The following is a 71,768-nucleotide window of genomic DNA, read 5'->3' on the forward strand; positions in this document are numbered from 1 at the left end:
CCTCTGTCCTACGCACTCCCCTGACAGGGGCTGCTGCCAAAATCATCTGTGGCGCTGCCCAGCTCCACGGCTGGCACGTAGTAGCCAGGAGGTGGGTGGAGCGCCCTTTGGCACAGATGGCGCGGTCCATGCTCGGAAAGCGCGGGAGAGGAGTGTTTGCTGGTGATTGTCGCTGACAGTCAGGGCCTCTTGGGAATTTTGGGGCCAGGCAGCCCATGGTGTGAAACTATTTAGCACCAGGCCGCTGCCCGTTCTCCGGGAATGAAAGCGGCGAGCGAGGCCAACGGAGTTTATAGCCTGCTTCAGAGCCGGTTGCTGCAGACCTGCTTCTGCTTCTCGCTGTCTTCTCTCAGCAGCGAGGCCACATCCAGCCTGCAGGGGGCAGCATGAGAGCACAACCAACTAGTGCTCCGATTCCAAAGCGTCTCCGGCTCCCCCAGGCCCATGCAGACGTGCAGAGCTGCACTGGGCTGCGCAAAGGCCCAGGGGGGCCCAAGCACACAGAGGTGCACATGCGCCCAGATAGGAAATACACACACACATTCACAGACAGCCACAAGGACACCACTCTCATATGCAATGGCTCGCTCCCTGACAAGGATCCGGCTCGCCAGAAGTGAAAGCATCGATCACTACAGCTCGAGCTACAGAGCCAGGCAGTCCAGCTAAGAGACTCACCTCCTCTGTGGACCAGGCAGGGCTGGCCTTAGGGAAAATGGCACCCCTGGCCCCCGTGGGTGCCGCCCGCCTCATTGCCCCTGGCTCCCGTAATTGCCCCTTATTGCCCCCATGGGCTCGCCACTCCCGCTTCACCCCTAACCCCTGCACCCCCCCTCCAGTGCCCACATGGGGAAACTAAGCTGGTAGGGCAGCCAACTCTCCTGGTTTCACCGGGAGTCTCCCGGAGGCTACTGAAGCCAAACCGGGAGATTTTAGGCCGCTAAAAGTCCGGCAGCGCAGCGGGGCTAAGGCAGGCTCCCTGCTTGCCCTGGCCCCACTCTGCTCCCGGAAGCAGCCGGCACGATCAGACAGTTAGCAACCCTATGACCTGGATGCACGGAGCAGCTGGCATTGTTGCTCACTCCCACCCTCGAACTCCGCTCCTCCATGCACCCCTAAGGGGAGGCTGTGGGGGGGAGCGAGGCGCGACATCAGGGCTTCCTGCATCCAGGTCATGTTTCCCACCTGGGCAGTGCTGTGAGGCGAGCATCAGGAACTGCTGCTCTCTTGCCCTCCCCTTACACAGCCCAGGTGGGGAAAGTGACCTGGATGCAGGGAGCCCTGATGTCGCTCCTCGCCCTCCTCTCCCCCCCCACACACACATACGCAGCCCCATTGGGTTGTGTGGAAGAAGATTGTGGGAGCGAACAGAATCTATGCGTCACCACTCACCTTCCCCCACCCCTCCCCCTTCCTCTGCCAAGGGGGTGCAGAGAGAAATCTGGGCAACCCCCATGTGGCACTCCCCAGGGAGCAATTTTTTTTTTTTGCCTCTGTCTTCACGCACAAGGTCAGCTCCCAGATTACTGCACTGGGCAGTACAGCATGGGGAGAAGGTGACCAACCCTCTGTGGAGAAAGAAGTGGTTCGGGACTATTTAGAAAAACTGGACGTGCACAAGTCCATGGGGCCGGATGCGCTGCATCCGAGGGTGCTAAAGGAGTTGGCGGGTGAGATTGCAGAGCCATTAGCCATTATTTTTGAAAACTCATGGCGATCGGGGGAGGTCCCAGATGACTGGAAAAAGGCTAATGTAGTGCCCATCTTTAAAAAAGGGAAGAAGGAGGATCCGGGGAACTACAGGCCAGTCAGCCTCACCTCAGTCCCTGGAAAAATCATGGAGCAGGTCCTCAAGGAATCAATTATGAAACATTTAGAGGACAGGAAAGTGATCAGGAACAGTCAGCATGGATTCACGAAGGGGAAGTCGTGCCTGACTAACCTAATTGCCTTCTATGATGAGATAACTGGCTCTGTGGATGAGGGGAAAGCAGTGGATGTCTTATTTCTTGACTTTAGCAAAGCTTTTGATACTGTTTCCCACAGTATTCTTGCCACCAAGTTAAAGAAGTATGGGCTGGATGAATGGACTGTAAGGTGGATAGAAAGCTGGCTAGATCGTCGGGCTCAACGGGTAGTGATCAATGGCTCCATGTCTAGTTGGCAGCTGGTTTCAAGTGGAGTGCCCCAAGGGTCGGTCCTGGGGCCGGTTTTGTTTAATATCTTTATTAATGATCTGGAGGATGGTGTGGACTGCACTCTCAGCAAGTTTGCAGATGACACTAAACTAGGAGGCGTGGTAGATACACTAGAGGGTAGGGATCGGATACAGAGGGACCTAGACAAATTAGAGGATTGGGCAGAAAAAAACCTGATGAGGTTCAACAAGGACAAGTGCAGAGTCCTGCACTTAGGACGGAAGAATCCCATGCACTGCTACAGACTAGGGACCGAATGGCTAGGTAGCAGTTCTGCTGAAAAGGACCTAGGGGTCACAGTGGACGAGAAGCTGGATATGAGTCAACAGTGTGCTCTTGTTGCCAAGAAGGCTAACGGCATTTTGGGCTGTATAAGTAGGGGCATTGCCAGCAGATCGAGGAACGTGATCGTTCCCCTTTATTCGACATTGGTGAGGCCTCATCTGGAATACTGTGTCCAGTTTTGGTCCCCACACTACAAGAAGGATGTGGAAAAATTGGAAAGAGTCCAGCGGAGGGCAACAAAAATGATTAGGGGTCTGGAGCACATGACTTATGAGGAGAGGCTGAGAGAACTGGGATTGTTTAGTCTCCAGAAGAGAAGAGTGAGGGGGGATTTGATAGCAGCCTTCAACTACCTGAAGGGGGGTTCCAAAGAGGATGGAGCTCGGCTGTTCTCAGTGGTGGCAGATGACAGAACAAGGAGCAATGGTCTCAAGTTGCAGTGGGGGAGGTCCAGGTTGGATATCAGGAAAAACTATTTCACTAGGAGGGTGGTGAAACACTGGAATGCGTTACCTAGGGAGGTGGTGGAGTCTCCTTCCTTGGAGGTTTTTAAGGCCCGGCTTGACAAAGCCCTGGCTGGGATGATTTAGCTGGGAATTGGTCCTGCTTTGAGCAGGGGGTTGGACTAGATGACCTCTTGAGGTCCCTTCCAACTCTGATATTCTATGATTCTATGATTCTATGATTCTAACGCTACACTGGCAGCACGCACCTCTGCACTGCAGCACAGCACCCCCTTAACCACCGGACGCCCTGGGCAGCCACCCAGGTGACCCACCCCAAGGCCAGCCCCGGCACCAGGCAGAGAGGGGGGTCACATACCACCCATCAACCAAAGGGCCACATAAGCCACTGCTCATCACACACACACACACTGAGACAGCCCCAACATTCAAAAGCTTCCTACAGCACCGCACTCTTCCCACTGCACCCCGCTTGGAGTCCGGGGCGGGTGCAAGTTTCTCAGCCTCCTTCCAGTCTCCAGCAGCAGTTTGGACTCTGATGGAGGAGGGGGTCCCCTCTGACTTCCCGATCCATCAGAACACTTAGGCATGTTGCCTTGAAGACCATGGGAGTTGTGCGATCAATTTCAGTGGGAGCAGACTAGACCCCATGGGAATACTCATGTGCTTAAAGTTAAGCATGTGCTTAAGTGCTTTCCTGGATCAGGGCCCTAGACTTTTGGGCAGGCAGGGGGGTAATTTGTCCCAGCCACGTTGAGCACAGTGCCCCCTGCCTCAAGCAAGAAGGAAGGCGGGTAGCTGGAAAAAATTAAACCTAATCTAGAACAGAAGACTTCAAATTAAAGATTTATAACAATCATAATGCTCCCCGCCATCCCCGCCCCCAACAGCTGGGAGTTTGGCTGATTATAAACATCAATCGGCCCTCACTTTGATCTAAGACTAGTAGGAAGGATTAGTGATTTCAGCACCATCTCCCTGAAGCCAAAACGACTGCAGCGGGGTGGCAAAACAAGGTTAAGCAGGTGGCAGGTGCACATGAAGAGGGCGTGCAGAGGGTGTCCTCCACATCTTCTGTTCATGGGAGGCAGGAAGTGATGGAGGGAGAGCAGGGGAACTACCTCTGGGCAAAGTGGTTGCCCCTAGAGGTTAAAGTCACAGCCAAATCCCCATTGACTGCTATGGGAATAGTGCTCTTAGAGCAGGTGTTTCTCCACGGATCCTGGCTCTTCGGGGCTTTAAAGATCTTTTTCCTTTCCGTTTTATTGTGGCACCGACTGGACCATCACTGGAGTTTCTCTCTCCTCTGGGTGTCAGAGGTGCCCACACACAGGGCAAGTGCTCGGGAAGGACCCGGTGTCGCTGCAGTTGAGCTGGGAGCTATCCTGGGTCTCACGTGTGCTCAGCTGAAGGTGGGTAAACACAGCATGCATGCCTGACCACAAACACAGGGGACCGCAAAGGAGCCTGAACCAATCTCCTGTGCTGTGCATGGACCGTGAACGCTGAACTAATAAACGGCTTCCATGAGGAAACCAGCCAAAGCCCGTCTGCCTTCGTAACGTTAAGACGGGGCAGACTTCAACTCACGCCAGATATGGGTCCCACCATCATATAGCAATGAAAGATCCCAGCTGGCATGGCTGTGTCAATCCATTGGGAACACCCCATGTGCAATTTATTAACAAGCTTTGAACGTTTCAAGAGCTATAGAATACTAAGTAAGCTGAAAAAGCAGGACCAAGTCACCTCAAATTGGGCACGCAAAATGAGTCGATTCTTTTGACTTTAATCTCTCTCTGCCTCTCTTCCCCATATGTAAAAGAGGCGTAATACCCCCTCACCTCTCAGGTATGTTGTGAAGATAAGTTAGTGTTTGTGAAGCACTCGGATACTCCAGAGATAAGCACCAGAAAAAAAGCCCATTCAAAGTACTGCCCATCCGGTGTGTGAATGAGGTAGGGCTACTGCAGAAAAAACTAGGATATGATCATGTAATTAAACACAGCGGGGCTGAATTATGGTTGCACAAGCAACCTTAATTCTTGCTGTTCCTAACTTTTCAATGCTTGACTCTGCAATCTCAATACTGTCCTTTTACTGTAGTCATGTGTGTACCATTTCCTAGAATTTTAAAAAGCAAACTAAAAAAAACCCCAATTCCATCCTGTGGCATCGTATTGACAAGGTTGGAACATTTAGCTTCACCGCACAGACCTCTCTGCACTTAAGTGACTGGAGTAACTGACAGCAGTGGTAGATTATCGTTCTCTATGTGGACCAGCACTGGAGGAGATGAGACACTTTGCCAGAGGGGTTCACAGATATCTGCTGAGAGCAGAGGAATGGTGAGACTCAGGGATCTTTAGTTCTGTCCCAGGCTCTGGAGCAGAGTGTGCTGTTGGAAGCACAGGTTCTTCTGCCCATTTTCCCCCAGTGCGATCCTGCCTACCCTGTCCCTTCAACCTGGCACTGTCTCTTCCCCGCCCGTCTCCTCATTTCAATCCCAATCTCCTCCCCTAGCCGGTATCAGTCTCCACTCCTTAGGCTTCTCATCCCAATCTCCTTGTCCAGCCATTCTTAGTTTGCACACTCCAGCTCCTTGTACCCAACGTCCTTGCCCAGCCAGTCTCAGTCCCCCCTCCCCATTCCCCTGGCTCCACATCTGATCAGTCTCTCTCCCTCACAGTGGCCTCCAGTTGTGCCCCCCTCATTCACTTTCCCCATCTCCACTGGTTCCCAGCCCCAATCTCCCTCCCCAGGCTCCTCATCCAATCTCAGTGTTCTCCACCCCTGGGCTTCTCATCCCAGTCACTTTCCCCAACCAGTCCCTGCTCTCCTGCCATAGCCCAGCTCCTCATCATATCTGTCTCCCCTCCCTGCTCACCTACTTCCTCCTGCCCCGTCCTGACTCCCAGCCTCTTTGTTTAATCACTACATAATTCAGCTTTTCACCTGGGCAAGGGAGGACTTTCACAAGCAGCGAGAGCAAGAGTCTCTTGCATGGACCCCTACGTTCATATTTCATGATAGAAGCTCCAAAGATACTTCACATAGGGTGAGGTAGCACCACTGGGCCCTAGTCATTTACTTCCAAAGACCTGGGTTCAAACTGTAACTGGCTCATGAATGAAAACGGGGGCAGGGTGGAGGGAGGGGGGAACAATGCCTGCACGTACATGCGATGGAGGTCTGAGGATGAGCCACCTCCGCTGGGATCATGAGAGAAAGACAAAGCCAGGAGAAGACAACGTACAAGCAACACCCATCACTTACCGCTGGAAGGGAGGGAGTTGCAGTTTGTGGCAGAATCAGCTCATTTGGGCTGCAGCTGGCTGTCTCTCCCAGATTTAAAGGGCAAGATGCCAGTGGCATATGCCTGGAAAGGCTCCTGTGAAAGGATAAACAGAGGAGTGGTCAGAAAACAAGTCACTCTTAGGGAAAAGGTGTAAGGCACTGTTATGAGTGAGCCATGTTGCCAAGGATTAAGGATAGAGCCCATAAGGGAGTGATTAATATTACTACTCATAGTAATAACCCTCTCCTTTTGCACAAGAGATAGCAGTTAGTGTCTTGGGAGCTGAAGGAAGAGGTTTGAGTCCCAGCTCCCTTTTATATATGATGCATAAAGCCATTGTGTCCGCTGGGTTTATTACTAGGGGGCTGAATTCTCTCTTTTTTCCGGGAGTGACAGCCTGAGATCTCCAGAACCAGAGATTAGCATGCTATGTATATGAACTAGTCAGGGGTCTCTTTTGTTTCACCATAACATCAAGTGGAGACTTCCTGTTAGTGATATTGCAGTAGCTTCTAGAGGCCTCATATGAGATCAGGGCCCTGTTGTGCTGGGCGCTCTACAAACATAGTGAGAGACAGATACTGCCCCACAGAGCTTACAATTTCAATAGACAAGACAGACAAATAAAGGGTGGGAGGGGAAACTGAGGCAGAGAGCAGTGATCACCAAGCTAGGAGCAGAACCCAGGTCTCCCATGTCCTAGTCCAGGAAACCACATCGCCTCTCAATACCGTACAGTAAATAACCAGGGCCTAGTTGCTCCCTCCTCTTGATGTTTACCCTCTGTCACATGACTGGGGAGAGGAGCCTCCAACATTTCAGAGTCCACGTTCACAATCCCAGATGCTTCTTGAGCTACTCAAATCTCTTGAATCTGCAAAAGGTCCTGAAAGTCTCTCAGGATCTGCCTTTCCCATGGCGTTTCAGCCCTCTGGCTTCTGGCTGGGAGTGCAGAGGCAGGCACGAGAAAGAAAAACCTAGTGTCTTTGAACCTGGAAAGAGGTGCGTGGTTTGGGTGGAGCTCTGAGTCAGGGTTCATGGAGCGGTGCGAAGGGATACACTATAGAAGCCTGCCTACTCATCCTAAGTGAAGCAGGATTGCAGCAGACCAAGCCTGTAAGGACAAGCCTACCACTAGTGTCTAAACCTGCAGCCAACCCTCTTGAATTCCATCCTGGAGCTTTGAGACAGAGTTGTAAACCTGAGTCTCTCCCTCAGCAACAAAGGCAGCATTTTCCAAGGAGTAACTGGTGACAAGTGTAACCTTGTCAGGCCCGGGGGGTGGGAATTACTCAGCCCGTGAAGGGGGAGCTCCCTGTTTGCTGACACCTAACTGAGGTGAAGAGAAAAAGTTGCCAGCCATTCATGGTCAGTACAAGAAGCCTGGGGGAGAAGCAAAACAAGGATGTGCCAAGCAACCCAATACAGCAGTAATGAATGTGAGCCATCAGCACGGAGATTTCAGGGGATGGCCTGAATAATTTCCCTTGTCCCTTTTACGCCATTGTATAACTTTAGTCTAAAGGTTTAACAAAGTATATCAAAACACATTAATATTAGCATTGGAGCTGAATCCCAAACCCAGATCTGGATTCCCAGTTGGCAGCTTTGACCTGCCCCTACCACACGACAAACTCAAACATCGTGAATATTAGGAAGCTTTGGATTAAGCTCTGATTTCAAACCCCCTCAAGGCTGGGAGTGCTCAGATCTGGGAAAGGGCGGGGTTGGTTCTGTCCATTAAAGAAATATAGGGCCCACTTTTGGTCTCACTCACACTGTTGTTAATCAGGAGTAACTCCACTTTAGACAAAGGAGTTATACATTTCTAAACACGATGGGCCTGATTCTGCACTTACACTGGTATAAACTGAGAGCAACTACAGTGAAATTAACGGAGTTGCACTAATGAAAGTGAGAGGACAATCAGACTCTGTGTGATTAGATGGCAAGTCTCAGATGTACAACTGGATCTCTTGTGTGTGAATAGTTGGGCTGGAAACCTCATGAATTCAGGCTCTCTCCTTCAGTTTCAGTGCTTCCTTACTTCATTCAGGCCATAGGTACTGATACCATGAGAACAGGATCTCTCATGGTATTTTGGCATTTCCACTTTTGATACCAGTGCCAGTGATATCATAGAATCATAGAATATCAGGGTTGGAAGGGACCTCAGGAGGTCATCTAGTCCAACCCCCTGCTCGAAGCAGGACCCATCCCCAGACAGATTTTGCCTCAGATCCCTAAATGGCCCCTTCAAGGATTGAACTCACAACCCTGGGTTTAGCAAGCCAATGCATTATAGGCTTGACTCTGCTCTCACTTAAACAGGTATAAATTGGGAGTAATGCCACTGAATGTAGTGGAGTTACACCCCAGTGACAGTTACTGCTGCCCACCATTGTGATACAGCTGTGTCTGGGCTGAAAGGTGGCAGCTGTTTGGCAGCTCACAGCAACACTATAATAGTTTAGGTCAAGGCACATAAAACAAAAGGAAAGAACCAGAGAAGAGACTTTCACCTTTAAGACTTCCAGTAGTGAGTATATGAAATAATACCATGCTGATAGTAGTTAGACCAGAGGACTTGGGGCCAGGACTCGTGGGTTCTATCCCATGCTCTGACACTCACTTCCTGTGTGACCATGAGCAAATCCCTGAATCCCTCTCTAACTTGGTCTTCATCTGTAAATGGGGAAGTACCACCCACCTGAAGGTGGGGGGCTTGAGTCACTACTGTCTATAAATCACTTTGAGATACTCAAGTTAAAAATCCTCTTTTGGTTATTATTCCTGTCAATGCCCACCCCCATAAGTGAGGGCATTTGCCTTTGATCCCTGGGTTGCCCAAGGAAGCCGGGCCTTCCATAGCTACTGAGCTACACAAAGAAGAAAAAACCCAAATGGCCTCTTCTTTCCAAGTGTATGGCTCAGCGAGCCAGGGAATATTTCCCGACTAAGACGCCATCACCAGGAGAGTAAATAAACCACAAACTGCAAAGTTAGAAAGTGCCTCAAGTCTTGAAGTCACTCTGGAGGGCTGGACTGGTGCTTTTCTTCCTCCCCTGTCTGAACTGGGCAGCTAGATTTTGACTCACATTTCAGGGTCATTGAGACAAAGTACCACATCCACTTCGTTTAGCTGTCTGAACCAGGGACCTGACTATGTCTAATGCTCCACTGCCCTTCTCTTTTAATAGACAAAATAGTATGGAATAAAATAGCCATTTGAACGCTCAGCCCCCAAACTCCCCCCTTCTAGGAGGCAGCAATATTAGATGCTAAGTTCCACCTAACACAGTGGGGTTCTGAACATGATTAAACCCTCCAAGTGCTACTGTAATGTAAATATTAACGAAGAATTATATTATACCGAGTTGTAAGGATTCCCAAGTTTTGGTTCAGCCCCTTATAAATATAGGGTCATTTGCAAAATCCAAATCTGGCTGTTTAGATTGGGTCCATCTCCATCTTACACACAAAGGGCGAAATGCTGCTCTCAGACCAGCGTAAATCCAGAGTAATTCAATATATGTCAATGGCATCATTCCAGATTTATATGGGGGTGGCTGAGTGCAGGGTTTAGCCCAAATAAATCTGTGTAGTAAAGCTATTCTATTATCATAGAATCCTAGAATATCAGAGTTGGAAGGGACCTCAAGAGGTCATCTAGTCCAACCCCCTGCTCAAAGCAGGACCAATTCCCAGCTAAATCATCCCAGCCAGGGCTTTGTCAAGCCGGGCCTTAAAAACCTCCAAGGAAGGAGACTCCACCACCTCCCTAGGTAACGCATTCCAGTGTTTCACCACCCTCCTAGTGAAATAGTTTTTCCTGATATCCAACCTGGACCTCCCCCACTGCAACTTGAGACCATTGCTCCTTGTTTTGTCATCTGCCACCACTGAGAACAGCCGAGCTCCATCCTCTTTGGAACCCCCCTTCAGGTAGTTGAAGGCTGCTATCAAATCCCCCCTCATTCTTCTCTTCTGGAGACTAAACAATCCCAGTTCCCTCAGCCTCTCCTCCGAAGTCATGTGCTCCAGACCCCTAATCATTTTTGTTGCCCTCCGTTGGACTCTTTCCAATTTTTCCACATCCTTCTTGTAGTGTGGGGCCCAAAACTGGACACAGTATTCCAGATGAGGCCTCACCAATGTCGAATAAAGGGGAACAATCACGTTCCTCGATCTGCTGGCAATGCCCCTACTTATACAGCCCAAAATGCCGTTAGCCTTCTTGGCAACAAGAGCACACTGTTGACTCATATCCAGCTTCTCGTCCACTGTGACCCCTAGGTCCTTTTCTGCACTGTGACCCATTCGGACCCTAGTCTGTAGCAGTGCATGGGATTCTTCCGTCCTAAGTGCAGGACTCTGCACTTGTCCTTGTTGAACCTCATCAGGTTTTTTTTGGCCCAATCCTCTAATTTGTCTAGGTCCCTCTGTATCCGATCCCTACCCTCTAGTGTATCTACCACTCCTCCTAGTTTAGTGTCATCTGCAAACTTGCTGAGAGTGCAGTCCACACCATCCTCCAGATCATTAATAAAGATATTAAACAAAACTGGCCCCAGGACCGACCCTAGGGGCACTCCGCTTGAAACCGGCTGCCAACTAGACATGGAGCCATTGATCACTACCCGTTGAGCCCGACGATCTAGCCAGCTTTCTATCCACCTTACAGTCCATTCATCCAGCCCATACTTCTTTAACTTGGTGGCAAGAATACTGCGTCAGACTGTATCAAAAGCTTTGCTAAAGTCAAGGAATAACACATCCACTGCTTTCCCCTCATCCACAGAGCCAGTTATCTCATCATAGAAGGCAATTAGGTTAGTCAGGCACGACTTCCCCTTCGTGAATCCATGCTGACTGTTCCTGATCACTTTCCTCTCCCCTAAATGTTTCATAATTGATTCCTTGAGGACCTGCTCCATGATTTTTCCAGGGACTGAGGTGAGGCTGACTGGCCTGTAGTTCCTTGGATCCTCCTTCTTCCCTTTTTTAAAGATAGGCACTACATTAGCCTTTTTCCAGTCATCTGGGACCTCCCCCGATCGCCATGAGTTTTCAAAAATAATGGCTAATGGCTCTGCAATCTCACCCGCCAACTCCTTTAGCACCCTCGGATGCAGCGCATCCGGCCCCATGGACTTGTGCACATCCAGTTTTTCTAAATAGTCCCAAACCACTTCTTTCTCCACAGGGGGCTGGTCACCTTCTCCCCATGCTGTACTGCCCAGTGCAGCAATCTGGGAGCTGACCTTGGGCGTGAAGACAGAGGCAAAAAAATCATTGATTTTTCATTATAATCCATCTTCCTGGTCACTGGGCCCGATCTTCACCTGATGTAAATCAGCATTGCCTTACTAACATACGTGGAACGGTACTGATTTAAGCCAGCTGAGGATCCAGCCCTTATATTTATATCATGCTGAATATGGCTTTGATACAAGGTGTTCTTAACACTAAGTGGGTTCCATTCACTTTTTTTGGCACAGAGGCACGTTAACCCTGCCTTTGTACTGACTGGGCCCAAATGAGAATTCACTCCTGCAGTGCTCATACCATCAACTTCCATGGGATTTCCGCTAGAGGAGGGCAGCTTTGCTTTTCAGGTGGGCCTCCAACAGAACCTGGTCAACGTAGGCTCCCCTGGACATATAATCAATCAATACACCCCTCAGCCACCGTGGCCATATACCCTTCCCAGGCAATGCCACCTTATTTTGGGGATGACACTGATTGGCTCTAGGGCTCCCTGGCTGAGTGGGGTTGTTGGTGTCTTGCACTGCTATGACACTCCTCTCTTTCCTGGCTGATTTTTCTGCCAGCCTTCGTTCCACCAACTGATGTGAATCAAGTCCAAGAGCTCTATGGATCACCTTTTCCTACACGCACACCCCCTTTCCCTCAAATATCAATCTGGCTGTTCCATTCCTCAGGTATGTTGGAATTGATGGACTGGCTCAGACCTGTAGGCTCTCAGGCCCAAATTCTCACAGGTATTTAGGCACCGAACCAAATATCTTTGAGAATATGGGCCCCAGATACTACAGTGATGAGCATGGAATAAAAACCTATTCAGAACAGAATAGAATTGCCCATCTTGTCCAGTAACCTGTCTCTGACAGTGGCCAGCATCAGCTGCTTCAGAGGAAGGTGCAAGAACCCCACACAGACATGAAGGTTTCATCCTAATCCCTAACAGAGATTAATTTAAAGACTAAAGAGTGAGATTTTATATTCCTTGTCAGCATTAACCATTGTCACTTTGGATATTCTTGTTATCCATAGAAACATACAATCCAACTTTAAATCTTACTAAATTCTTGGCCTCAGTCACACCTTGTGGCAATGAGTTCCACAGTCGAATTACAAGTCGGGTGAAAAAGTGTTTCTTTCTGTCTGTTTTGTATTTGCCACCTTCCAATGTCACTGCATGTCCCCTTGTACTGGTGTTATGGTGGAGGGATTGGAGCATGGAAAGTCCCCAGCAGAAGCACAGGGACAGAAAAGGTGTCAGAGGCACATTTTAAAATGCCAGACTCCATTTTTTACTGGTGTAACTCCACAGTAGAGTCACACTAACATAAAAATGGAGTCACGGGATGATGGCTCTAACCTTTTGAATGTGGAAACCCCACTTTTAGGAAATTTTGGACATGGTAACCTCTCAGGTCAGAAGATTTTTTTTACATTCTTGTTACCTAATTAAAAGTTGTCTGTGGGCTCCTCTTAACTCACATAGGTTGAAATTCACCCCTCTGCACGGGGAAGGACTATGCGCAAGGCATATGCATGGCATAAATTCCTCTTAAATCCTTACATTAGGTCTTAAGTGGCACGTACATTCATACTAGCCCTCTGTAACCAAGACCAGAACAGAACATGTCCCTTAAAGAGAGGAAATTAAGAACATTTTAGTATCTGGAAATCCAGGAATTATATCCTGGGACAGGGATGCTTTGCATTCTCCTGCTGACTTTCTCAAAAGGGGTTCGGGGACTAGACTGGAAACCTGCACTGGATTCCTTTGCCTTGGTCTTTCAATGTATTCTTTTATGGGAAACTATTATGGTAATTAAAATGCAAATTGTAAGTGGGTCAATATAAAGAAAAAACCTGTTTACACAGGGATAATTGACCTGCTTTGGAAAGGGTTCAAACCCACTTTTTTCCCCTGCAAATTTTATTAGTTCAAAAGCAGAAACAGAGCCGAGTAGGCCTTGTGCACTTTAACTGCATTTGTGGCAAAAACTCAAATTTCAACCAAGCAATTTGGAACATTGCATGCTAGCAGGGGTAGGGACTTGAATCGTTTAACACAATGCAAAAAAGTGCTTGATCCTGAGCTGTTCAACAGTTCCACTGGTAACAACAGTTATATAACATTTTGCCTTTTCCAATGGCTGCACAATCAGTCCCTAATTAATACCCTGGGAGACAGAGACCTAATATTACACCATAGTACAAAAGGGGAAACTGAGGCACTGAGCTGTTTGGCAGCATGTGGGTGCGTGGGGAACCTGGAGAGGGAGGAGGGCGTACCTAGGAAACTGGTGCACAGGGAAAGAGGACGCTAGGTTTAGTCTTTGAAACAAAACCCAATGGGCAGGTAGGTTCCACTTGCAACCTTCCATTGCCAAAGGCCTTGACATCCATCCCTAAAAGCAACTATTTTTAAAGCCCTATTCAGACCCTGGAGTTTCCTGTAAATCTCTTGCTTTATAATGTACTGGCTGGTGCACGCATGCCCATCCCCTTCTGTGTGCATGTAGATGTGGGTGGAATCAGACCTCCCTGCCCCCCCACCCTTTTCTCTCTCTCTCTCTCTCTCTGTGTGTGTGCGTGTGTGTGTGTGTGTGTGTGTGAACTTGCCCTACTGCCCCCTGCTGGATGGAATTAGACCTAGCTAAGTGCTTGTGATTGTATTGTTTTTCAGTTGTTGCAGCTTACAAAGAGGATATATTTGGGTCACAACTCAGGATTGAATAAGGACTGGGAATGGCTGAGCCATTACAAACATTGAATCTATCTCCCCTTGTAAGTATTCTCACACTTCTTATCAAACTGTCTGTACTGGGCTAGCTTGATTATCACTTCAAAAGTTTTTTTCTCTTACTTAATTGGCCTCTCAGAGTTGGTAAGACAACTCCCACCTGTTCATGCTCTCTGTATGTGTGTATATATATCTCCTCAATATATGTTTCACTCTATATGCATCCAAAGAAGTGGGCTGTAGTTCACGAAAGCTTATGCTCTAATAAATTTGTTAGTCTCTAAGGTGCCACAAGTACTCCTGTTCTTTTTAAAGAGGATATAAACTCAACTTCGAGTGACACTAACGAGGATCCCTTTTATTTCAAGTGGTATGGGAATCTGGAGCAAAAGATTGCCTATTCTATTCCGTTCCCCATTCAGCAATATGTAGCTTAAAGCCATAAACATGACAACTCCATAGGCACATGGCTACAAACACAACATGACACAAAGACGTGATGCAACACAATCCAAAACTACTAATACAATGTCAGTGGGTCCCCTGCACAGGATGAGAGTCTGTTCTAGCCCCAGCTACAGAAGCTGGCTCTTCAGCTTACGCGCTAGAGCAGAGGTTCTCAAACTTTTTTTTCGCAGACCATTTGAAAATTGCTGAGGGTCTCGGCGGACTGCTTAATGATCTTTCCAAATGCTGTTTGTACCGTTAGCTAACTATTGTAAAGCGCTTTGGATAAAAGCGCTATATACAAAAAACTTAATAATTATTAATTTATTTTGTTCTACAAATAAAAGTACACAGCTCATATTTTAATAACAGTAGTCTTACCTTTCTATTGTGATGGATGTACCCTCTCTCCCCTGCCATGGCAGCCCCCGAGCTGGGGCTGGGAAGGGGGGGTTTCTCTCCCTCTCTCCAGCACTGCAGCAGCCCCTGAGCTGGGGCTGGGAAGGCAAGGGGGTCCCTCCCCCGCCACAGTAGCCACATAGCTGTGGCTGGAAAGGAGGGCCATCTCTCCCCGGCAGGCCACAGCCCTGGAGCTGGGGAAAGTCGCCCCTTTCTCTGGCCACCGCAGCTCTGCACATCCCAAATTCCCCCCCCCCCCCAGCTTCTCACCCCACTGCCCCCTCCCACCTACCCCCTAATCCTCCCAAGGCCACCATCTCACCTTACATGTGCATCTTCTCCAGGGTCCAGGCACCTAATTAGTGGAGCCACGCCTGCACGGCTCCACTAATTAGGTGGGTGGCCCCCTTCATTGTCTCGTACGGCCGCCCAGGCGCACATCTTAGAGGGAACTATCAGCAGACCACCTGAATGGAGCTCGCGGACCACTGGTGGTCCACAGACCACAGTTTGAGAACCTCTGCGCTAGAGAATGACAGACACTCTCAACTCCAGAGTTCCCAATTTAATCCCTGTTATTGTCCAAGATGGTGGTTATCTCACAAGTGGCAACTTTGTTGGTCATCACAGTAAGAGTAGACATGCCACTGTTCATCTTAAATTTTGTCTTTCATGCAACCATTCACAATCCACAAAATCAGGTACTTTAATAATTCAAGAGTACCTGAACAGCATTTCTGTTTATCTCTGATTGCTCTATATAGCCCATCGTCATCGTGTATAAGCACATAAAAATAGTAATCTTTTCCTACTGAGCACAATAATTCCATGCATGCGTAATTAGACAAATATTGTTAGAGGAAAAGCTATGTATGAACGTAGACTAAACATCATTCTTATGCCAGATCATAAAACTGTGTTCATTACATTGAAAGAGGAACTGCTCATGCCATATCCATCCAACATATTTCAGAACAAATATACTCAATTATCCAGATTTATAATGCTGAAGGGGCATAAAAGCCTGATCCAGCTTCCAATAAAGGCAAAAGAAAGACTACCATTGTCTTTACAATGCTGGATCAGGCCTTGAAACAGTAACAAACCCAGCGGCACAGTTAAGGTTGTTTGGATGCTGGTCTTTGAGAATGGTCTGCATGAGTGAACTGAACGTTCAGGTTGGTGTTAGAATTGTTTATATAATCTTAGCTTGTGGAGGTCATATTCCTTAATGTTTATAAGGTTCTTTATGGATATGCTCAATGATATCTTACTTGAATTTCATATGTTAATTTGTTAGATAATTATGTATAATTTGAGTGACGTCTGTGTGAGCTCAGTGCTCCGTAAATATACGGTCCCTGCCCCAAGAACTTTGCAGTCTTATTCAGACAGACCATGCAGGCTGCTATCAGTCATGCTCATGACCGAACACAGTACTTTACACTGAAGACTTGCAGACTTTGTACTGAAAAACAGTGTCCTAATCACATTTGATCCCAGGCAGAAATGGCAATCAATTCCATTTTTACATAAATTTAGTCTTGGTGAAAGGTACAGGATTAACACTCCTGGTGACTGAAGTTCCCCGTTTACCCACAAAACAGGATTTGGGGGTTAGTATTAAAACAGGTAGTTATCTCCCACTGAAGATAAGAAATAGAAATCCGTTCTGACAGATAGAAAGAGTATTCTTTATCGAGGCTGCTTGATACAGGCGTGCATACCCTGTAGTACTCTAGCTCTCACAATGATTAATACAGCCTTTGCTGCCTAGTGTCACCACACAGGGTCTCTCTATCCCTTGGACTGGATTAAGCAATAATGACATGGATGATTTAGTTGGGAATTGGTCCTGCTTTGAGCAGGGGGCTGGACTAGATACCTCCTGAGGTCCCTTCCAACCCTGAGATTCTATGATTCTATGACAGAGACTGCCCAATATGAAGCCTGGGTCCAGATCTAAACCTCCCCAGAGTCCAGGGTTGTCCAGATCAGAGAGTTCTACTTACAACCAATCTTTACGTTGATCATATTAAGAATGAAGCTTCAGACAACTTCCCTCTCCTTCCTGTTCCCTGTTTTTACTCCATAGTGTCTCCCAGCAGTTCTGCACAGGGATCATTTCTGTTGGTTACATCAAAACGCACTGCTGTGGCAACCACCCCCAACAGCTCAAAATGTGCTAATTTGTGAATGGATGGTGGCAGAGGATTCAAAATGAGCACTGGATATAGAACCGGAAAGGTGGGGGTAAATCAAACAGAGTATCTTAAGCTTACTCAGGAAAGTGACTAAAAACGGGGCCCCATTCAACATAGCAAAGAGAAATTTACAAATATTTTTCTAATGCTGTAATTGTGGAATAGTCTCTCCCCGGGGAAGTGGTGGAAGTTTTGTCGCTTGAGTCGTTTAAAATAGAACTGGACACAGCATCAGAGAGTTGCTGCAGGGAACTAGCCTGTGTTTGGCCAAGTAGAGGAGGGGTTGAAACAGACGAGATATGATTTCATAGGTCTCTTCCTCCTCTAATAGCTTCAACTCTATATCTGAGCTCAATCAGCCTTCCAGTCATTACAGTTATCCCCGCAGAGCTAATACGTCTGGTCTTGCGCATCTTTAACAGACTCATTAGCTAAGTTCTGATTGCAAAATTTTTATTACTGAAGCCATCCGTTGCATCTAGGTACTTCAGTCAAGGATACATTAGATATGCTTTAGCTCAAAAAAGATCAGATCACAGCTTAGGTAAACTCTTCAGGGCAGGGACCAGCCATCTCTTTGCTCTATATTGGTACACTGTGTAGTAGAAGGGGGCTGGGGCCTCTACATTCTACTACAACACAAATAATGAATTGCAATTTTCACATCTTCAGTGCAGTTTGCAGGGCTGGCAGTTAGAAAAATCATCCTTTGAGTTTGATAAATTTGGTAATCTTGCTGAGAAATCATTGAGAGGAAATAAGAATGGAGCCTCACTAGGACATTTTTTTTTAAATCATTATTCAGATATAACTACAATTTGAAAATACTAAAATACATATAAATTGCTTTTAAAACGAAAGAAAACAAACCCCTTCTACCATAATCCTTTTCATATCCATTCAAAAGTTTATTGATTTTAGGCTGTCATAGCAAACCTGCAAGGCAGAGCTTTTCAATAAGCATGAAAGATGCCATAAATGAGAATCTGACCTGTCAGGTCATCTATCATAGATGAACATTTTCAGTTCTGTCTAGAATCAATAGAAAATCTTTACATTTTGGGGAGGGGAGGGAAAGACCTCCAAAGAAATCAAAATTTTAAGCATAAACCCATTTGCCACTCAATTGTTATTCAACATTTTTTGTCATTTCTCAGAATTGGGGACTGGACATTTATAGTTACATTGGACATTTACATTTCTTAAAATTGGGATTGGATATTTATATGGCTATCAAGAATATTCAGTCATAATTAATTATAACAAAATTGTAGATGAGATAGCAGATCTCATGCTTCAGGGCTTAAGCCAATTTCTAAGTATTAGAGACCAGGATGAGATCTAATGTGAAGGGCAGATTATCCCACCTCTGCGTACTGCAAGGTTCTTGCACCTTCTCGGAAGCAACTGGCATTGGCCATTGTCAGAGACAGAATACAGGACTACCATGACCTCAGATGTGCTACAGTCTGGTTATTCCTATGTTTCTAAAAATTGCAAATCTGCACCCACTGAAGTCAATGGAAACAAGAATATAAAAATGGCCAGAACAATGGTCCATCTAGCCTAGCCCAGTATCCTGTCTTCCTACAGTGGCCAGTGCCAGATGCTTCAACAGGAATGACTAGAACAGGGCAATTATCAAGTGATCCATCTTGTTCCCCCCATCCCAGCATCTAGCAGTCAGAGGCTTAGTGACCCCAAAGGCTGGGGTTGCATCCCTTAGCATCTTGGCTGAATCTGATAGGCACCGGTGTATCAACTGTCACCTAGGTTCTCAGCAGGGACTCAATCCAGCACCTTGAGAGCTAACGCACAAGCGGCTACACATCTTGACTAACTCCTGTAGCTGCCAGCTGTAACAGACTCCTAAACCCTGTGGATCAGAAATGGAGAAGGAAGTGTAACAGATTGAACAGTGAGTTACACAAGATGAATAGGCCCTCAACACCTCCTAGGATCATGCAGGGGGATGTCTGAGCCCAAACAAAAACAACCCAAAACTCTTGTTCTAAGATTTATTTTAAAAATAATTCATGAAAATTTTATAGTTCAGTAAAACTTTAACTAAACGTTGGACCAAACTGCTCTGCCATTGTCCCTTTAAATTTGCCCAGTGCAACCGCCCCTTGTTAGAAATACTGTGACTACGACCAAAGCCTAAAGCCTACTCTTGACTTGTAAATTAAAGCCATACTTCAGGCAGAACAAGGGGAAGCAAACCCACTCCTGCAGCCCGTTTCATTTCACAAGCAAGGTCTCTCTAGGGGCCGTGTTCAGAAAATACCCCTTCTACATGCACGCACACACACAAAACCTTTAAAAAGAAACTTTCCAGGAGTTCAGCTAAAGTTAAAACAAAGTGAGTAACGTGAAACTCAGTCCTGGAGCAGAATGGAAAGTACACTTAGTATGAATGACCTGCCCTGCCATATGGAACCCCCCGTGAGACCAACCTATAAAGCTCTGTGCTTCTGTTGGAGCGAGGTTAGCCACATCATCTCTCTCTAGGGGTGGTGCAGCTTTTCAATAAAGTCATAAATAAAAAATAAATAAAATGAAGGGGGAAAAAGAAATCCCAGGGAGAAAAGGCCAAAAGGAAATGACCTTCCCCTCTATTAAGTAGGTGACAGATGGGTATTATAAACGCATCATGGGTTGGAAGGGAAAAAGTGCAAGGGGGTGACACACTGGCCCTTTCAACTTGGGTAGAGTCTGGGAGTTGGATCTAGCTATGAGTGAGCAAAAGCCTGGGATGGTTTTCTTGGTGACAGACATAATGGACGCATCGAGTTCATCACTGGCAGGATGCTTCCATAATAGGAGCCCTTTGCTTAGAAAGGAAGTGGGGACTCAAAGCACCAAATGGGAGGAAATGGAACCTTGGATTATCTGGCCGAACTTAAGGGGCACAGTCTTGGGACACATGGTCATATTTTCCAGTGAACCATAAAGGGCTCAATTAATTCCTCAGGAGTTCTCTTTCCCTTGAATGAGACTGTGGCAAAGGGTTTGCAGAGCAGCCCGTTCTCCAGAGCTCCCTTTACAGGCACAGGCCAGGTTGAAATCCTTTCTGGGGAAGCAAATTACTTTAATAATAGTGTGTGTGTCTCTCTCTCACACACACATTTTCTACTGCGTCCAACACCATAGTCTCTAGGTGTCAGTAATACTTACCAGTAGCCTTTCCATAGCACCTTCCACCTGGGCTTCGCTAGCGCTAAACTCAGCTCCCCACGACCTTGTGAGGCAGTCTACAGAAGGGCTAAGGCTAACAGCTTTTAAAGCTTGGGTTGGCTCCAATGCAACCATTCAGAGTCAAGTGGGAGCTGGTCATATAGGGGACATTTAGGGCTGCTATTTTATCATGCCCATATTGCCTGAGCATGCAGTGCCTTGAGATGGGGCTGGGATGAGGCAGGTGCACCCAAACAGAATTGTCAGGAGCACCCAGGGGTGCTCAAAGAGTTACTCTGGGCCTTCAAAGGCTTGTGATGTCAGAGATGTGACTGAGCAAGGTGCAGCAGCAGCCTGCTATCAGGGCACCCTTGGAACAGACAATATGCAGAGCCCGACATTGGCCCCACAGACGTAACTGAGGGCTTATAGGGCTAGAGTAGAAGAGGAACAGGAGAACCAGGATAAGGGCAAGGAAGCAGGAGGTGGAAATCAGCAGATGGAAGCACCACATATGCTGGGGTTTCGAGTGGAGGAGTCCCAGGAGGTTGGAAGATGCGCGGGACGGGGATTAAGGTAACAGGGAGTAGGGGTTGGGGTGTGGCTAAAAGCAGAGGGGCAGCAGCCCTGATCCCCGTGACTTGGGAAACCAGCACCCCCCCTCCACAAATGTCTGGGGCAGCAGCACCCCCTCCCCTCACAACTCTCCTCCAACCCCTCCCCTCACAGCTTCCCCCTCCGACTCCTGGGGGGCAGCAACCCCCCCCCCACAGCTTCCCCCTCTGACTCCTGGGGGGCAGCAACCCCCCTCCCCCCACAGCTTCCCCCTCCGACTCCTGGGGGGCAGCAACCCCCCTCCCCCACAGGGAGACCCGGTGGGAAGGGGCAGGAAAAGGGGGCAGAGAAAGACAGTGGGGGGGGGGAGGGCAGGAGGAGGGGGGCGGGGCAGACACCTGGTGGGGACTCCAGGTGGGAAGGGGCAGGAAAAGGGGGGCAGAGGCAAACAGCTGCGGGGGATTCTGAGGGGGAAGGGGCAGACAGCTGGACGGGACCCCAGGGGAAAAGGGCAGGAAGAGAGGGGCAGAGAAAGACAGCTGAGGGGGAAGGGCAGGAGGAGGGGGCAGACACCTGGTGGGGACTCTGTGCATTTTTGGTAGGGTCTGCAGGGCAGGAAGAGGGGGGCAGAGGCAGACAGCTGGGGGGCACTCTGAGGGGGAAGGGGCAGACAGCTGAGAGGGACCCCAGGGGAAAAGGGCAGGAAGAGGGGGGCAGAGGCATATGGCTGGGGGGAGACCCAGAGATTGGGCAGGAAGGGGATGACAGAGACAGACAGCTGGGAGGGGACACTGGGGGGGAGGTTCAGGAAGAGAGGGCAGCTGGGGGTGGGGGAGTCTGTCTCACATTGCAGGATGTGGGAGAGTCAAGTACCGGGGTACGTTCTAAAATTTCTGGTCATTGTGAAACAAATTGAGGCCAGTTTCAGTGGGGAGGGGAGCGCCCCTGTCATAAGTAAATAATATGCATTTCAGTACATAAAATGCCAGGTAATAAATGTAGGAACAAAGACTGTCGTCCATACTTACAGGATATTCTATCCTGGGAAGTAGTGACTGAAAAGAACTTGGGGATCATGGTGGATAATCTCCTGAATGTGAGGTCCCAGTATGCTGGAGTGGCCTAAAGGGCTAATGCGATCCTTGGATGTATAAATGGGAATCTTGAGTTGAAGTGAGGAGGTTATGTTTTTCTGTCAGTCACTGGTGTGACTGCTGCTGGAATACCGTGTCCAGTTCTGGGGTCCACAGTTCAAGAAGGATGTTGATAAATTGGAAAGGGTTCAGAGAAGAGCCACAAGAACGATTAAAGGACTAGAAAACCTGCTTTCTAGTAACAGACTCATGCTCAATCTATTTAGTTTAACAAAGAGAAAGTTAAGGGGTGACTTGATCACAGTTTATAAGTACCTATATGGGGTACAAAAATGTTATAATAGAGGACTCTTCAATCTAGCAGAGAAAGGTATAACATGATCCAATGGTTGGTAGATGAAGCAAAACAAATTAACTGAAAAAATGGTGCAAATTTTTAACAGTAATTAACCATTGGAAGAATTTATAAAAGGTTGTGGTGGATCCCCAGCACTGGCAATTTTTAAAATCAAGACTGGATGTTTTTCCAAAAAAATCTGCTCTAGTTCAAACAGGAATTAATTCAGGGAAGTTCTGTGCCCTGTGTTATGTAGGAAAGACTAGGTGATCAAAGCGGCCCCTTCCGGCTTTATAGTCTATGAAAATCCAGCAGAGATGCCAAAGAATGGGTCAGTGGAGACTGAATTGTCTTTTCCTCCCTAGCGGCAGTCCCTCTGGGTAACGGATTGAGACTTAGCCTATATCTACGCTTAAAACTCCAGCAGCATAGCTGCACCTGCACCACTGTAGCGTACACACCTACTACAGCGACAGGAGAATCGTAAATCCACCTCCCCGAGAAACGGTAGCTAGGTCAAGAGAAGAATTCTTCTGTCAACCTAGCACTGGCTACACAGGAATTTAGATTGGCTTAACTATGTCACTCAGTGTGGATTTTTCACACCCCTGAGTGACATAGATGGGTCAATCTAATTTTCTAATGTAGACCAGCCCTTATTAGGGGGAGGGTGTGTGTGGAAAAGTTTGCATTAGAGCTTTGTCCTTGTGTGGGAGCTCCAGTGAGGCTCAGTACTAGTACAAGGGGCTAATCACATGGATCTGTTGGTAACAGAGAATGCTTCACAGTGTGGTAACGTAGGAATTGAATTGCCAGACTAGATCAGGCCCATAGGCATCTAGTTCAATATCCAACAGTGGCCAGTACCAGATGTATTAAAGATACAAGAAACCCCATAGTAGGCAGTTTGGGGACAACCAAAATCCTAAATATTGGGAGTAGGATTAAGTCCCAAAATGACTACCAGTTATTTTCTATAACTTCCTAAAGAGGTATCTAGCAGAACTGCAATAAATAGAGAATGTCTGGAGATTCAACTCTTTTATTATGGAAGTCTATAAAATAGCCACATTGATTATTTTTTAAGATCACAAAATACACAACATCCATTTTAATATGTGACACATAATATTATATACACATTAAAAACCACATGACTGAAACATGTTCACACGGCACCAAATTCATAACCAAAAAATCCCCACAAGTGCTTTTTCTTAAGATTAAAAACAACTGCAATAAAAACATATTAATATTTTTTCCAGACAAAGTTTACAATAAAGAGAAAAAATTCATATCTTACTAAATAACAAATATTTAACAGCAAAACTTTTATACTAAATATCTATTTTGAATTATAACAAAAATAGTACTTATAATAGTTTATAAAGACAGACCAAAAAAATTTGTGTATAAAATAATATTATAGCGAATTGGACTGTGCTAGGAAAAAAAATTCTGAGAGTCAAAGTGCTTTATTCTGCAAACCCACTGCAGCAACTTTTTTTTAGTCAAGTTATATTAGTTAGGAATGGTAAATCAAAAGCATGATCTATTTATGTCTAGATAAAATACACACACACACACACATATAATAGATAGATGTATGCATCTTACATTATCTCTCTCCGGTCATTTATTCATTCAAAAGCGTGTTTGGTTTTTATTTTGTAATGAAATTTTAAAAAATGAAAACCCTTCACTGATCTCCTGAGACTCCAATGCCCTTCTAAAAGTATCTCAGAAAACACTTTGCTAATGATTATTTGATGGGGTTTGATCTGAAGCCAATTGAAGTAAATGGAAAAACTTCAACGGACTTCGTATGGGGCCTTTTATCCCTCCCCACCCTGCTTTTCTCATTACCTGTAGCCTCTCACTTCTCCTTCCCTTGTCCTCTGTGTCCCCACCAAATAATGTTTTCAAAAAGATTGTGGGGTTGCAAGTGGCTTTTACAGACAGCTTGAAAACAGAATTTATCAAGGCCTGAAAACTGGGTATGACATATAAAAAAAGAGTGGTTCTCTAGCTTTCTTACCCTATGGACCATCTCCATTCCCAGCACCCTCTTCTCCATGATTCTCAAAATGTTTAATTCGGTGGATCACCAGGAAATATGTGGAGACCCACAGACTGACACATTTCTATCCGGGACAGGAAATGGCAGAAATTTCACAAGAAAGCCTGATCTTGTGAAGTTTCTATCGAAAGTTAGACCCGGAGAGTGTGAAGACCCAAACTTGGATTGCAAAGTTTCTGAGTGTGGGACATGGGCCTGAGCCACACATAACTGCGGAGGATTTAGATCTGTGTTTTGGTTCAAACAGCCATAGAGATTATGGGCTAGCTGCCAAATCCGAATCTGGTCCTGAACTTCAGAGTTCAGAGGCTACAGCGTCTCGGTTCAGGCCAATCCCTGTTAAAATAAAAACCTGCTATGAAACGGCCACAGAGAGATCATGGAGCAGCAAGCCTCAGAAACGACCACATGAACGCTGAGTCTCCCAAGTCACATGCACTCATGGAAGCAGAGCTCATACACGTGTGTGTTTGTCGGGCTATGCGCTTCTATATGATTTTTGGCAGCATAGTTTAAAGTGATGATTAAATCTTTAGTGTCTCCCCTTCCAGGGAACTGCCAAAGTCTTTATTGATCCTGGACGGATGAACGGCTGGCTAGAGCAGCCTTCAGCATCTTTCACTCAGCACTGCCTTAGAGCCTTCCACTGACTCATCCCAGTTTTCAAAAGCCACGCCTGCAAACCCTGCACAGGCCTGGTGGGAAGCTCCCACCCCTCCTTCCTTCAGATTTCAGCTTCTCTGACTTATCCTGACAAGCCGCCCACCCACAACAGTTTCATTGGCACCCAGGTCGAGGGAGTTCTCAGCTCTGGCTCTTGTGTTTCTCCTTCTCTGCCCGATGAACTGTATGAGGTGCCCCTGTTACAGCAAATATATCCGAGAGAGAGGGTGAGCACACTGAAAGGTCTGGGTAAAGTCAGTGCTTGCAGCTCAGATGAACAGCACGCCTGTCTTGGACAATTGCAAGAGAGATTTCTCTTCCCTGAGACTGCCAGTCATTGACCAGGGCCGCTACAAAGTAGAAGCGGTACATGTGGTTTGCCTGGTGCCAGCTGCCAAACCTGTGCCCTGCCACTATTAAAGCAAAAAGAGATGTTGCTCCTGACTCAGGGCAGAAGTGCTGAGTGCCCACCATGCCAGCTGAAGCAGGAATTGGGCATGCTCAGCACCTCTGGAAAAAAAAAATCAGACTGGTAACTTTTTAAATTCGAGATGGCCCTGAACCAAAACGCCAGATCCAAACATGTCTGAATGCTGAGGATCCAAATACTACAATACAGGCCTCGCTTTCTTTCAGAGGAACACCCCCATTTCAGGTGTGACTGGGCAGTATCCGAAGTTCCCAGTGTCTCTAAAAAGGGGTTGCATTGATGGCAGCTCACATGCCCTGACAAACACTCCCAGGACAGCTTCTCACTTCAGTTGGATGCTGCGGAGGGAAGGGTTAGCTCAGAGGGAGCCTTCCACCCATCTCCAACACTCTTTAATGCAAGCACCTCTGTGGTCAGGGGACGGTGGCAGCTGTGGGTGTGACTACCAGGTAATTTTTGGAGGCTTGGTTCTGCAGCGGTTCCATGAACAAAACAACTGCATGCTCTGAGCCACGTTACTTAGCAGCACCCCAGTACAGTTTATGAAGTACATGTGGTTCAGAGTTCAGTGCACACACCGAGGGGCCTGAGAGATCCGGAGAGAAGTCAAAAACAATACAGCTCACTGCAAAACTCTGGGTTTGGGAGGGATCAGACAGGGTGGGGGTAGGGGGAATGGACAGTTACACACATGCCATGTAGCAGCAGCAGGCAACTTCAAAAATGTCCACGGCGGAGACCCCAGTTCTACTCTCTGAACTGAGATCAGCCCACGCTGAAGCAGATGAGAGACTCCCATCAGAGGGCAGAATTTGGCCATTACTTTGTCTCACAGTACAGATCAAATGGCTTTCTTGTTCACAAAGCATAGGCGGAATAGAACACCCTGTCCAGCTGACCCTGCCGCATTTAGTGGCCCAGTGGTCCTTGTAGCAACACCAGTGGCCATGCCAGAAGCCAAACTGGTGCCGGGTTCAGTTTGCGTGCCGTCACCCAGAATGCACTTCCCAGCATTTGTGGGCAGGGGCTGCTGTCATCTGAACACAGAGTTCTTTTCCCCAAATGCTGTGAGAGACCAATCAGAACTGGAAAGCGTTTAGAAGGGTTTAGGGATTGGGAGTGTGGGGATTTTTTCTTCGTTCTCTCCCAAGGAAGCAAAACAAAACAAACACTGTTATCACCAACTAATTTAACACTGTTCAACAAGATCAAAGGCCACCAGAGGTAGCAGCCTGCCATCAGATCTCGCCAACACCTCCTGGCCTGGTTCCAAGGAGGCGTGTGGGGCAGTCAGACCTCTGATCGCTAGCTAATTTCAAAAGCTTTTCCCGCAGCAGGCATCCTCTGCCCTCCTCCTTGCAGCAGAAAGGTTTTATATATATATATATATATATTTATATACTGTGTATGGTCAAGCAGTCCCAGCTCTACGAGTGTTTGAAATTCTTCTTAAAACATAATCAAAAAACCAAACCAGCCAATCTCCTTGTACTTTCCCCACAGAAATAACAATCATTTTGGCAGCTTTGCTGTGGGAGAAAGTCTCGACCAGGAGGTTCTGCAACGTTAGTGTTGTGGAGAAGCTTCTTTTCCTGTTTTCTCCTTTCGTTCTGCCCCTTTTCCCACCCACCCCCATTGGCCCTCCCCCGGTGAAGGAAAAGTTGGCTTACACTGTCGCCCCCAGCATGGCTTCTGTCTCCGTCAGGATCTCGTTCTGGTTGGAATCCAGCCCGAAGAATTTGACCTTGAGTCCATCGACGGGGTGGATCACGGGGACCAGCGTGATTCTAGGGAAAGTCCTGGTGGCTAGCTCGAATCGGCTCGTGCTGGCTAGCTCAATGGCTAGTGCCTTGAGGAAAAGCCTGGCCAGGTGTTTGCCGAGACAGGTCCGTACACCCCCGCCAAAGGGGAGGTAGTGGAACCTGCCGTCTTTGTCTTCGGTACGGTCCTGCCCGAAGCGGTCAGGGTCAAAGACGTCCACGTCCTTGAATACTGGGGCAGTGTCGTGTGTGTCTCGGATGCTGTACATGACGCTCCAGCCTTTGGGGATCTGAAAGCCCTACAGAGAGGGAGACAGGGGAAAGAAAAACAAGAATGCATCAACGGTAACGTAGCCATCCACTAACGAGACCACGCGAGCTGGGCGAAGCCACTGCGCGGGTGAGCTGAGACGCTGCCGATACTGGGGACTCTGTTTGAGATCCGCGATCATGAATAGAATATACTGAAGGATTAACGGGGAAACACCCTGCCTTGTGATTAGGGTAGGACTGTGGGGTTCTCTTTTTGACCTACTGGGGAATCAATTATTTATTTGTATTGTGGTAGCGTGTACAATCCCCAATTATGGGCCAAGACCCAATTGTGCTCAGCACTGTATAAATGCAGAACAACGATGCTTAAAAGGACTTCGGTCACTGTGAAAGTCCTTCTGTCTGAAATATTTTTACCTACTATCGTTACATGTGGTATCCAAGATATCCAGAATTTAATGACAGAACAACTTTATTTTTCCCAGTGTGTTTTCAGTCCGTGTGATCTAGTATGTAAGGGCTTGTCTATACTTACCGCGCTGGTTCGGCGGCAGGCAATCGAACTTCTGGGTTCGATTTATCGCGTCTAGTCTGGACGCGATAAATCGAACTCAGAAGTGCTCCCCGTCGACTCCGGTAATCCTGCTCGCCGCGAGGAGTACGCGGAGTCGACGGGGGAGCCTGCCTGCCGGGTCTGGACCGCGGTAAGTTCGAACTAAGGTACGTCGACTTCAGCTACGTTATTCACGTAGCTGAAGTTGCGTACCTTAGTTCGATTTGGGGGTTTAGTGTAGACCAAGCCTAAGATGCTGGACTGGAAGTCAAGAAACCTGGGTTCTCTTCCCAGCACTGCAGTTCTCCTGCTGGGTGACCCAGGCAAATCATTTATTTCTCTGTGCTTCTGTTTCCCCTCTCTTCCTTTATCAGACTTGTCTATTTAGATTGCAAGCTCTTCGGGGCAGGGACTCTCTCTTTTTCACTGGGTATCCGTATAGCACCTGATGTAATGGGGCACTGACCTCAGCTGGGACCTGGAGGCACTATCGGTAATACAAGCAAATACTAATTTGTACATTAGTGAATGTGAATAGTCAGTTTTGATGAGTCCTTGGTGGAGTCCAGCTAGGCTCCAACCCAGCAGACACTTCGCCGCCTGTGCAACCTTTTCTCGTGCGTGCAAGTGGTTGCAGGATTAGAATCTTTGCTTCCCTTGGTGTTTGTGTGGGTCTTTCCCAAGAACAGGAGAGTGAATTTGCAAACGAAAAAAAAAAAAGGGTGCCCGTAAAAGCACAAGGAACGGCAGAGGGCGGCTGAGGCAAGTGTAGAACATAAAACTACTTCTAACTCATTTTTGAAAACTAGCTAGATTGAAATCACTGCCATTCCTTTAATCATTGTCCCTCTTTTATTAAATCTGGAGTAACTCCATAAGCTTTAGATTTAACTGGTGAAACAGACATCACCGTCTAGCCCACCATACGGCAAAGGGGAAAACTTTTCTCCCATCTCCGCTGTTATCCCTCACATTATTCAGAGCTCCCCAAGCCAGCGTCCAAATAAGCTGTATAGTAGTCCACGGCATCACCTATTCACATACACACGTATTTTCACACACCTATAATGTGTGAGTGAGTGCATGGGTGTGCAGAGAATGCACTGATGAGGGGGAAAAAAGGGGTGATTTATCATCCCCTGTTTACTTGAAAAGGTTTTAACCTCAAATCATGCCATTAGCAGGGTTTACTGTGACTGACGGGTCTCAAGATTTTCTTTTGCTGGCACAAAATTCCATCCATTATGATGAGTAATATCCCGATCATCCAAAAATCGGTAACTGCCCTTTGCCCCTTTCCCCCGTCATACCCCAATCTCTGGCTTCAGAGATCGCCACATGTTTCTCTTTTAGAATATCAAACTTTTCTCCCCTTTGGTTGCCTGAAAGTTCTGGTGCCAAATGATGGGCTGGATTCCGATCTCAGTTCCACCAATGTAAATCTAGAGTAATTGCACTGATCTGCCAGCGGTATGACTTTAATTTGTCCTCTTTGAGGGCCAGATCCTGACTAAATTGCTAAGTGGCTTGCAAGTCACACCCAAGAGTTGTGCTATTGTGTGCAACCCCTGTAATAGCGTGGTGCACAAGTCAGCCCAGGAACGTGCGTGAACGTGTAGACAAACACAAATGTCCTGTGTGCGATTGGGAAAATGCTTTTGCATGACATGAGGTCACCTGATCTCCTCCTAAAAAGGAGATTTCATATATTGCAAAAACTTTCCTCATAGACTCATAGACTTTAAGGTCAGAAGGGACCATTATGATCATCTGGTCTGACCCCCTGCATGCTGCAGGCCACAAAACCGTCCCTACCCTTCCCTTGACTCTGCTGATGAAGTCCCCAAATCCTGTGTTTTAGTGACTTCAATTGGCAGAGAACCCTCCTGCTAGCGATCCCTGCCCCATGCTGTGGAGGAAGGCGAAAAACCTCCAGGGCCTCAGCCAATCTACCCTGGAGGAAAATTCCTTCCCAACCCCAAATATGGCGATCAGCAAGACCCCGAGCATGTAGGCAAGAGTCACCAGCCTGACCCTTGTTTCCTCTCTGAGAAAGCCTTTTACCACAGGTCAGATTCACAGTACAAACACCCCTTCTACTCCAAACCCCTATCCGCTCACCAAAAAACTACCCCAACCAAAGCTTTGACTCTGAAAAGGGAGAAGAGGCAGAGATTCCATAAAATCCACTGGGGACTTCACTATTGCTATTGATTTTATGTGGAAGACGCTCAGATGCTACGGTGATAGGTGGCAGTATAAAACCCCAAGACAGATATATTGTGTCTCTAGATCACCGGTGTTTCTATGACCTCCACTGCTGGGAATGCATTACTATACTACCACATTTGCTGGATAGTTCTGGTTATGGGAGAACTTTCTATATAACTCTTCCACCTGATTTTCACTTCCTTCCAACTTTCTGAAAAACTCTCCCTGGCGGGGGGGGGTGGGGGTGGAATTGTCCATGTTGGAGCTCAACCCACAACTGACTTTTTTAAGCTTCCCCAATGGGCAGGTATCAGAGGGGTAGCCATGTTAGTCTGAATCTGTAAAAAGCAACAGAGGGTCCTGTGGCACCTTTAAGACTAACAGAAGTATTGGGAGCATAAGCTTTCTCTACAAGGCACCTTTTCTTGACACGTCCGGTAGAGGCAGCCTTCTACATGCAAGATTCCCCAGTGACTCTGATGGGAGCTGTACCAAGGGCAGCTCACGTGCCTTGCAGAACATGCTGGGACACCCTCTCATTTAGATTGGGTGTGACAAAGGGAAGAACTAGCTTGGAAGGAGATTTATGGGATCAGACCTGTGGTCTATTTGGTCAAATAGAGTAGTTTCTAGGTCCCTTTGTTTGGAAGTTTGAGCAAAATCTATTCAACCATTTTTGAGTTATGCCCCAACATTCAGACATGTTCACTGATAAGCACGCAAATTGTCAGGTGGATAGTTCTACATCCCTACAGGCCTGGTTGCAAAATAAATACAACATATATATATATATATCAGTTTCCAGCTTTCAGAAGTTTTGCACCAGCCTGTATGTGGTAGAACCTTTCACTTACATTCAAGTTTGTTAGACAGATTATACTTCCTACATATATATAGCACATGGTACATCTTGTAATGTTCCATTGATCAAGGGACTGTTCGGATGTTCTTGCAGAGTAAGGGCATTCTACCTGGATGACTCAGCAGCCTCTGTGGGTTAATGTTGGGGATCCACGACCGCAACTTCACCAGTGCAAGAGTGAAATCTGGTCTGATTTCATGAGCTAAGCAGGTCTGAGCCAGAACAGTCATTGGATAAGACACCTCTGAGGGGGAAAAGTCAGGGTGATACAAGCATAGGTGAGTCAGCAGAAAGTGGCCCTCTAATAACAAGAATTTCCGCTATAACCGGGTGGTTCATCAGTTGGAAACAACAGAGGAGGAGAAAGATCTGGGTGTATTAGTCGATCACAGGATGACTATGACTCACCAATGTGATGCAACTATAAACAAAAAAACCCACAGATGTGATCCTAGTATGCATCAGGCAAGGTATTTATGCCACTGAACAAGACACTGGTAAGACACCATCTGAAATATGGTGGACAGTTCTGGTCACCCATCTTCAAGAAAGAGGAATTTGAAGTGCACAGAAGGGCTACTAGGATGATCAGGGGACTGGAAAGCCTGTCTTCCAAGAGGAGACTAAAAGAGACGGTCTTATTTAGGCTGAGAGGGGATCTGATTGCTCTCTCTAAGGACATCAGCAGGGTAAACACCAAGGAGGGTGACGAGCTATTTAAAATAAAGGACAAGGGTGGCACAAGAGCAAATGAGCATAAACTGGCCAGGAGTAAACTGAGGCTGGAAATGCGAAGGAGGTTTCTAACCATCAGAGGAGGGAGGTTCTGGAACAGTCTCGGAATAAGAACAGGGGCGAGGGGCAAACAACCAAACTGGTTTTAAGATGGAGCTTGAGAAGTTTATGAACGGGATGATGTGACGGGGTGACCTGCGATGGCAGCGACGGGACTCAGTGATCCAGGAGGTCCCTTCCAGTCCTACGTTCTTTCTGAGTCCATACTCAGCCAATGCCCCTGTGTGGTGCTGTGCCATTGGAGGGGCGGTCTTGCATTTCTGCTGAAATGTAAACCCAGGCCCTAGGGCTTATGCTCACGTCAAATCTGGCCAACCTCCAGTGTCAGGAGGACACTCGGGAGAAATATCCTATCCCCTAACACCCCTTCCCCCATACTTTAAAATGGATCTGGCACATCTTGCCCCCTGTCCTACACTTGTGTAACATTGGCCTGCACGGGTATAAAACCTGCCAGGTTCCGCCCCAGAGGTGGCTCTATTCCAGTGGGAAGGTGCCTGCGTCTCTATAAAATACTCTGAAGCCCCTTTTCGGGGGAGAAGGTGCGCGAGACACGTCAGAGCTCCTGGGCTGTTGTACTCACGTCCAGCTCGAAGGTCTGCAGCACCGTCCTGTACCCGCCGGAGATGGGGGTGAAGAGACGTAGCACCTCCTTGATCACGCAGTCCAGGTAGTGGAGGCTGCTGATGGTGTCCAGCCGGAGGGAGCCCTCACAGATGCAGCCGTTGTGCAGGATGCCTTTGCTACGGAGCTCTTCACGAAGCTTCTCCAGGACCCCGGGGTGCTTCAGAAGCTGCATGATCAGAGAAGTGCTGGCGCTGGCCGTGGTAGCGTAGGCAGCAAAGATCAGCTCCAAGGTGCCATCCTGAAGGCCAAAAGGAACCCTGGGTTATACACTGGGAAGGTCCTGGCCTCAGGTACCCGGCCCCATGCATCACGCTGCTGCAGTACGTGCTTCCTATGGGGCACATGCTAAAATGGGTTCATGCCCCAGCCGTCCACTGGCAGAAGCTAGAACCCGGCACAGCTGGAAGGAGTTTGGTTTAGCCCCAGCCTGGTACCCCAAGAGATTTTATTTGCAACATACAATTTGGCACAACAGGAAAGCATTCCTCAGGGCTGCTGCACGTCAACGGGGTAACCCATGGGAGGTGCCGCAGAGCAGAACCGCAGGGCGTTGGCAGCGCTGTCAGGAGAACCGGTTGGAGGAAGCTCCCGCAGTACTTAGCTTGTACGCCCTTAAGGGCAGGGATCTTCTCTCCAGGGCGCGTGTACAGAGCCTAGCACAATAGGGCCCAGATCCCTGAGGGGGACCTCTAGCTGCCACAGGAGGTTACCAATAAACCGCAACAAAACCAGCTCTCACTGTGCCTGGCTCAGTCTCCTGCTTCCATGAACGTTACAATTCATCCTCCCCAGAGGAAGGCCACACCATGGAAAAAAAACCCCACCATCATCAAGACGAGAGGCGGTTGAGGGAGCTTGGACAGATCCGCGAGCTGGGGGCAGCACAGCCTGGATCCCCAGCCCAAGCTGTTAGCGTGGCAGCAAAGCTGAGAGGACGAGGCAGCCAGCAGCAGCCTGGGGCGGATCATTTCTTCCTTCCCCGTCACACGACGTAATGGGCTTGGCCGCGTTTCCAATCCCCCGGTCGAGCATCGTCCCAGCTCCTCCTGCAAGCTGCCACCCCGGCTCATGAAAGGGCCTTTCCCTTCCCTCCTGCCAAGCCAGGACGACTCAGGAACAGCACGTTCACCAGTCGCTCGGTCCAAGGCTCCTGCTCAAGTCACTTAATGCTTTCAGGAATTCTTTCCCAGCCGCTGACTAAGCCGGAGGGAGACATTCCCTCTCTGCTTTGGAAGGGGACTTGGGCCCAGCCCTGCCTTCTCCCCGATGGAACTTTGCAAAGTCCAGTTTGGAAAAGAAAAACAACAGCTCTTGTTGGGGCTGCCGCTGGCTTCCTCCTCCCCCCGGCTGCGAGAGAACACAGGCAGCCCCTCCCCGCAAAGACAGCATTGCAGCTTCAGGGGGGTTTCCCTTGGCACTTACCAGCATACGAACACCCCCTTATCTATCTGCCCCCGGAGAGAAAGGGACAAACAACATCCTCAGGCATGTCTGTCACGCCCACAGAGTGCCTGACGCCGATCTCCCTTACGCCAGGGTCAGCCCATTGACTTCACTGGAGCTATTCCTGATTTACACCCATCTACACCATGAATAAGCCCTACACCACTTCTGACCTGTGCAGTGCCACCCCCTGGAGAGCAGCCTGGCTCTCCGTAGGCTCAGTCAGTCCTAGGCCTGTCTCCTGAGACTGCTAACAAGGGCCTGGGATGGGTTTACACTGGTGCCCACGGTATCAAAGCCTCTGCCCCCTTGCGAAGCATTCCAGTCTGCACACAGCCTTTCCGTGCCAGCTGCAGCCAGACGGTGGGCTGATGGCTCTGGAGGTTTTCAAACAACCGCCACCCCTAAAGCACTCCTGTCCAGCATTGTCTTACTCAGGGTTCTTCTTTCTCATGTGGGCTTTACCTCCCTCCCCCACAGATTTAGCATGCACTCAGGAAAAGGACAGACTTCGTTCCAAAGGGAGCAGAGGGCACCCCACGTGATGTGCTGCCTGGCCAAAAATATCCCCGTTCAGTTCGTTTACGTGTCACAGGAAGCAAAAAGGACCCCCAAGATTCTCCAGTGGCATTTCTTTCCTCTCCCTCTCCGCATGGCCCGCCCTGCAATTTATAGCTACTTATTGGTTTTGAGCCAATGTTCAATCCAATAGAAATAAATAGCCACGCTGCAGGGTGTTCCTGGGGGTTAACAACGGGCTAGAAGGAGCTGATGGCCTATGATGTAGCTTACGGACCCTGGGCAGTCATTAACTGAGCATAAGGTGAGGCTAGTGGTCCAAGCACAGGCCTAGGCACCAAGAATGCCCAAGTTCTAATCTTGGGCCAGACACAGACTCTCTTCCCGCTCGGTGCCTCAGTTTCCCCACCTGTACAATTGAGGATAATAATCCTGATCAGCCTCACAGTGGCACTGTGAGGACGAGTTAATGGCCGTTAAATGCTGGAAAAGAGAGAGTGCCGCTCTGTAATACTAATATTCCCCAGAAATGATCTTCCCCAAAGCCTGGACAGGATCTGCACATAAATGTAGCTCTTAGGACAGAGAATGGTCTGCTGGCACTGGGTTTGAGCCACACAGAGTCCAGGCAGGTGCTGCGCAAATGCTTGCAGATGGCTTGGCTAATACATCCCGGCTAGTCTCACCCCAGCTCTGCCAAGGCCCCTCAGCCCGGCCCTTCAGCACCCTTCATTCATCCAGCCCTGAGCCTCCGCACAGCTCTGCTGCTGCCTTCCCTTGCCTGCCATTCTGCCCCTCGCTGATCCCAACTGGTGATGTTCTTGAGCAGAACCTACCCGCCAATCACATGGAGTTTTGTGGGATGGGCACAGCCGTGGGAGACTGGGCGGAGTGAAGGAGGAAACCGGACCGATGGTGACTTAAGGGAGGAATTGACCCAAGGCTGAGCTTCCCCGGAGATGCACAAGACCCTGCTCTTACCTTCAACTCCTGCATGGTCAGCTCTTTGCCATGCTCCTTGCCGCTTTCTATCAGGATGTCCAGGGCATCGGAATAGTCCTTGCCCTGCGTGTTCTGCAGCTTCTCCCGAATGGCTTTCTCCAGCCCCTTCTGCAAAATCTCCCGAGCTCGGATCCCCTGCAAAACAGCAAGCCGTCGGTCCATGAAACAGCCACTCAGCAGCCACGGCATCACAACGGTTCCTCAGCTCTGGGGCTCCCCAAGGAGTTGGCATAATGCTAAATGAGTGTTTAATTGGCCCACAATTAGTCAGTCACCAGAGGGAGAAATATAGATGGACAGTGGGACGGAAAACCTTTACTGACAAAAATCTGGGAATGGCTGCGTTACTCCCCACGGATGGAAGCTGCATGGGTCATTCCAAACTCATGGGTAGCGTCAGCGCTAGAGATTGGACTATTGGCAGCTGGCCCAGTGGGCTAGAACCAGTGCAAACACAAATGGCTCATCGTGACCACGTTAGCCAGGCTAACCTGGTCCAGAACCACTGCCAGGTACGTCCCTGTTCCATGCTAGAACTGAGTTGTAAAGCCCGCTGGGGATCTATTGCCAGCGTGGCTTCTGGGAGACTTCTAAAGGCCAATGGTGCATTATGACATAGCAAGAGGCGTATTTTGGAACCGTTTGTGCTGTTCCACCAGTGACCTATGCGCTAATTCAAACAGGAATTAATTCATGGAAGCCCTATACCCTGTGCTATGCAAGAGATCAGACTAGTATCTATGACTTGTATCCACATTGTTATGATCTAGGGGCAGGATCTGTTGAAAGAAGGCCTGTATTTGGCATAGGAATACCCTGTTGCAGACAAGTACTAGGCATGTACGTACCCAGTTCAAACCACTTGTATGCATGGACACAAATTGTTTTACAAGCATGCTGGAAGGAACAAACAGCTCTTAGAACAATACAATTCTCTATTGCAGACAAGGTTATGCCAATCAAATCCTTATTGTGCCCCCCAACCAGCCTGAGCTCTGAATGCGCCACATGACACACAAACTAGCTATTTGGGGAATGCTAGAGAGTCTTAAAAAAAAATACTGGGACTGTTTCTTGTAACCTCCTCGCCTATCAAGCAGGTGCCTTAGTTACCACGATTCCAGTGAAATGTCAGACTTCAATGCCGCCACATCACTAGATACAGAAAACCTGCCACTTTCGCAGGGCTGGAGCTTGCATTTGGGGAGGAAACATTGCTGAGGAAGGTTAATTTGTTTTTTTAAAGACAACTGTTGGAAGTTGCTCAGGGGGTTGAAATCCTAGAAAAATCAGTCCTGGGCAAAAGTCTCTTTGACGTGAGTGGCATAACTCCAGATTTACCCCAGTGCAGATGAAGGCCCCAAATATGCAAGATTCCACAAAAGTCTAATTCGCACCACCGTATGAAGGTTGTGTTTTAAAGTGAGAACCACAACAATTATCCCCAATGTTTGCCCCCCCTCACTCCCCACTCCTTGTCCCACAAATCTTTAGGAAACTTTACCTCAAAGGAATGTATCCAATTCCTCTGAAGGAGTTCTCTTCCCAAGAACCCAATCGAATTCCCAAACTAGCTCTCTCACTGAAAGAGTCTAAGCTTTGCAATGGCACTGTGCTCTTATCGAGTGTTTTTTCTGCAGAGAATCTGAAAAGTGCTTTAAAAAGCAGGTTGACGTCTGTATCCCCAAGTTTAGGGCAGGTCGGAAAATGAGAACTATTGCAACGAATTTCGAGAGAAATGAAGAATTTTCATTGCTTTCTAAATTTTCTGGGCTTTAGTTTTTGAAAACCGATTTTTTCCCCCTCAATGTTTCATTCAAAGACTGGGAAGAAGCTAGAAATTAGGAAAAGGCCATTTTTTTCAGTTGATGGATCCGTTCTATCCCTTTTCCACAGGGCAAAAAGGCAGGGCAGAGCGAGGTCAAAGGACATGCACTCGGACAATAATGGCAAAGTCACCCATCAAAATAACCAGAAAAGCCACCACCTTATCCTCCTTTATATTGAGCGGTACAGCTCCTAGCACAAGGGAACCTTGATTGGCATTCCTAGGCACTAGCGTGATATATAGATTAACAAGGAAAGCCAAGCATAGGATCTCAGGCCCCTGCCCACTGGACCTCACTGCCTTCTCCTTCAAGGCCAGAAATTTCTGGTTCCTTCCCACCTCCACCATCTAAGTGCGGCCCTCATCACTGCAGTATCTGAGCACCTCCCAATCATTAATAGATTTTATTCTTGACACCCCTGTGTGACGGGGGCTATTATGCCCCATTTACAGATGGGGAACTGAGGCACAGTGACTTGCCCAAGGGCACGTAGGAAGCTTGTGGCAGAGCCAGGAATTCAACCCAGGTCTCCTGAGTACCACTTCAGTGCCAGATCCACTAGACCATCCTTCCAAGCTATGCTCCGTGTCACTAGCTCAATGTCATGGCCATAGGCAGCGCTAGGGGAGCCTCTTACCCTCCTGTAGCCACTGAAGGGCAGATCCACGGGCAGCGAGAAGACGTTCTCCACAAACTGCTGGTAGACCTCGAAGAGTCGGGTGAGCTCCTCATCAGAGATGCAGAAGCCCAGCAGGACACGGAGGGCCATGCGGAAGGTGAGCTTCTGCGCCTCGTAATAGACGTTGATGGGCTCCGGGGTGCTGCTCCACATCCGGAGAGTATCTTGGATCACCAACTGGATCTTCGGGAGGTAACTCTCCAGAGCTTCGTGGCTGAAGATTTTGGAGAATACCTGCAATACAAACCATACATAGACAGAGATGAACCCAAGGTCTTCCAGCCTTCCCTAGTAGCCAAGTATCGCTTGCGTTAAATGGTGTCTAAGGGCACCAGTGGAGAGCAATATGCTAGATGTTGTGCAGACAAGCAGTATTACAAGATCCCGGCCCCAGAACGCTCACAGTCTAAATAAGCAAGTCGGCAAAGGGTGGGAGGGAAAATGACTTCCCCAAGGTCACCGAGTAGGTCGGTGGCAGAGCCAGGAAGACAACCCAGTCCAGTGTCCAATTCCACAGCTCGCAAAAGACCCTCCAACAATAAACCAGCACATGGGCAACCCTACAATCACCAACTAGTATGCCAAGTCCCAGTGCTCAGGAGTGACCCTACAATAACAAAGCAGCATGTGAACAACCCTACAATAACAAACCAGTGAGAGAGAGAGGAAAGTCTATGTCAACAGACAGCATTCTTCTAAACTCTGCAATTGAGCCAGCTCCCCCTTTTGCTACAGGGCCTGTATTATTGTGCGAGGACCCCAGCAATGCAAGGAATGTTCTCTGCTCTCTCCCCGCATCCCTTCCCCTCTGCTATAATCCCAGTTGGCTAACTCCACAGCACACGCTTTCATTCTGACCCCCCTGCCCCGTCTCCCAGAGTGCATGGGTGGAAAAGCGCTGTTTGTTTACTTTTTATTAACTCTCACCCACGCTGCCACGCTCCGGGCCTCCAGGAACCGAGAAAACAAAATCAAATCAAGCCCCCGTAGAGGGAAGCGCGCGCCAAGGTAAAGGTCAGACGAGCCGGCGCAACCTCTTCCAGCTCCTGCCGAGGAGATGAGAGGGCTTGCCGGGAGGGAGGGAGGGAGAGGCGGGTCCCCATTTTATCAAATTTAAAAAAAGAAAAACTCCAGCCAAAGCCCCTCCACGAACGTAACCTTTCAAGCTGTAAATGTGAGAATTTCCCCCGCAGTCAGCACTGGAAGGGAAAGGTAACATTTTCCTGGCCGTGACCCTGCATTGCTAATGCTCGGCGTCGCTCGCTGGAGTTTGTTTGGTGAAATAACACCCCTGGCCCTTTAAAGCCTGGCCCTGGAGACTCAACAATCGCTGGTTCATAAAGTGCTCCAGTGCCTACACGTACTGACCTTCACGCGGCGCGCTGGGCGACAGGAGGGGCTTTTCGCTAGGAGCAAAGAAAGAAACGAAGGGAGAGCCCACGGGGCCAGCAGGCTTTGTGGCTGTTAATAAAAAATATTCTCCAGCCAAGAGCCGGCGGGGGAGGAGGAAAAGCAGACGGGGGGATGAGAAAGAGCCGAAAAGGGCAAGAGAAATGGATTGATCTTGTCCTGCTTTCTGGAGCGTGGAGCCTGCCTGGCCCATGGCACTTTGGCTTAGTCTATTTTTAAGCCCTGGAAAGAGACGTGTGTGGGTGGGTAAGACACATTTCTAAAAACCATAGCTAGTAAACCTGACAACACAGCAGACCCGCCAAGCCCAGCCGCCAAGCTCCCCCGCACCTCCCCGAGATCCCTGAATGCCCGGGCTGCACCGAACGAAGACGAGGCCTCCCCCCGTTCATGCTCCTCCGAGATCCACCTGGGCCAGGGCAAGCAGGGAGGGAAAAGAAATAAACAAGCGTAGGCCGGTTCCAGTAGCTGGGAAAGAGACATTTCCCTGGTGGCCGTGACCGGGACATCGGGCTTTGATACGGCGCCAGGTGCAGAAATGTTGGCGTCTCTGAGTGATTGTTGGCACCCGGAGCCCAGGCGCTACTGCGCGGTGGAAACCTCTGCCACCATAACGCAGAAGGGGAAAGAGGGGTGTATTTCTGCCTTCCCCGCCTGGTACCGCAGACAAATTGCTAGAGCTGCTGAAGGAACCCCCAGGGAGAACAACCAGTGACAAGGGCGGCCTGGCAGATGCCAAAGGTTCAACCCCTCCGGCTCCTTCTCTTGCAAGAAGCTCAAGCGATCTTGGCTCTTCGTGATGTTGTGTTGAGGGAGAGTAGATTTGGGAAAGTGGGATATGGCCCAGCAGCACGGGCCTGGGCATCAGGAACTTCTGAACCCAAATCTCCAGCTGTTGCATACAAGCAACTCCCCTAGAATCAGCCCCTGATTCTGACACTGATGCTTTACGAGAGCTCAGACTAAACATTTAACCTTCCCCGTGCCTCAGTTTCCCCCATCTGAAACACGGGACTGATACGGCATTGAATGAGCTGGGGTTCAGGCTCCAGACTGGGACTCCGGAGACCTGGATTCAAGTCCCTGCTCCACCACAGACTTCTTGTGTGACTGTAGGCAAGTCACTTAATCTCTCCGTGCCTCCGTTTCCCATCTGTAAAATGGGGATAATGACACTTCCTTCCGACCACCTTTTTCTCCTGTTTTGCCTATTTAGATTTTAACCTCTTCAAAGCCGGGACTGTCTCTTACCCTGTCTCTGTGCAGCCCCCAGCACATTTGAACCCTGATCTCAGCTGGGGTCTCTAGTTGCTACTGGTATGCAAGCAATAAACCACAACAGTGAGTGTGTGTTACTGCACACCACTGCCCTTTCCTGGGTGGAATCAGGACTGCTGAGCTGTGTGCCATAGTCCCCTTACTGTGCCTGTGGATGCATGATTCTCCTGCAGGGAGCATGTGCTTTGCAGCAGGAGCCCCCAGTTCTACCCTGGGGGTCATGGTGAACTTGCAAGTGATCGTGGTTGTGCGGCGCGGTGGGAGGGTTAATGTCCCTTTGAAGGCGAAGAGTGCCGTCCAGAGCGCTCAGCACTATTGCGGAAGACGGCTATTTGTGTAACTGCCTCCGTCCTACAGCCTCCAAAAGTACTTTTCAAACCCTAGCCCTTCAAGGGATCCCTTCTATTTCACCACCACCGGCAGGCTGGCTAATGACGTGGAGCGACACTGCTGGGAGTCCTTCCCATGTTCCATTGGTCCGTGGCCCGTGTACCGTAAGATAGGGCGCAGCACAAAAACAGACTCACTGGTACCTTCGTTAGCCACCCTGGCAACCAGACCAATGGATTATAGAGACAACTCCCCCCACTCCTACGGGGCAGGTTCGAGGCACATTGGTGGGGTAGTGGATGAGGGAAGCTACCCTGACCACTGTCCATGCTGTACCCATTTTCTTGCATACACAATACCCCCCACCCCCAATCAACTACGGTCGTGGCAACTCACTAAGCAGCCAATATGCAAGGCGTTCTCTCCAGTGCCCCAGGGACGTCTGTCTATATAAGAAGCAAGGTAGGTAGAACTGGATGCCTGGTGCAGGGGAAGGCACCCCCAGACCCGAAAGCACACTGGGCAATAGGGGAGGTGTGAATGCAGGAACATAGGGATGGCCGGACTGGCTCAGCCCCAAGGTCCGTCTAGCCCAGTATCCCGTCTCTGACAGTGGCCAGCGCCAGCTGCTTCAGAGGAAGGTAACCTGGCAAGAGGCAGCCGTGGGATCCTCTGCTCCCAGAGCACAGCCCCAAGCGCCTGGAGAAGAGGGACTGATGTTGTCATTGAGCCCCGAGAGCTGTGCAAATTCCTGGGGCTCTAAAAGCGTTTTGTGCCACAAAATGAAAAAAAAAAAAAAAAACCACACAAAAATACACCCCGCCCCCGCGCAAACACCCTGCCACCCATCACCTGCCAAAGAGCTAGGGAGGGTTAGTCTAGGGATCCCTTCCCAACTCTGAGGAGAGGGTAAGTGGCTACTCTGACACTCAGAGAGTTGCTCCATTGTCAGAACTGGAAGCCCACCTCCCCTGCCTACCGCTCTCTTCTTATGTATGTCGCCTCTTTGTCTCCCAGCAGCTAGAGCCAGGATAGACCCACTGAGTCTTGTCTAGCCCGTCTTGCTGCCAACTAGGGTCTGTTCCCTGTTGTACAAGATGGCCCGTACCCAGCACCTCCTAGCTCCAAGGAAGTTTGGCTGGCTGGCCCAGCCGCTCCCGAACCCTGGGTATATCAGGATTCACTTGCACTGAGATTTATCATGGGCTCGCCTCCAATGCGTTTAGACTCAGTATTCACACCTACGCCTCAAACAGCTCCCACTTAGACCTCTGTAACCAACCACCCGGGCTCCTTAAAATACTTCCTCTCCGTCCCCCCTCAAGCCTCTTCTCTCAAAACTAAATAATCCCACTTGCCAATGTGTTCTTCTGTACATTCCCCTCCCTGGTCTGGCCTGGCCCCCCCTTCCAACTCCCCAAGAATGCTCCAATGCAATGGAGCGACTTCCCAGCTGCAAGGGGGATTCAGTCCCAACAGGTCTCTCCTTCGCAAACGCATCCCTTCCTGCTTCTAGGCTAAAATCCCTGCGCCCTCTAGTGAACATTTGCCGAATAGCTCTGGTCATCTAGTCTAGGGAGTCAGGAGGGAAGGGAGGAAGGGAAGGTTAAAGCACAGAAGGGAAGGGGAGGCAAAGGAGACTCCTTTTTCTCAGATGAATTAATAGCAAAAGCTTCCTGCCAGTAAGAGCTTATTAGGCTGCAGGACGGTCGCCCAAGGAAAGGGGAGAAACCCCCTTTGCAGAAAGAAGAACAGGAGTACTTGTGGCACCTTAGAGACTAACAAATTTATTAGAGCATAAGCTTTCGTGGACTACAGCCCACTTCTTCGGATGCATCCGAAGAAGTGGGCTGTAGTCCACGAAAGCTTATGCTCTAATAAATGTGTTAGTCTCTAAGGTGCCACAAGTACTCCTGTTCTTCTTTTTGCGGATACAGACTAACACGGCTGTTACTCTGAAACCCCTTTGCAGAGTCATTTAAAGCTAGACTAGACAGGCCCCCGAGGCACGGTCTGTAGGGAACAGTCCTGCACTGCCAGGGAAAACCGGACTGGCTGACCTGATCTATAACGTTCTATGGCTGATATGAGACTCACCCAGCCCTGCCCGATTCTCCACTTAGGGTGACCAGACAGCAAGTGTGAAAAATCAGGACAGGGCGTGGGGGGCAATAGGCACCTATATAAGACAAAGCCCTGAATATCAGGACTGTCCCTATAAAATCAGAACCTCTGGTTACACTATCCCCACCTGGAATCCACACCTTAGTCAGGAGGTACATACATCACTGGGTTTTAGTCCCAGATTTATTCCCCTTCCTTGTGCTACACAGGTCTGCTGTGATCCTTGTGGCTTGTTAGTCAAAAGCTGACTCTGGAGTCAGAGGGGATAGAAAAATGCGTACTCCTCAAAGAAATTACTTACCCCCCACACACGCATGCACCCTTTCGCCCACGAATCAGAAAGAGAGCCCACCATCCAGAATGCGGATTAACAGACCCTGTCTGGAAACTTCCGAATACGCCTCTTCTTGCAACAAAAACAGGATATTTAAGGATTTACGGTTATCCTAAGGCAGAAAATTCTTGCCCGGTGTCTCAGCTCCCTGGATCCACAGAGAGTTCCAGCTACGCGTGACAATGAGAGGTGCCTCTTCGCTGTCTGATGTGAACCCCACAGACCTATTGCATTTCAGCTATTCCCTGAGGCACACCAGAGAGGAGAAGCAGTATCCCTTTATACGCCTTTGGCTCGTCCCCACAGTATTTTCATGGACAGTTATCTTGTTTGAAAGAGGTTTGGTTTAGGGGGAGTCTAGTGCATGCACGGTTTCTTTTCAGGCCCTGAAAACGAAACCCTCCATTTATCCAGTGCCAGTACAGCTCTCATCACACTGCCCACTCCAACGTGCCTCGACCCTGGCCTCTCGGAATGGGTGAGACGCTCAGTCTCCATGGCCCATTCAGTTCCTGACCTCAGCTATTGCGGACGCCGATGGGGAGTTTGACAACACGGACGCCAGTCCAGCAGGATCCGGATTGAGGTCGATGAGATTGATTTCCCATTGGCCACTCAACAGCCATCTGGCAGTCACTACAGACCTGTGTGGGACTCGAACCAGCGACTGAGTGGCAATAGGGTTCCTGATTTCACCACCACTTGGCCCAGAGTTGCTCTCTTCCTGCTGCTCAACCCCAAAGAGAAGGGAACAAAGACTGTTAATGAAAAGCCCCATAGGAAGAGGACTGGCCTCTATGCCCTTTGAGAACAGGCCTCTGGAACATGGCTGTCCCATGAGTGGTGACTCAGTGCTCCCTGGACATGACCTGAGTCCATCAGCCTCGCCCCTGCAATGTTTGGACGGGATGCCAGCTAGGACAGGTGCGTATTCCCTGCCTCCCCTGAGTTGTTGGTCCAGCCCTAGAAAATGAATACGCTAATAGCACGTTAACACAACACTCTCTGCTGAGCGCCAAAGGTTACTTTGGCTGCAGTGGTTGTCTCTCAGCTACTTAAATTATCAGCCGCTGCTCTCCGCATGAGCCCAGGAAACACCAAACAGTTTCTAAACCTTGACCGGAGAGGTTTAGTCACCTCAGTCAAGGGCCAGACAAGTATTTGCTCCAACCCTGCCATCCCAATTGTAGCCACATGGTAGCGGATGTCCTCCTTCCTCCAAAGCATCAGTGGTTGGCCACGGCTAGAGGCAGGATACCCAACTTGATGGCTCAATGGCCTTGCAAAGCTCTGGCTGCCTGGCTCACGAGCAGGAGGGTTTATGGAATGGAAGGGAAAACAAACTAAGATGCACTGAGCAGTCACAGACAAGGCCACCAAGCCAAAGGTGTTCAAAAGAAAAATACTTTTTCAGTTGCTATTTTTACACTTGGTAATGTACGTAAATGGGCTTCTTCATTTCACACACACACACACACACACAGAGCAAAGATACGAGGCTGATTGCTGCCTTTCCGGCGCTCTAAAAGCCATCTGTGCTGTGCAAGAGGGAAAGAGCCTCTGGCTGGAATATCATTGAACAAGACGGATGCCATGTGCCACATGCAGAAATTGACTAGTAGCCTTTTAGAGTGGCCCTTCTCATCCCCCATTCCCATCTTCCTCAGTGGCATATTGTCATCAATTGGCAAATACATTGTTGGAGGGATTTACGGCCTCTTGAGAGATAATTGGTAAGGTGGAAGCTAAGAATCTGAACTACATGGAGTTTTCTCATCAAAGCCCAGCATTCTCTAAACTGTGGGGCTGTGCACAGCCTGCCAGTGGGGTGTGTAATGCAGAAATTTCTCCCGGTGGAGGATGAGAGAGCAGTGAATCCGGTTGCAGTAGGGACCCCAAGTGACAGGTCAAAGCCAAAGAGGTTGCTGTCGGCCTCAAAGGACCATTACTGGAAACTCAAGTTGGTTGGAAATTTTTTGAGAGAACAGTTTTCCATCGGAAAGTGCAGCGTCATCGGAACGGAAATGTTTTGCAGGAATGCATCGGTGGTAATTAAATTTTTGGCGGGAAAAATGTTAAATGCATCATTCCAACTTTACCTTGTTTCAATTCAATTTGTCTCCATTTATTTTGTTTCTGCTTTGATAGTCTATTAAAATTAAAATGTTGATACGATACTAGAGCCATATATTACAAATATGTATAAATATTGTATATCGTCATATAACGTTTCAACACGACTGCCACAAAACAGTTCCATGTTAACAACACAAAATGTTTTGATAGTTTCAAACTGAATTTTTTTCAGAATTTTCATTTTGTGGGGGAAATTTTGCGGGGGAGGGGGGCGGGGTTGGTCCAATTCGGAATGAAAACAAATGAATGGACATTTCCAATTTCCGATCAGCTGTCCTGAAAACCCACTGCTTCCTTGGCTGTGAAGACTAAGGCCTTCCTCCAAAGCCCATTCAAACCAATGGGAGCCTTTCCACTATTTCAGCGAACTGTCAATCAGGCCCTAATAACACAGGTCATTTTTTTCCAAGCGTTCGTCAGAAATGGGGACTGGCTGCCTTATGGGGAGCAGGATACAAAGCCTTAAACCTACATGGCAGCTGCGACCAAATGCTATTACCCATCCAAAGGATGTTCATTAGACGTGATGAGGGGAGCTCTCTCATCTCTGTCCAATCCCGGTCTGTCGTGTTTTACATCCCAACCTCCCCCTAATCCTCCCCTCTGGCTCAGTGACCATGGGAGCCTGAAGTCTCCCGCGAAGCACATTACCAAGCCAGCATGTAGGGAGAAGGGCCCCTAACCCTGCCTGTGCTGTACAAGTGTAGCAAGAGCACCAAGAAATCAAAGCCTCTCCCTACGTCCGATAAGTCACAATATTACCAGGGCCCTAACCTCACTCAGCAACATGGGTTCTATTTTAAATCCCCTCTTGAACCTTCAACATATATCCTTGGTGGAGTCAGTGACCCACACTGGTATGGGCCACCGGGCGATCCAGCTGCAGGGACACCTGTGGCCGGAAAAGCTAAATTAGCTCACACCTGATCCCCAGTCGAGATCTGCTGCTCAGCTAACAAGGAGCCCGGGGCCCCCGGCCCAGATGGATCATTTGATTTTTTTTTTTTCCATGGTGAGTTTCCAAGACTCCAGACTAGGCTTGGAGTGGCAGAGAATCCCATTAAGTGTATTTGGGAAGGATAATAGCCAGCGTCCCTCTGTCCATTGCCCTTGTAGTAGGTTAGGAGGATCCAACCCTAGGGAAATAGCTGTTGTGTGATGCAATCTGGCCCATTCTAAAGGCCGAATAAATGTGCTCTTATGAGTACCAGGCAGGGATGGGTTAGCAGACTCCATCAGAGACGGGGACATCACCCCAGCCCTGCCTTCAGCTTTGTTGTCTGAATCTTCAAGTGGGAGAGGAAAGTTCCCAAGAGCCACATCCAACACATCCCTGGCAATTACCATATTTATCCCAGTGCTTAAACACTCTTCAATTTCCATCGATAATTAAGGTTCCCTCGTTTTCAGTGGTATCCCCTCGGCCCTTTGCACAGGTGTAAAGAACAGTGCAAGGCAGCGGAGAATAATGCAACTAAAAGTAACCGCATGAAAGTAAGAGCAGGAAAATGGAAGCAGAATCACAAGAAAAACTGCCTAGACAGCAAGATTCCTTGGACTGGAAGAGCACTCAGATACCAGAGCAATGAGTGGGATAATACAACCTAAATAGAATCGGTAGTTGAGACACTTAGAAGTGGAGGATGGATTAGATCACTGAAAGTTGCTACCCAATCTCTGTGATTCGTACATGGCGTTCTATACTCCCTGCCCTGCTCTGTTGCAGTACGCTGTTGAACCACTGCTATGTTGCACCCCAGAGATGGTTGTGTTTCCAGGGTAGGCAAAGAGCATTTGGGGTAAAGCACTACCTTAAATTTCTAGATGTCTCAGACGACATCTGGCATCTTTGGATGATAGTAATAATAATACCCAGCTCTCGTATAGCGCTTTTCATTAGCAGATGTCAAAGCGCTTTACAAAGGAGATCAGTATCCTTATTCCCATTTTACAGATGGGGAAATGGAGGAACAGAGAAGGGAAGTCACTTGCCCAAGCTGGTTAAACAGGGCTCTAGTGGAAGGTGGAGGAAGCAAGGTGGCCTGCTTAGAAAAGCCTATGCTCCCAGGATAGCTGTACAATTGCTGGTGTATGACCAAAGGGATTGCACTGTAAAATATCCTTAAAGCTTGCAAGGCATTTCAGGATGAAAGGTGTTATGAAAATGCAAAATATTATAGGAGGCAGCATATCCACACGGGTGTTTTTTGTTAAAGCTCTTGGAGTTACCCTGGATTTTCTCTGAGAGTCAGATCCGGTCTAAACTCAGGGAGCCAGCCTCAGTGACAATCTCTCAGTCGGGACATGATCCTGTACAACGGGAGTCTTTCCACTGACTCCAATGGGCTTTGCATCAGGCCCTTTGCATGTGAACTAAAACTCATTGGGCCAGATCCCCTAATGGCACAAAGTGGCATAGGTCCACTGATGTGCCAGCTGAAAAGTCCGTGGAGCCCTGCTGATTCACGCCAGCTGAGGATCTGGCCCCATCAGGACGGAGGAGATGGTTTCCTTTCCGCCATATGATTTATACTCCATGGCAACACGGGCGAAAAGGTTCAATGGTAAACGTAAAATATTTTAAGAAGTTGGATCAGGGCTTTCATGATGTGAAAAGGTACCTTCCCGCCCCCCTCCCTTTGCCCCTGCCCACAGCAGCTGGTTTGTATTTGGTTGTAAATTTATGGCCCCTTTTGTGTTCTTAATCCTCTCGCAAACTATATTAAAGCCTCAGACCTTTCTACTTGGTGCTAATAAGCTCAACACTTGTATGCCTCCGAGGCAGAACATTAACTGTGGTGTGGTAATGAATGCTGTAGTTTTGGACACTGGAGCAGTGAGACAAAGCAGGCCACTTGGCTTATGCCACAGTTTGCTTCCTCCAGAACTCCCAGGGTCTGGGACTTGGGGGGATGGGGAGGGGTTTAAGCCAGCTGTGTCTGTTTTTAGGACTGCCATGCTGGAACAGACCAAGAGTCTATCTAAACTAGAATCCTGTTATTAATACTGAATGTTTCAGAAGAAGGTGTTACCCTTCACCCCATACACACACCATAATGCAACTACCTGTACAATACTACTCCATGCAAGAGAAAATTCCTTCCTGACCCCAATTGGATGACCTGTCTATGCCCTGAAGCATAAGAGCTGAGAGCCTTCCAATTTTTTTTATTTATTTATTTTTTGGTGCTAGCCAAGTTTGGCTGTAGAAACTATTATTATTCATAGACGCGTGTGATTCATGTTACTTACATTTCCTTATTGATCCTTCACATTTTACAAAGCACAAACCCATTTCCCCTAAACCCCACCACACAGCAGATTTTTCTCCTCATCTCTTACATGTAAATATGGATTTCAGGTCATGTCCTCCCAGGACCCAAATCCTTTGCCAACCCTAAAATACATAGGGCCAGATTCTACTTTAGCATATGCTGGTATAAATCCAGAGCAACTGCATTCACTTCAGTGGAGTTGTCCGGGTATAAATGAGAATAGAATTATGTCCATAATATTTAACTATTTAAATATATAATAGTGCCCTCTCTACATGGCATGTAGGATACAGCATTCAGTTCTGAGTGGTTAGGAACCGGAGAGGGGCCAATACATTAAGGGGAATTGAGTGAAGCGTAACAAAAATGAGCAAGGGGCTCATTTATTAGAAGCCTCGAAACAGCGTGAATGTCTGCAGTGAGGATGACCAAGATTGGGGTATGACATCAGTCTGACAAGTACTTCAGAGACTGAAGTGGGGTAACACCAAAGAGGGAGAAGAATTGTTTAGGGTGATCTAAGAAGGGATAGCCCCAGGGATAAGACTGAGCAAAGGAAAAATCATAGGCTAAATGTCCGGCAGACATGTGTGGAACTGTTCAAGGGCAGGAACTCCTATCAACTGAGGAGCTGATTTTAAAAAGCGATTTCAGTGGGAGAGACAGGTGCTCAACCACTATGAAAAATCAGGTCCTTAGACAAATGTATTGTACTGCAGGGCACAATCCCATCCTGGCAGAGGGATGCAAGAGCAGAACCCAGAGCAGCGCGTCTTTGCAGACTATGCAGACAGCGTATGATTTCAGGAAGGGGGTGTCTCATGCTTAGACTGTCAGTAATTTAGAGCAGGGGCTGTTCTTTTGTTCTGGGTTTGTCCAATGCCTAGCCCTGGTCCATGACTGCGGCTCTGAGAAGCTACGATAATACAAATAATCAACAACATTATAACAGCATCGCCTCGCTGGGTAAACTAGTGCCTGTATTTGTGACAGCTGGAGTGTTTTCTGTGCCTGATCACACACCCGAGCAGGAGGGAGCCTTGGCTGTGGTAGCTATTTTCAGTCTCATGCGCTCAGTTTGAAGTGGCAGGCTGTATATTTACAAGCTCCCTCCATGTGGGTGCATGGGGTTGGTGCTAGTTTGCTGCATAAGCCCAAAGCTGGAAATGTTTTTTTTCAAAGCCAGCTAACGTTCTTCTCTAACTTCAGTGTAAACCCTGTGATCCAACCACAGTAACAACCACTAGGTACATATTGATCTGGGGCTTCCATTGCTTGCAAATGTTCTTATCCCTCGGTTTCATCTTGGGCCAAGGATGAAGCCACCTTTGATGATATCAGCCATAAACAGATATGATTGCTTAAATGTGCAGTCCTACCAAGGAGACTGCATGCAGCTCCTTTCTCACCTTTCCACCCCAGCCCCTGAGCTGTTTGGTTCTGGAGCAAGGCGGTTCTTTAGCCACAGATGCACACTCCAATAAAGACTAACGAGTTAATTTCCCAAAGGCAAGCTTTCTCCAGTTTATATTCACTTGGACAACCACATGCGGAGGAGTTTTAATAAACGGAGGAGGGGAAAGCCGTGAGCTGCCATAGCTACAGACTTTAATACAGCGTAATAGGAATACTTTGTTCTTCTTTAGCACCTTTCATCCCAGGATCACAAAGCCCTCTACAAATGTTAAGAGATTAAAGCCTCAAGCACAGAGAAGTCAAGTGATTTGTCCAAGATCACAGGCTGTGGCGAAAACCTAGATCTCCTGATCCAAGAGTCCATGGCAAAGCAAGGAATAGAAGTACCTAATCATCCTAGCTCCCAGATCCTGGTTCTAACCCCTACTCCACAGTAGCTCTGCCTCACCTCAAACATTCTCATTGTGTGAGACGTTTTGACCTGGAATGGACAAGGCAATGGAGATGAATACTGCAGAGAACAATCATCCTTCATTTTGCTCTCCACTGGGGAGAGACTAGATGATGTAAAACATCATCTTCTGTCGATAAGGCATCGGAGAAAACCTGCCACATGGCCTAGGCTGTTAAAGTTGTCCTAAGTATATGGCTTCCACTTCCTCACATGCCCTGAAGTACATTCTTGCTAACACTCCCTTCAACACCAATAGCAGGATGAGAAGAGTTAGAAATTAATAATAATAATAACTGCAAAACAAATAGCAGCTTCGGATCGAGACTGCTTTGTCCAAAAGAAACCTGAGACTACCGTCTGTGGCAGGGCACCTGACCTGACAGGACCTTGGGCTGGTCATCATCTTGTCTACACCAGCCAGAGTACAGAGATACAGCCAAGAACAAAATGATCTTTGTTTTCTTCGTATTTGAAACATGTTTGTCTGATTTCCAAGGGAGTAACTTACTTAGAACTGCCTCCCATCCAGGGCAAGGACATGCTTGTGTGCATGGAAAAGAATGATTCAAGTGACTGCCAGGTAAATAGTTGCACTTGGGCACACACCAGATGCTGACAATCAAGAAAACAATAATTGAGAGGAAAGCTGACCAGGGAAGGCAAGGGAACCAGACTAAGTTTTTTCAGAGGAAACTGATCCAGCAAGCTTAATCTATTGGTACAACAGTAGATGTTGCTGAAAGAGAAAACTTAACAGTCACCACAGAAAAATACCTCATTAAAAATGGTTAGCATCTAAAAATGTCTCTCATTCTCCCTTCCCATCCCCCATGCCCCTAATCCTTGAAGGTAGCTTGTGTTTATTTATGATGTCAGCCAGAATTCAAATGGAAGGTAGGCTTAGACTAGCTGAGGAAACAGCGTATAGGGTTTGGATGACACCAAAATCTTATTCGATTTCAGCTCCGCTCAAGTCAAAATTTTGTGAGAATATTTGGTGTCATGAGGTTCTGGCCACATTCTAATTGGAAAATAGGCCCCCGAGTTTTGGATCAGACATGGAACCAAACCATGTGGGCTGGGGTTTTCAGATTGGGGAATTCGGATCTTAACATGCCATCCCTTTCCACACTCACAAAATTTGGCCTGCATCTAGGGGATGTTGTTCCCCCTCGGTAAAAATAAAGTAACTGGTTTAATGTGTCGAGAGAAAGTAAAGGCGTAGGATGGAAAACTCCCCTTGTGAAATGCTTATCATTCAAGTTCTGATGTCAGCACCTCGGTGTTCAGTTGAGGTACAAATCATTAGTAAACCTGAAGGGCTCTATAGGCAGGTGTGAAGACCTTTTAAGTGTATTCCCTTTCCATTACCTCATTCCCATAACCTACTCTCTTCCCCCACTCCTCTATTTTTTTTCCTGAGGTCTAAACTTCATGGTTTTATTAAAGCTTCCACCTACTGAGATTTCAACCAAAGGTCCTCAGCTCCCCCTTGTTTGCAATAAAGAAGAAACATCTTTCCTTCCCTGAGGGAAACGAAAAAAATATTTACATGGACCTTCGAGTAATTGTTTGACTCTGCCCCCTTCCTCAATAGGAAACTTGAGGGAGCTGAAATTGCAGGCTTCAGCACAGCTCGGTTTCCTTCCTGCAGCCATCCCAAAGTTAGCATCGCTCTTTTTAGCATTGTATAACCAGGCCTCCTCTCCTCTCCCTCAAGCAGCCCAAGCTACGCCCCCATCATAGAGGGAGCAGGGTCATCTCTTTTGTGTGCAGTATCACACCCACATCCTGATACTACAATGGGGCGCATTGTTATATACTAAAAAAAACCCACAACAACTCAAATTTGCAAACTGAAATCCAATACAATGAATTCTATTAAATTCTCTGTAGGTTCTTATACTGTGCTCATCACTGGAGTGTCCAAGCATCTTCCAATAGTGCATTAAGAGATGGGATTAAAATCTCTCATCTTCTCCCCGGGGGATAAACGTGCCTGGTAGAGTGTTTTGTTTTGGTAGGGTGTTCCCCCGCCCCAACACACACACACAGCCTGCTTTGTGTTTATGTTAGAGAAGGCAAGGTCAATGAACCATTATGGGTCTTCAGTATGCAACAGTATACCTGGGTCCATTCAGCATGCAGCAGTATTGTGAGATAATGGTTACAGTCTTATATGTTTTGTGTCTCTTATTCTACTGTCCAAATGAAAGAAAGCTCAGAAAGATTTCTGGTGAGAATCAAAGGGTACACGGGGGAACCGATTGCCCCTCTGGAATCCAGGCAATCCACAATACAAATACCTGGAGGTCAGGCCACTATCTCGTGCTAATGCAGTGCATTATGGGCCCGAATGCCAGTGTTTGTCTGCTAACGCCCAGATCTTGCCATGAGCTCTGTGGGGTCCCCTGGGCGCAGAAATTCTGCCTGCAAGGAACGCATTGCAGGGTAGGTACCTGGGACTGTAAACTCTAGGGAGGAGCAAATGCTGCGATCCTGATCTCTGTTACTCCCGAGTAATTCTCCTGAAGGCAATGGTTCCCTACAGTGTATATTCTAAGAATTGCCCTTTCCTCTGTGCTTAGATCAGATGTATTATTATGAGAGAGCTCTTAGCATGCTGGGCAATGCATAGGTCGCAGAGGAAGACAGAGGGACAGGTGCTGCTCTCAAGTTACCCTGGGGGTTAGGTCAGTGAATCAGAATCCGAAGTCAGTCCTATAGCATCGGCTTTCAACCCTTCCTGACTGAGATCAGAATCTAGCCCTAGGAGTTCGCCTGCGTTCAGTGCAATGCCTGGCATGCTGATGAAGCTCTATAAAAAAACCAGAGCCCAGCACAGGTGAAAGCAGGAGACTGCTTGAAACGCACACTAAGGAACCAGCAACAGGGGGTCCTGTGGCACCTCTAAGAACCTCACTTCTTCAGATGCATCTGTGAGGTTCTTACCCACGAAAGCTTATGCTCCCAATACATCTGTTAGTCTTAAAGGTGCCACAGGACCCTCTGTTGCTTTTTACAGATTCAGACTAACACGGCTCCCCCTCTGATGTAAGGAACCAGTGGGTGCTGGCTGGAAACTACCGTTCTGCGCCTTTGAAATAACAACGTCATTGATCACTAAAGAGGCTGTCTCTCCCCTTGCATTCTCAGGGACACGGACAGCCTCCCCCGCCCCCGGCACAGCCCTGGCGTTGCCCTTTTAAGAGGGGAGCGGATGGACAGAACTCGATCGGTTTTCAGGTTACTGCGGTTCAAGTCACACGTGCCACCGGCTGCAATTGGGGAAGGGGAGCCCCAGAAGGGAAGGGGGATGTGCCGCTCTCTGACCTCCCCAGTCTCTCCCCGCCCCCCCCCCCCCCCACGACAGACCTATAGCAAGTCCATGGATAAATCCAGAAGCGCTGACGAGCCCGAATTTCCTCCCCATCCCCCATCCCCGCGCTCCGCCTCGGAAAGAAGCTGGCGCTGCCGGCGTCCCTCCCTGGGCTGATCTCGACCAGCAGCAGCGCCCTCTTAGCAGTCGAGCTTGGAGCTCGGCCGGGCGGGCCCTCGTGTGCTGAGCCCCTCGGGGATCGCCCTGCTCCCGACGGGTATGCAGAGCTGCCGGGAAGCCCGCACCAGCCGGCTGCCAGCCCTCACCCCCACGCGGGCCCGCTCGCATCTCTCCATCGCCCTTTTAAATTCCTCAAAGGACTCGCGGGGCTGCCGGCAGCGTTCGGAATTTCGAACGCTCGCCCTGCCGCGTTCCATTATCCGAACGCCGCGACTCTGCTGGGGGCGCCCACGTGCGGAGCGGCCCGACCCGCAGGGGACCCAAGGTCACAAGTTTGCTGCCCCGCCCAGGAGCTGGGCAGTGCCCGTGCTCCCCTCTCCCCCTTCTGTGGCGGAGCAGGGACCCAGATCCCGGGGGGGCGGGGGAGCTCTGGGACAGGGGCCCACTCGCCTGGTTGGGGCACCCCGGGGGGTGAGAGTGGGGGAGGCCTTAAGCTCGCTGCCGCCGGGAGTGGGGGGTACCGTAGTCTCCCTACTCCCCCCCCAAGCTGCTCGCTGTGGGGTGAGGGCCCCGCCCCTTACCTTTCTCTTGTGCCTGTGGATGTCCCCGATGGAGTTGGCCACCGTGTTGGGTCCAAGAAGCATCCTGGTGCTCCGGGGCCACTCCGTGCTCACCAGGTGGTGCTCTCCCATCAGGATCTTCCTCACGTTCTCGGCGCCGGTCACCCGGATTAAGGGGCGTCCCAGCAAGTGAGTCTTAAAGACGTTGCCATATTTCTCCCTCCTGGACGACTGGAAGCAGGATCCCTAGGACAGACACACACACACACCCTGAGCCTGGGGACAGACAATCACTTAGGGGCACCACCCTAAGGACAGGCACCTTTATTGAGATCTCTGCGACTTTTACTTAAAGCCGGGGAGGGGGGGGGTCAAAATGTTAGTAAAGGAGTGGGGGGCTCCTCTGTTTTCTCACCGCGTCCCCCCACTTCCCTCACGCTCCCGCTGGAGGTGGCAGACGGGGAATGCCCTAAAAGGCGCTCCTTGGGATTTCCCAGCGCTGTGATGGGGGGGGGGGGGTCGTGCAGTGCACTGGCTTTTCCAATATTAGGGGCCCAGCCAGGAAAATGTATCCCTGTCGAAACCTCCCTCTCCGTTTAAAGATCCCGGAAAATATTGTGCGGGGGGGGGGGGAATAGATGATGAGCCTGCAGTGTGGCACCCACCCCAGTGACCTTTGATTCACCCCCAAGGGGAGGGTGAAGGCTCCTTTAACCCCAATCAAGACCATCCCTGTACTTTGCAGCCCCTCAGGAACTATGGCCACCAGCCAGTGGCTAATAACAGAAGCCACTGATCCCACAAGCTCCCCGTTGGATTTATGATGAAACGCATTGAAAAGCAGTTTAAAAGGGAAAAAATATGCTACTGTAGTTGCACCGCATAACTGGGAGGAATGCGAAGTGGCTGCCGTGCAGGGAGAGACACATAACTAGACGGATGCCAAGCAGGTCTTGGGCGCGGTCTGGAGAGAAGTTTGGGGAAAGAAGGTGGACTTGGGGGGGAGGGGGCTCCCTTTTCTGGGGCGTCAGACCCACCGGACCGAGGTCCTCGATGTGTGCGAAAGGTCAGCGAGGAGAGACGGCATCGTTTAGCGGGAGGCAATGGGGTCAGCGATGCGGGAAAGTGATGATTTGACGGAGATTTGGACGTGGGTAACTGGGATGGGTTGAGTAATGTGAAACCAATAGGGCGTGTGATTCTGTCCCAGCAAGACTCGGGGGCAGTCTGGCTGGATTGGGTAATGACTGGCATTAAGGTGCATATAACCAATGCTAGTAAAACGATCTCGAGCAACAGGCAGTTGGGAAATACCTTGGTTGGTGGGGGGCAGGAAGGAGGGGGGTTTAGACTGAGACAGCCTGGTGAAATGAACGTATCTATCTAGACACGGTTTTGCATAGCTGCGTGAAATCAAGTATCCTTAAAACTTATCAGGTTGGACTATCAGGGGTGTTGCCGGCTCCCATCAAGCTTGGAGGAGAGGTCGTGTTTGTCACCTTGATACACTCAAGTTCCCTGGATCATCAGGCTAATTTGGAGAACTCCCCTCTTGTCCACACCCCGTCATTGAGTGAAGTGTTGGACCCTGGGCGACAGAGAGGCATTGTTTTCTCTGCCTGGCGCCCTAATGAAGTTAGGGAGTCCTCCTATTACTAATCTTATCCACTACCTCCCGACAAGAAACGTACTGAGATCTCGGCGTCGAGTTCCTACCCCCTTGCCAATGAATGCACAAACTTTACTTAAAGTACCGTGATAGCGAATAGCACGAACACTGGTTGTAAATTGCTCGGTCCCCAACACAGGTAGATCTGTTTCATGCTACTCTTCTCTGTCTGCAAGGGTGAATTAATGACCAAGTCTTCCAATGAGGGCGGATTTAATGGACCAAGGATTTATCCCATAAAGAACAATTCATTCAGGAAACCAAAATAACTCACTGCCCCTTTTCAGTTTCATAACATACCAAAGCTTTACAACTTTTCATGAAATCTGAATTACTTTTAAAGGGTGTAATTGTCTTGGGCTAAGTCAGTCTGCAGATAATGGAGTTTGAATAACTTTTCCACATGCGCGGAGGTTCTTTTGTCATAGAAGGAGGCCAAAAAAAATTGACACCTCCCCCCGAAAAAAAAAACAGAAAGTTTGTGAGAAACTATCAAGTTTGCAAAAGGAGTTTCCCCTTTAAATACAATCGCTTGGAAGAAAAAGTTCCAATCTGCGCTTAACCATTGTAGCTACACAAACTGAAGTGATGTTTGGGGTGGGGGTGTTTATTTTTAAACAAAAGCGCGGTTGTGAATTTTCGATGTTTCAGGTGACCCTGTGTCTTGATCTGCGTAAATATAATTAAAGTGCTTTTTGTGGCATTAATAAAGAGTTATTTGTACAGCATTTCCACTGCCGCACAAAGGCCACCTTTATGTGGTAGGAGTTTCGAGTGGAGTCCAATTTATACAACATTTTGTATTTTTAGCCCTGGACTCTGTTTGGATGGAGCCTGTGGAAAGGGAGAACCCTTTGCTGGTCCCCCTGTAAAAATCTGATAAATTTCTTTAAAAAATAAAGCACTATTGAGAGCATGCAGTTAACTCTTTGGCTGCTGCCAGAAGGTTGGAGCTCTCCTCTTTTACAAGTCGGCTGGCGTGGAAAGAGAGGGTCTCTGGCTGGGTGTTTCCAGAGTTTGTTTTGATTCTGTAACTTGTTATGGCTAGAAATGTTGGGGTCCGAGGGGGAGGGAAAGGTGCCACCGGCATGCACACACACCAGCCCGATGCGTTTTCTGTCTTGTGCGAGGGGAGGAATCCGCACAGAAACCAAGAACGTGTAAACCGGTGTAGCCTCCTCTTCCCAAACCAACCAATGAAATCTGACCTTTGCTCGTTAGAGCATCCTTAAAATAATACATTTGCTAATTCCAGGCGGGTTCCCTCCTAAACCAGTCGAAATGTATTGAACCGGAGTGGTGAATGAAAGCGACCGATTTGTGCATCGAACAGCCTGGATATTGAATTGAGATAGTCTGGACACTTCAAAGCGCTCGTTATTGACAACAGATTGTACTGTGTTTTCACAGGGTATTGGGGATTTGTTCGTTAATAACCAGCCACGCTTCATCAGTACCGCTAAAAGTTAGTTCTCGGACCAGCACACACCGTCGTCCGGGGGTGACTGTATCCAGGTCTTTCGGTCTGGGGCTGATCAAATTCCACAAAACGCTGTTCAGCATTTAACAAGGCTAATCCCGGGTTAATCTAACGATTACCTACAAATGCTTCCCACTCCAGTGGATCTGAGTTACACTGTTTATACATCTAAGCTATGGCAACAACTGCAAATCAGAATCACTTCCCTTCTATCGCTCCTGAATCGACAGTCACCGAGTTTTAAACCAGCCATCCCGCTGGCGGGGGTCGGGATTCGCTTTGATTCCTCCAGGGTGTACTCTGACTTCCAGAAAGGAGCTGATTTTACCTGGCTGACTAATGTAAGTCTGTCCTAGCCTTAAAGGGGCAATGCACCCACTTGGGTCATTTTCGCTGCCAGGCTGGCTTGCAACGGAATGCTAAGAGGTACCCCTCGGGGCAGAACCATGCCCACATGGTGACCCCAGTCCCTGGCGATGATGGGGACCGTTCTGAAGTCTTAAAAGTTCACCCAGCCATCTGCTTGGGCAAAGGGGATCATTTGTAAAGGAGACTGGCTGTTTTTTAGTGGCCAATTAAAACACAATTTCGACGGTCCAGATTTTTTGCCTCCTCGAGCAGTAAATGGTCCCGATCCTTAAATGCACGCTGCTATATTTCAATGAATGCAATTCCTGACCGGCCTGAGAGTTGAGGAGGAAAGCCCAGACAACACTCGGCAGCTCAGAGCAATCCGCTTGCCATGGGCATAAAGTGTTGCAAATCGATAGGCTTCCATTCAGCTCCTCGCTCTGCTTTGAAAACGACCCCCCCACACCCCCCACCCCCCAGAATAAAAGTGCCTCTGAAATCTCCCCCCTGCTCCTGCGAGAATGCATGATGCAATCCCACCGGTGCAAACCAACTGCCCCAGACCACCTTAAATGAAGGAAGGGGAATCCTCCTTACCTGTAGCAGCCAGTGGAACGTTTCTCCGATTAAGGGGAATCCCATAGACCCTTTAGGGATCGGTAACTTGCAGCTTTTGTCGCGAGTAGCTGCCCAGCGCAGCTGCCACAGCTGTTGGGACACTGCCAAGAGTAGAGTCAATGATACCAGGCATGCAGCAAGGGTGGCCAGCGCAGAAACCAGATCAAAACTTTCGAAAAGCATATTTGGAAGGAGAAGGAGGAGGGAGGGGGGGAAAACAACCCAAACCCTCTGAAATGCACCGCACACAGGCACAAAAAAGGCAAATAAAAAGTCACCCACTGGAGCGCTTCATAGAAGGTGAGCTCAGAGCAGGGAAGGGGGAGGAGATCAGAATTTGGGGGGTGGGGTAGGGAGGTGTCTGGTTCTCTTCCCCCCACCACCAGCAGCAAAATAAGATGCCCCTCTCTGAAAACTTTGAAAGTAAACTTTTACAGAGCACACAGCCAAAAAGAAAAAGAAAAAAAACACAACCCACCAACTCGGGGTGTGCAATCAAATTAAAAAAAAGAAGGAAAAAAAACCCCTGTGCAAATGCTATAGGTCTCTTTGCTGCCAATGCAAGCCAGAAAAATATAGCATCTATCTATCTATCTCGTGAAGTCATTCAGCAAAGATCTGGAGAGATGGAGCAGGAATTAAATATATATATAAATAGAGAGAGAGAGAGTTATAGCGCTATATATAGGCCGGTTATTGCAAGCCCTAGACTTTTCTCCACTGGATTGCTGTAAAGAGGGAGGTTGGGTTGTTAAATCCTCTCTCAATGTGAGTTTGAGTAAAAAAGAAAGTCAATGTGTGTGTTTATATAGAGGCAGGGAGGCTGAGTAATGGGCAAGCAGCCAGCTGCTGGCTGCTTCCCCCCCCCCTCACCCCCCCCACCCCCTTCACTTCAGAGGACTTTTTGGAGGCGGGGTGAACGTCTAGGCAGACCGGGCGCTGGAGCGTGCGAGGTTTGGCTGCAGTCCCAGAAAAGAGACAGCCAGGGAGGGTTGTAGAAGGATCAAACTGAGTTTTTCATTTTCCTGTCTGCTGGAATCCACACCTACAACAAGGAGATAAACAAACAAGCGCTCAGCCATGTGGGGGCATCTTTCCCCAGCCCTGGGCAGTTGGAGCAGCTTTCCCCTGGAAAGGGGCGACGGGGGGGAGGGGGTGACTGGGGCATCACCCCTGTTCGCAGCCACTTGTGTTTATTGCTTCACTGGTTTTATTTTTGAATGAGATTTTTCTTTCCACGGGGTCCCATTGACCCACACCCTGCCGCAGCGAGAGGCGATCGCAGGAGGAGCGCCCCAACTGAGTTTCTCTGGACTCCCCAGCTTCCCCACTCCCCCCAAAGACTTTCAAATTACTCGGCACAATAATCTCAGGCTCCGATCCGACTTTCTTGTTCCGCATTAGCAGCCTGTGCGCTTTGGCTGGGGCCAAAGGCTGAAGGGAAGGTGTGTTTGAAAAGACACCGCTGCATTTCATATAGAACTGAAGTGTTGCCATCCCAGGTCGAGGGAGGCTGTCAAACTGTCTTGCTCTCCTTTGATTCCGCCTACATCGAATAGTTATTGTTATCAAGAGTCTCTCCCGGCCCCCACCCCTCACCACACCCAAAGTTTGCTACTCACACACCGGGGAAAGGTATTCTCCAAGGGTCAGGGCTGGGTAGTTAAAGGCAGATTTGCAAAGAATTTGCTTCAGATTACAGGGAAAACAAAAGTTCATTGACTCCCCCCCCGCCCCACCCCACCCCCAGCTGGTTTGAGTCTGGTGGACAGTGGGGCTCAGACATGGATGGAGCTCTCTCTCCCTCTTTCTCTGTCTCAGATGGTCCTGATGATTTTGTTTTCTCTGAGTCAATGGCACCAGAGACAAGGGGGAGTGTGTCAGCAGAGTGCCTAAAGGACTAGATCTCATTTTCTGCCCTGAATGCACTTCTTTCTAGCTCGGAGCATTGATTAGGAGAGGCGCTCAGCTCTCTCCCCCACCCTCTCTAGTCCTGCACTCTTCAGAGCTGAATTGTAGGGCTTGGCTCCCATCGCTTGGAGCCTCGCGGTTCACTCTTTGCCCTGTAACCCCACCTGGTGGACAGTTTGGATAGTGCACTGCTTCGAACAGCAGGTGACTGCAGAAAAGAAGAGCGCATCTTTTCATTCTGCATTCAAAGGGGGTTTCGTTTGAATGCTAAAGGACTTAGGAAACCAGGCGCTCTCTTTTCCCCCTCTCTCCCTCCTGTCCACTTTTCATTTCTATCTGTGGTGCCTATTCAGCCACTGCTAAAGTATCTCTCCTTTTAAAAACTATAGCATCATCTGTGCAAACAGCTGGAGAATTTTACTGGCGGGTTCTAAAGGATGCCTAGACAGTAGGTTGTTGGAGGTAACATCAGATTGTCCCCCCACCCCCCTGACCTCTCAGTTCTTTGCAGGACCTACTATCCAAATGTAGGGGTCAGAACTAGAAACCGATCCCTGTCTCCTAGTTAAGCATGCGGCTCCCTCGCTGGGCACTGCAGGATAGAGGCCGCGTTTTCAACAACTACCCTCTCCGACGCTCCTTGGGCCAGGATGTCTCTTTACTGCCCCCCCAAAAGAGGAAGGAGTTGGCGCTTGCAGAAATGAGACCGAGGCCATCCCAGATTGAATTTCCTGCTAAATCCCTGGGCAAGGCAGGGACCCAGAGCAACAGCAGACCGTGCCCTCATGGCGGGCTGCTTCCCAGGCTCTTTACCTTCAGCAGGAAACAATGCTAGAAAGTCTGGTCTAAGGAGCAGCCCTGTGTTAGGTGGAGGGACTGGATGTCCTGGTGGTTGCTGAGCTGAGTCTAACGTCCATCTGTCTTTCGGTGCAAGTTCCTTGGTCAAACCCTGGCTCGGCAGGGAGTGGGGTGATCTCCAGGGTCTATGATTAGGGCCAACGGGGACCTGGTGCCCCCTTTTCACATAGGCACCCATGTCTCCCCTGCATTCCCACCCCTTTGGAGAAGAACATGGCGAGACCGGTGGGAGCACCGGGCAGCCACTGAACTCAGCCTTGTGTGGCGGTTCTACTTCTCTGGGCCCAGCCTTTCCGCACCTTCCTTCCCGTGCAGTTGCTGCAGAAGCATCTTCCAGATAAGCCAGCTAGTGCATCCCCCAACATGTGGAGTGATCCATTCCCCCCACAGACCTTTACTACACAGGGCTACTGGGGAGCAGTCTGGCCAGGGGGTCTAGCGGTTAAAGCAGAGAACAGGTGACCTGGTTCTAGTCTTGATTCCATCATTCAGGTGCTGAGTGACCCTGGGCAAGTAACGCAAACACTGTGCCTCAGTTCCCCCAACCATGGCGATAATAATACCTGCCTTTGAGAGGTGCCTTGTGTTCCTCCCACTTTCCAAGCAAAAGCAGGAGGGGCAGGGAGGGTGGAAAGGTGGGAGCAGCGGCTTCCTTGTGAACAGAATGCTGGGCATCTAAGAAAGGGATAGATAATAAGACAGAAAATACCATATTGCCTCTATATAAATCCATGGTACGTCCACACCTTGAATACTGCATGCAGATGTGGTCGCCCCATCTCAAAAAAAGATATATTGGAATTGGAAAAGGTTCAGAAAAGGGCAACAAAAATGATTAGGGGTATGGAACGGCTGCCATATGAGGAGAGATTAATAAGACTGGGACTTTTCAGCTTGGAAAAGAGATGACTAACAGGGGGGATATGATAGAGGTCTATAAACTCATGACTAGTGTGGAGAAAGTAAACAAGGAAGTGTTATTTGCTCCTTCTCATAACACAGGAACTAGGGGTCACCAAGTGAAATTAATAGGCAGCAGGTTTAAAACAAACAGAAGGAAGTATTTTTTCACACAACTCACAGTCAACCTGTGGAACTCCTTGCCAGAGGATGGTGCGAAGGCCAAGACTATAACAGGGTTCAAAAAAGAACTAGATAAATTCACAGAGGATAGGTCCATCAATGGCTATTAGCCAGGCTGGGCAGGGATGGTGTCCCTAGCCTCTGTTTGCCAGAAGCTGGGAATGGGTGACAGGGGATGGATCACTTGATGATTCCCTGTTCTGTTCATTCCCTCTGGGGCATCTGGCACTGGCCACTGTCAGAAGACAGGATACTGGGCTTTGGTCTGACCCAGTATGGCCGTTCTTATGTTCTTGGTGCCTGGTTGAAGTCCCTCCCTCCAGCACGGTGGGCCAACTGCCTCTCTCTATGGTGTGCTCTCCTCCGGCCCTGATGGATTTCCAGTAGGAAATCACTGTGCGAATCAACGCGTTTGCCAAGCAGCTTTCGTTCTCCCTTCACATCTTTAATGGCCTCTGGGGAGGGAGGGAGGGTCGGCAGAGGCAGTCAGAGACAGGGCCACCCGGAGGAAAGGGGAGACCTGGAGCATCCACCTCGCCATGCAGCTGCCCCTGGGATCTGTGGGGTGGAGGGAATGTCGTCTGGTAGTCAGAACTCAGGACTAGGAGTCACAACTCCTCGGTTCTATTGTCCAACAGTCCCGCCCTTGGCTTGCTGTGTAACCTTGACCACTCTCTGTGACTCAGTTTCCCTGGCCCCAAGCTGGCCTTCTGCCCAGGGGAGAATTTCACCCATAGTGGCCAGAGTTCTCCAAGGTACATACAACCACCTCCAACTCCACAGGCTCGACACTCCTTCTCCCGCCGATCTGAGGCTATTGAAGGTGTTTTTCTACAGTACAGAACTTGAAGCAATGCACAGAGTCAGACTGTAGCTCTCTGGGGCAGGGACTGGCTTTTTGTTCTGCATTTGTACGAGTCCACTGAGGTCTTTGCCCGTGACTACAGCTAGGAGGCACTACTGCAACACATGTAATAAAATAACAGTAGGAAGAAAGGCCAGCAGCAGCCAACTCTCTGGCCAAGGGGATGGCTTCTCTATTCTAAGCCTCAGGTTTGAAAGTCCTAGACACCTTGGCTTCAAATCCTCATGGGGCAGGTCTCTGGCCTACGTCATTCAGGAGGTCAGACTAGATGATCACAATGGTCCCTTTCTGGCCTTGGAATCTATGAAAGGGTCAAGTTAGTCCATCACCCCTTCCTATGTACGTAATTAGAATACCTTGTAATTTACTGTGCTTGGGTCTTTGGGATGAAGCCTGAGGTTGTCTCTGCTTAGGGTGAGGCATCAAGGATCCCAGAGGAGCTTGCCCCCATGGCTTTCGCCAGCATTTCCCCGCCCCCGTCCTGCTTTGGTGGAACAGGCTGGCAAGTGACCACCCTTTGCCCTAGAGGTGGCCGCATTTTAGCGGTGTGGGAAGCATTTTGGGATCCTTCAGGATGGGAAGGAAGTACGACTGCAGATAACTATAAAATATTGTGTGGGGGGTACGTCAGGTGGTAAATTAGCATAAAATAGATTTGCCATTCATTTGTCTGACCACAATAGCTTAAATGCCTGGTGGAAAAGATCTTGTTACACCCCCCGTCTTCCACCCTGGACAAAGTGCCTCAATACTGAATCTCAACCAGTCCAGAATTCATGCCCCCCACACCTCCTTTCCATGGCCCATGGGCCTGACCACATCTCCCCACCCATTCCCCCACTACCCCGTCCTGTTCCCTGTCTCCCTTCATATTCCCCAATACCGGCACCCTGCCTCCCCTCCTGTTCATCATCACATAGGCACCGACAGCACTTGTTTCCCTCGCAAAGCAACATTAGGGAAATATTTAATGTCAATCAGCTTTTAATATGATTTAGCAGTTGGGAGCAAGGGGAATCCAGCACCAGGTGATCGGCCGGCTTTCCTGAGCCCCTGGCAAATGCTCCACTGAGCACAACGTTAGAACCGCTGGAGTACTACTTAAAAGTTTCAATCTATCAGCCTCGGTCAGTTAGCAAGTAAGGGCAAGTGAGGCATCCCCAGATCAGCTGAGATGGCTATTTTAGTTACACCTGATCGACATCAAAATACTCTGAACTGGGAAGTCTCCTTGTCCTGGCTCAGACTGCAGGGAAATGGGGACAAGACCTTGACACAGACCCAGCCCACTCCCCACCCCCAAAAATTAAACTCCCTTAGCATCTGATTGTTTATATTTCTAAGTCTGCTGGAGCAGCCATGTCAATTTCATGCGTGCTGTGTTCAGAGGACTCACATGCAGCCGTGTTTGCAGCGCACCTGTCATCATTCATGAACTCGGGAGCAATGCCACATCGACATTACAGACTTCCTATCAGATGATGGGCTTTCCCCCCAAACCCAGGGAAAATATACAGGCAAGACAGGCTAGCCCCACCCCGTAGTGTCTTGTAATTAGAGCTGGGGGATTTTCCACCCTGCAAAAATTTTCAAATTTTTGATTCCCCCCGGATTCTGAATTGGGACACAAAACGTTTTTTTTCCCCCCCACAAACCAAAATTCTAACAAATTTTGCTTGGAGTAAATAGCAATATTTTGTTATTATTAGTTGAAAAGATTTTGTTTCCATTTCAACCTTTTTTTACATAAAAATAAAATACATTACATTAATTAAACACAAAATGAAACAAAGTTAATTCGAAGCAGAAAATTGAAACTTTTCAGTCCCTGAATGTTGAAAGCCAATGTTTCAACATTTTTTTAAATTTTCCCATTTATTTGAAACAAAATTTTGATGAAATCAAAGGGATTTCACGAAAAAAAAAATGTCAGTTTCGTTGAAAACGGCCTTTTCCAATGCAAACCTGTTTCAATGGAAATTTGTTAACACGCTCTACTTGTAATGCCAATCTCCATTGACCAGGCAGATTTCAAGATTTCAAGCGCTTTACAAGCTTTCCTTAAATAAGCCTTACAAACCCGCTGGGTGGTAAATAAATATCATCCTCTCCATTAAAACAGGCCAAAGAGAATGTAACTTTCATGAAAAAAAATTTTTTTTTTTTTGGTCAAAATTTTGGTGAAAAAATTAGTCAGAATGTCCCAATTTGGAATTTTTTGGCCAGAACTAGAGCTGGTCAAACCGCAGATGAACGTTTCTGTCAAAAATCCCAACCTGTTTTTTTCCACAGAAATTGCAAATTTCAGGCATTTTTCACCAGCTCTAATCCCCGCTTTATGGAGGAGGAACTGACCACAGGACTGGCAAGTGACTGCTCCAGGTCATGCAGCAAGTCACTGGAAGAGCCAGGAATAGAACCCAAGATTTCATAGAATATCAGGGTTGGGAGGGACCTCAGGAGGTATCTAGTCCAACCCCCTGCTCAAAGGAGGACCAATCCCCAGACAGATTTTTGCCCCCGATTCCTAAATGGCCCCCTCAAGGATTGAACTCCCAACCCTGGGTTTAGCAGGCCAAATCTCAAACTACTGAGTACTGATTCCTAACCAGTAGACCCCACTGCCACTTCCTGGGAATTCTTTTTGTGGTTGTGCGAAACCAAAACACCGTTCCTAAGACGACACAGGTGCACAGAAAAAGGGTGCTGGAGTGAAATAGCCGACCAGTAACAGCTCTGCATTTCGGTTTGGTAGTAACAGTGCATGCAACTAACTCCCAGTGCAATCGTACATTGGTGGCTCTAACGAACACTGACAGTGAATTATTACTATTTGCATTACAGCAGCACATAATCCATTTGAGACCAGGGCTCTATTGGGCTCGGTACGGTAGGTACAGTCCTTACAGCTTGCACTCTAAATAGACTGAACGGGCAAAGGCAGAGATGGGAAACTGAGGCACAAGGAGTGGGGGAGGTAACTTGCCCATGGTCACCCAGCAGATCAGTGTCAGAGCCAGGAATAGATCCCAGGTCTCCTGCGTGCTAGTCCAGTGCACTCCCCACTGCTGCCTCTCACCCGGTCCCTATTTTTGCCTTTTCAAATGCTGGCCTTGATGTGGAAAGTAATGGCATGTATAGGCCATGCAGCAGAATGGCTCCACATGGGAGCAGGCAACGGCTCTGCCTGGGAACGGAGAAAGCCCGTGCTGAAATATAAACGTTGTCTCTTAAACCCCACAGACAGGAAGGAAAACGACAGGGGCACGGCTGGAGCCGTTTGTCATTATTCATTCTCTGCACGGATGTGCCTTAACCCCACCACGACTGTGCTGCGTCTCGCCCCCTTGCGGCTCAGTGACCACGCGAGGGGCTGGATTGTGCTTTGACTTTCATGACGGTGCGTAGGGGCCTAAGCACTATCCCTGTTGCCCATGCATCATTCCCCCTGCCCCTCCCCTCTTCCACACACGCCCTTTGTATCTGTCTGCCCACAGCCCATCCCAATCTGCAGCTCTTGGAGCAACCCCCCACCGCAGTGCTAAGTTAATCGTTCCTGGGCGTCTTTCCCTGCAGCCAGAGAGTTTGGGGGCAACGCAGAGGACCACACTGGGCTTCCCGCCCATTGGAAAATCCCTCAGGCAGGGAGGTGGCTCTGATGTTCCCCTAAGGGAATCCCCAACTGATTGTTCCACCAGAAAGTGGGGGGAGGGGTCACTCCCTGAGAAGGGGATTTGGAGCCAGCACCTGTAGACGGGGGATATATTGGAAGCCAGGCCCCACTGCTTCCCTGCCGGTCGCCCCACTGCCCTGACAGCACAGCTCCATTGCTGTTAGCATGGCTGTGCTGAACTGTATTGTCCAGCCGTATTCACTGGTGCCTGGGTAAAGTGCAAAGTGTGTGTAACCCCAGCTTGCTTCTCTCACCTTGCCCAACACATGGAGCCTCAACCTCACAAAAAATCTGGGAATGGGGGTGGGTAGGGGCTGTGGTGGGGAAAGGGTGCCTCTTCTACAGAGTGTCCTGTCTCTGACAACCACCAGTGCCAGATGCTTCAGAGGAAGATGCAAAAAAACCTTCACGTATTGAGCAACTATGGAATAACCTGCTCACAGAGAAAGTTTCTTCCTGACCCCGGTCAGTTAGTGATTGCCTGAAGCATGGGAGTTTATATCTCCTTCCAAGCTTTTTATTTAAAACAATTCTGTTAAATGTAACTGTGTGTTCTCATTGTAGCCGCACAAATGTCCAGTCCTTTTTTGAATTCTGCTAAGCTCTCAGCTTGGAGAGAATGGCAGAGTCCCACAGGTTAATTATGCATTATGTAAAAATCAATCTATATATATTTCTTAATTTTAAATTTGCTGCAGCCTTTCATTTTATGTGTGCCCCCTCATTCCTGTATTATGTGAGGGTGAACAGGAGCACCTGATTTACCTTTCTCAACGCACTGCTCCCCTATATACATTTTGTGTTCCCTCTTTTAACTACACAAACTCTCCTGCTACACTTTTACATGTCTGGCTACGAACATTAGGCAGGCAAAACTGAATCCACTCCCTGCTAACAGATATATATTTTTAGCACATGCCATGAAATAGTCTTGAAGGGTACTTAGACATTTCTAGGTACTGTTTACTTTTGAGATGTAGCATTTGCTTCTGAAATTATTTTGTATTTTATCAAGCATTTGTTGCCTTCTAGCTCCTGACATCTTTTTAACATACTGATCTGTTTCTATTAATATTTTAGCCACCCTAGTAAAAATAATAATAATAATAATAAAAATAAATAAATAAGGACTGCTATGGATTGGAAATGCACAACTGCGATTTTTGATTCTGGTATGACCATTACAGAAGTGGTCTTCTTATATGTCATATTTAACTACACACAAAAGCATAACATTTGTATTTGATTTAAAGTTAGTTTTCAGCAAAAATCTGAAACCTTTGGACATCTATTCCCCTCTGCTCTACTTTGTTCAAAATGGATTTCATTTTGCTTCTCTTTTTTATTTAGATTATTTGTTTTATTTGTTCTAGGCTTCAATTTTCTTTCCTTTAACCATAAGGGTTTTATATTTTTATCACATATTTCACATGGGTGGATCTCAAAGCACTTTACACACTTAACTGTCTGTGTAAAATTACAAGAAATAAATGTGGATACATTAATGGAAACCCCACATCCAGTTCAGCCAGAGAAACAGAATCTATGAAAGATCTGATTTAATTTAAATAAAATCTCCAATTTCTCTGTAATTTAAGCATCATCCTTGCTGAGTTATTAATTGAAAAAACATGACCCTGCAATTTAATTTCCAGCTGGCTTTCTGGTCACCTTTTTTTTTTTTTTTTTTTTTTAACCAAAACAATTCTAAAGTTGATGGGCTAGATTCTCAGCTACCATAGCTCGCTGTAACTCCGCTGACTTCAATGAAGTTATTCCAGCTGGAGATGTTCCTTATTGACTTCAATGGAGCGAGATCTATTTTCGCCAGCTGGGGATCTGGCCCTGAGTTATTAACAATCAGACAACTTACTGCAGTGAAATTTACAAGTTGCTGGGTAGCTCACCCCTCATATGAAAAACTTTGACTGAAGCAATTCAGAAAAAGAGAAGGATAAGAATGTTTAGAGAGCGACTGGACCAAATTCCCCAGATCTGGAAACATCAGTCATTTGATGTCAGCCCCAGCTAGCAAGTTTCTACATTCTGTAGACTGGGATCTCAAATAGGTAAAACATTTTAGAGTTCAAACAAACAAACAAAAAAATTTAACTTACCAAATACTTAGAGTCCAACTCGACTTGAACAATTTACTGCGCCCCCACCCCCTCACCCAAATCTACCTCCTACAGATTGTTCCCCCCTTGAAAGAAGCCAAGAGCATTTTATAGAATAAAAGCTGGTGTGGTATCCGCCCACAGCATGATGTCTGAAAATGAGTATTCATAAGCATTTAAGAGCTGTGGCAAGGTAGGGCCCACCCCCCCCACACACACCCTGCCGCCCCTCACATGAGTGTGCACATTTCAGATCGCAGATTAAACTTTTTTTTTTTTTTGCTTGTTGTTCTTTTTCTCGCCCCTCCAATCCCCCCCAATGAAAACATTTTTTTAAATGTTCAATTGAGATTCTCAAATATCCTCCCCCCCTCCCCCGCCACACCCCTTCTCCCTGCAGTAACTGTTTTTGAAAAGACTCGGAAACCAGTATGTTTCTGCAAAGAGTTTATCAAATTACATTTGGTGACAAAGAGCTAAAGTGCATTTTCTTGAAGGCTTGACAATTGGGGATCCATCAAGGAAATGAAAAGAATGACAGAAAACCAAGGGCTTTTGTCAAATGTCGAAACAGCCGCGTGAAAGGCAAGGATTTGGGGCCCTTTGGGTGGGTTTGCTTGATTTTTGTTTTGGTTGCATTTGGTTTTATTTCGTTTTATTGTCTCTCCTGCAAGTTAAAGTTCTAAACCCGGAGAAGAAGGCAAATTTGGGGGGGGTTAAAATTCATGAGCTCTTCTCGTTTTTAACAAGATGTCAGTGTTCAAAAGGCTGGGGGGGGGGGGGGGGGGGAAGCCCTTTAGAAATGTGAAGCTTCAGAGATAATGACTGATCCCTTTAAGATTGCATGGGAACAGGTGATATTTTTTCCCTCCTTTCCTTTTCTCCCCATCTGTCTTTTGTTTAATAGGATACTAACAAGAGAAAGGAGCCAGATCATTTCGATATTCTTCTTTTTGTGTGGGTGTTCTCTTGAGAAGAATGCAGCCTGGTAGAATTCCAAACTTTGTTAGAAACAGTGGCGAAAGAGCTACGAAAACCGCCCCAAAAAAGGGCAAGGTGTCTCACTTCTTTTCTTACTGCGGCGGAACCTGCTACAGTCGGTGGCTTTGCAGAATTTGGCTTTAAACTGAGCTTCAAGAAAATTGTATTGGGGGCCTTGTATTGGGAACGGGGTGACTACTGGAGACTCAGCTGGCTTTACGTAAACGTGTAATATGTTATAATAGCATTTACATTCCCTTTAAGGCCTCTTTACACTGCCAAAGAGGTATAAAGGGGCCGTACTGTGAATGGGAACCAGACCCTCAGATCCTGCTCCCTTTACAGACTTCTGCCAAGCAGAATCCAGGTACTTAGTACAGATTTCATCACTAGTTCCCTGGTGCAAATAGAGCGTAAGGTTAGAGGGCTAGGGGCGCTGGAGAGGTGTATTCAATGAGTCCTCACACTAACAATCTATGTATTTGTTCCCATTGCTGCTCCTAGCATCAGAGAAGGATTCCCCTCAAAGGCACAGAGGGACGCCGCCTGTTATGTCCACTTTCCGTCCACAGATCTACTTGCTAACGTTCCTCTACTGCTTCCCTATAGAAACATCCTACGTAAGGAGGAGATCAGCTTGGGACCTGCTCCCTATACAGGACGGCTTCCAAGTCCAGACACTTGTGCACCGCTTTTCCTTTCTTGGTTAGTTAGGAACAGTTTGTCCGTCTCGTTTCAGTGTGGGAGATGCTGAACAGACAAATAGTTCAAGTTCCTTGCTGTTGCAGATGAATAGGGAAAGAATAGACTCTTGAAGTCTTTAACTGAAAGACCGGACATAACTACATGTTCTTCATAATCTCAGGTATACAGAGGCTTTAAATAAATTTTCCTGGCTTTGAGATTCTGATGGGGGAATTTCCCACCTCCCCCACAGATTTTGATTCCTTTTGTTCATGTATCAGCGTTTTCTTCCTTTCTTTTCCATTTTGTATCTTTCCTTTTTGTTTCTCTCTTTTCAAATGTCCCTCTAGAAATTGTCCGGATGCCTTTAAGCCTCCCCCGTTAAAAAAAAAGGTATGAATTCTTCCTTTCCTGACCCCCTTCACTTTTATTCCACCGCCACAGAAATCTTTCTTCCAAATATCAGTCCCCTTTGC

General features: G+C 48.2%; 1 protein-coding gene across 1 annotated transcript; it reads right to left on the reverse strand.

Moving 5' to 3' along the window:
- Window positions 1-23,486: 23,486 nt before the first annotated feature.
- On the reverse strand, window positions 23,487-59,868 carry LOC128838700 (cytochrome P450 26B1). The gene is made up of 6 exons (XM_054031096.1): window positions 59,100-59,868; window positions 55,024-55,248; window positions 38,145-38,420; window positions 35,658-35,813; window positions 32,671-32,952; window positions 23,487-27,692 (listed from the first exon to the last, which is right to left on the reverse strand). The coding sequence occupies exons 1-6, from the start codon at window positions 59,301-59,303 to the stop codon at window positions 27,300-27,302; spliced, it is 1,536 nt and encodes a 511-aa protein (XP_053887071.1). The 5' UTR covers window positions 59,304-59,868; the 3' UTR covers window positions 23,487-27,299.
- Window positions 59,869-71,768: the final 11,900 nt, after the last annotated feature.

The sequence above is a fragment of the Malaclemys terrapin genome, chromosome 5 (assembly GCF_027887155.1).
Source record: "Malaclemys terrapin pileata isolate rMalTer1 chromosome 5, rMalTer1.hap1, whole genome shotgun sequence".
In the NCBI taxonomy this organism is placed as follows: Eukaryota; Metazoa; Chordata; order Testudines; family Emydidae; genus Malaclemys; species Malaclemys terrapin.

Excerpts from the sequence above, each read along its gene's own strand:
- LOC128838700 (XM_054031096.1), bottom strand. The coding sequence starts at position 59,303 with ATGCTTTTCGAAAGTTTTGATCTGGTTTCTGCGCTGGCCACCCTTGCT. Across the intron at positions 38,421-55,023 it reads TCCACAGGCACAAGAGAAAG|GTATTCTCCAAAATCTTCAG; the intron begins GTAAGGGGCGGG and ends TTTGTATTGCAG. Across the intron at positions 32,953-35,657 it reads TGACCATGCAGGAGTTGAAG|GATGGCACCTTGGAGCTGAT; the intron begins GTAAGAGCAGGG and ends TTTGGCCTTCAG.